We start from the raw sequence: 72,089 nt of genomic DNA on the forward strand, positions 1-72,089 counted from the left end.
ATTTCTCACCTGGCTTGCATAAAGGGTGATGAGATGTTCAACACAAGAGTTCTCTACTCTGGCATAGTGAACATATTAAAAATTGCAGGCAAAATCCAAAAGCAGAAAAAAATTCTTAGTCAATCATTAGTGCATAATATGCACTAGTGTAGTCAAGAAAAATCCGAGAGGAATCTGTTGGCTATGTGTGTGTTTGATGCTTTGGGAGGGTGAACTTTGGCTAAAGAAGGTTTTAGAAACCCAGGAAAGACACCAGAGGACCTCAGCCTGGCTGTCATTCTGTTCCCCATGTGATGTGGAGCTACGCAAAAGTCACCTGAGAAGCAAAGCAAAACTGTGCCATCGAATGGCATTTCTGAACCACAGCATAGTGGCTTAATTGATTTATACTTTATTCTTTTCAAAAGACAGCTGAATGTCAAAGGTCTTTCTTTTGTGTAGTACTGGAAAACTGGTTGTCAAACAACCTCTACTCATTTAATAATTTATCCCATTTTGTAAAAGAAAGGCAGCTGACATGCAGTAAATCTACTCCATATTTAAATTACTACATTGAACAATAATAAGGAGAATGAAAAATCTAGTCCATTATTGAAAATTAAACATATATGAAACTGTTTTTTTTCAAATGATCACCAAAGGCTATAGTTTAAAAGCAGCTCTGAAGCCCCGAGTGGAATAAAAATGCCTAACTGTAGTTTGCAAATGGCAGCGGAATTATTTATTCTATTTTTTCTATACATAAGGAATTGAGCTAAATGAACAATGTTTAAGCATGTCAGAATTTCATCAATTTTGCATGAGCATTCTCAAATATCCTGGTGGGGGTAATTGCTTGCAAATACATTTAAACTAATGATATGTTATATCCTTACTTGATATAAAACTATTAAAAGATACGTTATTGCATTTGACAATGCCATGCAGCTGGGTCAGATCTTAATGACAGATTTCTGCATTTGTGAATTAAGATACACTCTGCTGGAAGCAAATATTTTGTAAAAATAAAGCTATATACTATGTAAGTTTGATCATTTATCTAAAATTTCCATTTCTGTTTCTTGGGAGCTCCAAGAGTTAAGAGAGAAGAAGGGTTTGTCTCTTTCCCAAAATTGGGAAAGGAATCCAGGACTATAATTGAACCCTCCTCTTACCCCACCCCCCTCAGCAGGAGTGAACAGAACTTGTAAAATTCACCGTGTGGTTTTAAAGGTCCACTTAGAGGTGGTTTTGCATCCCTTGCAGGCTGCAGTGACTGACATGCCTCAAACCAATTAGAGAAAGTGGCCCTTTCCTCTCATGAAAAAAGCATGTTTATTTTTAAAGGGAATTAAACTAGGCTGAAAGGAAACATTGGACGGGAAAAATAATTCAAGGAAGAAAACAAAATTAAAATCCACTTGCCTTAATAGTTTTATTAAAAGGAAAACGTAACAATTTGCTGCAAGTATTCTTTGGTCCTTCACTTTCAGGGGATATTGGCTTTTTTATTTTTTAGTCTATTCTTGGTTTTGCCTGAGGTCAGTATACAGAGAGTCCAGTTTCTATCAGCTTGGGTTTTATTTGCCTGGATCTCACCCTAGGCTCTGTGATCAAAACCCCACTGTGATTTTCCTCCTTGACAATGGGCTAAAATGCATACTAATTCCTCTCCAGTGCCAGGATCTGTGACTCCGAGATAGATTGTGAAGCAGGCATTAATGCTCATAGTGATTACAGAACTTGGGGAGCTGGCTCGGCATCCCACTGGAAGTCAGATGATGTTATGATTACAAGGGAAGTATTGATATACTTCCCTAATTGTTTCTTAGGACTTTGGGTTCTATTTATGATGTCATTACAAAGCTATGCATTATCTGCATAATCGCCAAGGAAAAGACTCTCATGAAGGAAAATGCGTCCCACTGAGATAATGCCGCAAGCTACCGCTATACATCCACTGGCGTATGTATGGTGTTGAAATAATAGGACAGCATGGAATAATGATGAATTCTTGTTCTCATCATGACAGAAAGCTTTCCCGAAATTATCACTATTACTGGCTTAATTGATCCATGCTCAGTGAAAGGATTTCAGCAAATGGATGGCTTTGGGATGCAAGCCCTACTCCACAGCACAATTTCTGACAGTATCAGCCTAAGAAAGGCCAACTACTCTTTGCAGAAGCTGTGATTGTCTTGCATAGAATTCACACTGCGTCTCTAGAAGTGTGTGTGCGTGCAGATCTTTACACAAACATGCGCACACACGCAATTCGGTTGATAGCTTGGGGTTCAAAAATAAAAGTAAGATAAACTTGCCTCTAGAAGAAGAGGAAGATAATTTTTCTCAGTGAACAGACTTCACAGAGTGAAAAAATTACACGTTATTGTCGTTTGGTGTTACATATGTGAAGTTCTCGCCTTGACTCGGCAGCCTAGCAGGACTAGATCTTTTATATGACAAAGAAGAGTACAATATACATTTACTGCAAGGTTTTCAGTTACACGGTAATTCTGATACATATTCTTTCCCTCTCTTTAAAAGGCACGTATGCTCTGATTTTCAACATCATTGAAGATTATTACAACTTCACTTCATAATATACTGTAAATTTTATTATAAAGCACCAATTCCTGGGCTCCTAAGAACAATCTTAGGGAAAGAGTGCACTATACTTCTTACTCTTTCAGTAATGTGAGATGAGACCTAATGAAGCTCTTTATGCAAATTTTCCAGTTATCAGGTAAAATCTTCACATAGAAAATCTGTCACATGTTGTAAAATTTCTTTATGTTATCAAATGCTAATGATGACTCAGAACACAGCCCACAGAGGATCTTTGAAATCTTTCATAAAAACTGTATTCCACCCCAATATCAGAGGCCTTGGAAATTCCACCACTCTGAAGACGTGGGTTTGTAATTAGCATGGTGCAGGCTGCTCTGCCCTCTGAAACCATAATGTTAATTACAAAAATTACACTGTGTTTAAAAGTGCAATTAAGAGACTCCACCGCACAAAGGGAATCTTGGAACCTCTTTTCACACTTTGAAGCCAGGTCATAATGTAGCCCATAAAAAGGAGGCCAAGGCTCATTCCCTTTTAAAGGCTTCAGAAGATCAGAGAGGCGATCTCAGCGAGAATGAGCTCTACTGAGCTCTGCCGCGCTCTTAATGAACAATGTTCTACCTGGAGCAAGGGAGGAAGCAAAAGGAGAAAATTAGCTGAAAAATAATGGCTCTTCTACACCCAGCTTGGCTATTGCCAACATCAACACCCAGCTTGGGTCTACTTTGGGCGAATTCTGGAATCATTTGCTTGGTCCTGGTGTCTGCATGGCTCCCAAAGTGGGACACATATTTCTGTAAGTAAAACTGTAAGATGGAGTTTTGTGGAGTCAGGCCTATTTTTGTACTTCATTCGGAATGGAACACTATGAGATTTATTTGAACAAAAATTTATACTAGGAAATAAGTTCCCTCTCCCTCTACTTCTTGGAGGAAATAAGGGATAGAAATGGTAGAATTAAGCTGAGCACCTTCTTTGGTGATTTAAGGATATAACTTAAGCTGCATTGTTGGTGGTGAAGTGTGTTAATGGTTAGTACAAAACAGGCAGTGTAGACTAGTGGACAAAACACTGGAGTAGGAAACAGAAGCCTTGAATTAGTCTCAGATCTGCAGCTGTGTGACATTTAGTGACAATTTAACTTCTCAAAGCCTCAGTTTCCCACCAGAAGAGTGGGAATAATGCAGATCTTGAGGAAGATCAGGACAGAATTATCTGGAATAAACTTTGGAAGCAAAAATACTCAGCCATCTGTAAAGGGGAAAGCATACACAAATTGATACTACTTTGACTATGCCTTGGATAAACATTATGAGAATTTTGGTTAACTCTTAAGGAAGTTCTTTCTCTCACCCTGTGTTATGGGTTGAATTGTCCTTCCTCCACAATTCATATGTTGAAGTCTTACCTCCCAGAACCTCAGAAAGTGACCCTACTTGGAAAGAGGGTAACTGTAGATGTAATTAGTTAAGATGAGGTCATTGGAGGGGGTGCTATAATCCAATATGGCTGGAACCCTTATAAAAAGGGTAAATTTGGGACAGAGACAGATATGCACAAAGGGAAGACCATGTGAAGAGACAGGGAGAAGACAGCCGCAAGCCAAGGAGAGAGGCCTGGAATAGACCCTTCCCTCACAGCCCTCAGAAGGAACCAACCCTGTCTACACCTTGATCTCAGCCTCCAGAACTGGGTGAGACGATACATTTCTGTTGTTTAAGCCCCCCAGTTTGTGGTAATTTGTCATGGCAGTCCTGGGAAACTAAGACACCCTGGAATTGAATGTGTCTTCTTTAGGGTCACTTTTCTCTGAAAACTTTGAAATATCTTACCTGTCTTTCAGACAAATATACAGGAGATCATACAGCCCATTATGTCGTCCTTCCTTCACTCACAGCCACTTTAAGTCACTCTTCTCCAATACTGGGCCTCCACAGACACTTACGGACTCAGGAAGCCTATCCCAGTTTCTTCGTCTGCCTTTCTTTTACTTTTCTTAGGGAGCAGCAGCCTGGTGCCGAATCGTTGCTATCTGAGGAGCTCTGCTAGGACCTGAATGAAGGACTAGCAGTCAGCCCTATGCGTGTGAGGCAGCAAAAAAGTGGCCCCAAATTTATTTACACCCCCAAAGTTTTCATTTTTGCCCAAAGAGCAAATAAGATAGAGAATGAAGAAATCAACTTTAGCTGGAGATTTTTTTTAGGAGTTGCGGAATGGAAGCAGAATTTTAGAGAGAAGGGTCTTCCCTAACAAGAAGTTACAGAGAAGGTCCCAGAAAGAGGGCAAACTGGAAGGTAGGCAATTCAATGCTGGTATTCTGGAGATCAAATGGCAGAAAGATGTTTCCATGTCCAATTATGTCTACTGTGTAGTTTCAGGTCTGGCACTGTTCTGGCATCTCGGATAACAGTGATAGTTACTCAACAAAGAGATGTATTTGTGGGAGACAAAATGATTTTTTTTAAAACTCAGGAAGGCATTTTTATCACCCTTTCCTTATGCTTATTTCCCTTCTCTCTCTTTCTTCTTTCTGACACATATAAACACACACACACACACAGGCTAAATCCTGAATGGAGGATTTTGAGTCTTTTTTTTTTTTTTGTAGATTTGCAAAATCTGCAAAAATGCATTTTTCAGTTGTCCAGAACACCCAGGTAAGTTGCTACCTAAGTACTTTCCATCAGGGGCATTTTTGATTTTCTGTCTCCTGAAGCCCCGGGACGTGTTAACCACACCGTTTTGTACTCTTGAGCCTCTATGTGGTCTCTGAGCTGGCGCGCTTTACTTAATCCTTCCTTCCATTTACAAATAAGTTTCTTGTGAAGTCTGATGTGAAAACTCCCAACACTACCCAGTAAATCACCAACCTGACCTTTTGGAGAAACATTGAAAGCTGGTGGTGAAACCGATTTAAAGATGGGAGGGAAATTCTTGTCCCCCCTGGCCCACCACCATCCTGCACAGCGTGCCGTCCACTGGCCTAGGCTGTTTGGCCTATGTGTCTGGTAAAATTCACTTCCTCCTCCTTCATCTTCTACCTGCCCGACTCGTTACAGAACCAGACAGTTTACATATGTGATCCTTCCTATTTAGAAAATTAATGGTGTTTTCTGGCTCCAAATCACAGCTTGTGGTGCTCTGCAGGCGATGAAAAACTTGGCCAGCTTCAGCAGCAAGGCAGCCATTAGAAAATTAACCCTTGGTGACCAAGGAGCAAAGGTAGGCGAGTGGGGTCCTGGCGACGTGGCAGGCTGTAGCTTTCAGGTGTCGATACATATGTTAGCCATGTAGGAACAGCACACACGGGGCCCCCTGAGAGCTTCTAGCTAGCATGTTTGCGGTTGGCCACTGTGGAGAGGGCACGGACATAGCACTTGGCAGCCAGTGCAACCAATATGCCACGCTTTTTATTAGAGCTCAGGAGAAAGCCCAGAGCCCAGCTTTGGAATCCCAGCCATCGCTGTCTTGGCTCTACCTGATTAAAAGATGTGCCATTCATCGCCATCCCTGCGTGCCTCCATTTCACACCCCTGTGCTGTGCTTGCCCCTCCTGTCTCATGAAATGGCTGACCTCAGAAAGACTGAATCATAAAAGCCAGGGTGGGAGAAAACTTTAAAGTGGTTAATTTCACATTAACATTAACTTAACTGTCCCCTTCCAGCTTTTTTTAGGGTTTTGTTTATTTGTTTTTGTTTTTTTGACATGGAAGCTAGAAGGGGCTATTTTCTTGTGTAGTTTTGGAAGTGGCTTGTGTGTGTGTGTGTGTGTGTGTGTGTAAAGCACAGAGGGTCAGGGTCTGGGGTTTGGAAGTGTCAAGTCTAACTTTGGGAATCTAATTTTTTAGGGGCAATATTCTTTGGACCATTGTTGTAGTTTTCACTTTTCACGGTGAAGTCCGAGCCAATGTGTTTCGAAGGTTCCACTTTGGTCCTAGATTTATTCCTGATGAATGTAAAATCATTTTCCTTGCCCTGCCCCCATGGAACTGGCACCTGTGACCACCAGGATCAAATGCATTGAGGCATGCCTTTCTATACTTATTTCTTAAACTCATGAGATGCAGGGACTCTCGATTCTGAGCTGTGATGGATTCCTGAACGTACCACTGAGGGGAGAAAAAGGGCAGCCTTGAGTGTAGCTGCCCAGTGACCACAGACTTGAGACTTCTTGTCTCCTTCTCCTGCACACCTATCCTGCAATCCTGAAGTTGATTTTATTTTTAGATTCTTAGTCCAGGAAAACACAGCTGCTTATTTTACTGCTTCTGAATGCTGTGCTCCGTGGTATTCAATGAAATCAGGCTATATTCATCTCTAACATTGTGTAACACCAGCTTTAATACAAACAGGGGTAAATAACAGTGGCACATTAATTACTCCTTTCTAGTTCACTCTGACAAAAATGTACTAAAATGAAGACTAATATAATTATAGATGATGCATTTTCAATTAGCCTTTGTTAATACTATTAATAAGATTAATAATATATACTAAAAATGTCAATATGCTTATCTAAATAAATTTTTTAAATCACCCTTTCAAGTCCCAGCATCAAACATGAAGGCACAGCATCTTAATTACGTGTGCTCATCAACAAAGTTAAACGGGTAACAGCCCTCAAGTGTGGTAGAGACACACAGAGGCAAGCTCCAAGGATGCCTATGTGGTCACCTTTCTCAGCCCCATTTTACTTTTCTGTAAACCATCAGCATTGGCAGAGAGAACATACCCAGAGCAGCACAGGGCTTTGCAAAGTTCTAACACAGGGAGGGCTGCTCACGGAGCGAGCGGCTTATTCTCTAATACACACACATATAAATGACCCCTTTCTGAACTGAATGATAAAATGTGGGGGTTTTGCCTTTATAATTTTAATAATATACAGCACAACTGTGACTGGTGTTAATGTATAGAATTAATTGCCCCAGTGAGACATTTCTTCCAAAAAAGCAATAATAGCTGGATTCTCCTTGAGAATGTGAAAACCCTCTGGTATACTAATAAAATGAAAAAGGTTCACAAAATAATATCCTAAATAATTGGGTTCCCTGTACCAAAGGACCCCATGTAGTTTCTCTTAAGTGATCTAAAAAAAATTGTGATTATTCCTTTGGACTTAATAAAACATAATTGAAAAAATATCAGTGAGGATAACACAGAGCAGTCACATCCATGTCCCCTTAATATTTTTAAAGGTGAAACTCTTAACACTTTCTCATTATTAAGGAGAAAAGACATTTTGCAAGTAAATAATGATATTTACTTGGCTGATAAGATATTGGTAGTATGCCCAGTTCCCCCCGCACTGCCCCATGGTGTGTGCGTGTGTGTGCGTGTGTGTGTGTGTTATGTATACTTGATCATTAAAACTTCTCAACAGCTTCAGTTTGTAAATCCACTGGCCCTTTCCTCCCCAGAAACTGGGGAGCTGCATACTCCTACTGTGCTGTATTCATAAACAAATTAGTGTCCTTTGAATAGATTGAGTGTGTGTATGTGTGTGTGTTGGGGCAGGGGGGTTGGGGACACAAAACTGTTCTCCTGCTTGGATGGATGTTTTCATCCCGGTAGCTTTTCTTTTTTTTCCCTTCAGACATAAAGGCTCACCCAGACTGAAAATCTCACCCCTTATTCTTTTTTCCTACTCATTTTAACCTATTTATTCACTTGTTCTTATGCTACAACAACCAGAAAACACAGTGGCTGGAAATGAACATAATTTTCCACGAAGAAAGAGGAGCTCCGGAGAGTGTTGGGGACCTGGAGGGAGGCTGGGAAATGCAAAGGGGACTCAGGACAGAGCCGGGGATGCTGGAGCAACAGAATGCTGAAGATAGTTGTCCCAGCTACGAGATAAAAGCTACATTACATGAAATTAATGGAGGCTGTCTGCGACATACATGAATCACTGTTTCAACACTAAGAAACCAGCACAAAAGAATAAAGAAATCTGAGTACTAACTACATCTTCAAAGGTCTCCTATTTACCCAGCTATACTGGGTACTGACACAAGTGGGGGGAAATATAAGAAAAAAGCACTGCTGTGATCGAATGAATGCGACCATATGAGCTATATTGGAGCCGTATGCATCCTATTTAGCTGATATCAAACACAGTTTAATGAAAGTTAAATAGTTTCTGAGGAGTGCATGAGCTGGAACAGATTAGATTCCACCGAGGGGTCTCTCAGCATATTGTTGCTCACATGTATTCCCTGCTCAGGGCTGCTACAATTCCAGCACTCCATTAGCAATACACAAAAGACTTATGCAGATAGCGGGCATAAGCTCCTACCGCCATGTTGGGAAATAAAAACACACACACACAGACACACGCACACACAGATGAAGGTTTTGTTCAATGTGTTCATCTCAAAATAGATCTCTGTAATTCAAAACTGATAAGAGCATTTCTAGGAAGAAGGAAGTAGCTGCCTATATTTTTAAATAGAGAAATGTGTAAACTGCCTCAAACAGAAGATATTGCATCAGGCATATAAGGAGAATTTGATCTTTGAAAGGACAATGGCATGGGTGATTTTGATGCCCTTTTCACCCATAAGCTACATCTGGTCTAAAGGTACGACAGCGTCCCTGTTACCACCCCGTGAAGTTATAGGGGTGTATGCTTCCGCAAATCCTCACACACCGTATTCCTCCAGCAACGCCTCATTTTAAAAATGTACAATTCCTTCCAGAAATACTGCTGAACAGCCTGTCCATCTATTCACATGGCTGTCGCAAAAACTGTCATGAATTGCAATTAATAATTTCATTACTTGGCAAAGATTTTTTTTTAACTTTCCCACAATTAAATTGTCGATGTGCTTTTTCCCTTACTTCTATCCAAGCACCCCCTGCTCTGTCCTTATTGAGCTGACTTTTCATGGACAGTGACAGTGGTGTTTTAATTTAAATTAACAGGAGAGATCTTTCACATTGGTCTTTCTATAAAAGTGGCCGCAATGGTGGAATAGAATGGCATTGTTTCCTCCTTTCGGATGAAGAGTAAAAGAAGTCACTTCAACCTTAGCTGTGTACACTTTCTCACTCTTACATAATTGCAGTCAAACTTCATTGAACATTTATTCTGTGTCCGGCATTTTCCCTGTGCTAGGCTGAGTTGTAAAGATCAATCAGATATGCCTCCTACACTCAAAGAGCTCACAGTAGAGAGTAGAGTTTCTCAACTCAGGGATTTTGAATGCGCCCCCAGGGGATATTTGGCAAGGTCTGGAGACATTTATTTTTGGGCGTCCCATCTCGGGGAATGCTACTGGTATCTAGTGGGTAGAGACCAGGGCTGCTGTTAAACACCCTACAGTGTACAGGACCCCCCACAACAAAGACTTGTCCAGTCCAAAATGTCAAGATCTACAGAGATGATTGTTTCCACTATCTTACTCTAGGAAGGAGCAAGGTGAAATTCCCAGTAAATGTAGAACTCCCTGGCATATTTACGCCTTGTTCCTATTCCCAGTCAAGTCTGTACACTTTGGTGTGTTGTCACCTGCTGGCACCCAGGGTTGAATGAGGATCCCACGGCATTTTGCTTAAACTTTCGGAGTAAACTCAAAAGCTTTTTGCAGCTGGCGACAATGCTCCAAGTTTTTGGAAAGCCTTTTCAGTTTCTTAAATGCCTGAAATTAAGGGTAAGGGCTTTCCTTTAAATTCAGCCAAAGAACAGGAAAACAGAAAACAACCATGCATCTGTCCTACATTCTTTCTCAGTTATGGGGAAACTTTCCTATTAATACTATTCAAGCCCTTCTAGAAGGGATGGGATTTTCTCAGTCTTCTTTACTGTGTCCTCTTATTATTCTTCCTAGGGATAAACACGGCCCCACATTAGGGAGCTGAGTGTCCATGTAGGGTGGCTTGCCAGATGCACTAAGGTAATTGGCTCTATTTCTTCATTTCTGTGCTCGGGTAAAATAATTTCATTAGGCAGCAGAATAGGTGTTGCAGTTGTCACCAGCTGTCTGCTCTGGTGAAGAAAGATTTCCCCACATTATCCTTGCTGTCCCTGTTACCATATTACATCACCACATTCCACATGACATCATGTCAGAAGTAGTGCCCACATTGAAAGTTGCCTCCAGCTGGTGGTGACAAAATGGGAGGCTAATGTTCTGTTTGGGAACATCGACCAGCCTAGAATATCTGTAAAAATATTGATGGTTATGTCCTTCACTTCCTCCTAGATTTGTACTCTTCAGATAATTGGGAATATAATGTCACTGGGGCTAGAAGCTAAAGCATAATTTATAATGAACTGATAGCAAAGTTTATCTACTATGACTAATAATCATAATGTAGTAACGGTAATGTCATTCATAATAAGAGGGAACTAATTAGAGTGGAAAACAATATCTCTCCTTAAGAAACCCTACCTAGCTGAGAAAATAAGACATGTAGATGGCGCAACGTGCGCTAATTCATTTAGCACAGTGAACCCAAGCAACGGCACGTGCGTGGAATGATTGATTGACCCAGGAAATAATTCATGTGGAAACTAATTGATTGAGGATAACTCTCACACCACCCTTACCTGTGACATGAGACACTTTACAACGGCACTGGGATGCTGTTGCATGAAGTAGCCCAATGCAATTATTTCCTAGGAAATAACTCCTTACATGTTGCAGATGTAAGTATCAGCTGGCCTGAGTGTCGAGTGAAGAGAGAAGGCTGGCTGCAGTGATGATTGCAAAGGCATATTTTTGATAAAGAACGTCGTCAATGAAATGAGACTACATTCTGCTGATTGGCAAGGTTTGGGGGATATTTTGGAGGGACTTATTACAGTGTGCTGTGAGGATTTCAAGAATCTTGCAACAGTTTCTCTTTAACCTGCAGGTGGCATTAGCAGTAAAAATGTATTTCCTATCATTCTTGAAAAAATATTCAGCAATGAAGTGAGGGAAACAGTAAAGGGCTTCACAGCATGACTCAATTAGAGGAGCAAACCCGATTCATTGCAGATGGCTTTTTGCTATGTTTAATAATCCAGGGAACTCAATGATCCAAATCCAGAAATAGTAAACTACAATCCTTATAGGAATTGGAAAATCTGGGGAAGTTTTTTCTTTCTCTTGAGTTTGGAATACAAGCATACGTCTCCATGCATACACACACACATGTCTTTGTGATTCCGTTTCCATGCGGGAGGCCAAGAATCTCAGCACTGGGAGCAAACTCGGTTCTTTACTTACAGAGCGAGAATGGAAACTCAACATAGTGTGATCGAAACTCTCTTTCTGAAACCAATCCTCTAAGATTCTCTCTCACTGATGCTGGCCCAATGTCTAGCCCGAAGAAACCGTGTATTGCTAATATAGCAGTTGCTACAGCCACGGTACATATTTTTCACCACACTGGCCAAGCAAATCCTTGAATGTGGTGAAAAACCTGGACTAGAACCAATTTAGTGAAGTCTTCCCTCCCAGCCTCTCCACATAGCTGCCAATCCAACTACTTATACCTGGTAATGGGATGGGAAGCTAAGACAGCATTCCTTTAGAAACTCTAAAGCATCAAAGAGATGACAAACTCAGGAAAACACAGGGAGGGAGTGTAAAACCTGTTGGGATTGGGGTCTGTGATCTTATTCTGTGTTGGGATGAAGCAGAGTAGCTATGAGGGAGAAGAAGTTACACAGGGTGGCCCAGCATACAGCATGCAAGCAGTCCTTAAGCTTCTGTCAATGGAAACATGGCCTTTTAGTGAGCGGAAAGAGGCTGCAAAGAAATGGCAAGCCCTGATTGGAGTTCTTGTAAAATGGATAAAGAGCCTTCATGAACGGGCCACGGACCATGTAAAGTTAGAGGTTGTTTTCAAGTGAGCGTTTTCTTTGCTGATGTTTCTCACATTTAAATGTTTTATTGTTCATGCCACTGCTTCCCTTCCAGGGGACCCTTGAGTATTTTATTGATTTCTAACAGTCCTGATCATATGCCAGAAGTAGATCTCTAGCAATGGGCTCTGTTTCTCAAAGTTCTTTTTAGACAAACTGATGTGAAGGCCAACATCTTATGAAATATTTAATACTGACATAATGCGAAGCAGTCTATCAACAAATCAGTTAAATCACAAACTCTGATTGAGCCTGAAAGTTGCAATCTAAACTTCGCCTCTTCTCACTAACCTCTGCCTGGCATCACTGTTTCTCTGGCTCCAGTACACAGGCTTTCTGCCTCTCAGGACACACAGCCCCTCATGTCACCAGTATTGGTGGGAGTTTCCATCAAGAAGTCTATTTCTACTAAACGTTGCCACTGCCTACATCTCTCACTGCAATCTAGGCTTCGACTGTATGCTGATGTGCCTCTGAGTTCCGCTGTTCCCTGCAGTGGGTGAGACCCTGGAGCCCCAAGACCCTCCAGGCTGCACAGCTGCTCTGGGGGAAAGTGGCAAAGACAGCCTTCCTCCCCATTGGTGTTAATTGCTATCAGATGGGCTTCAAGCAATGTTGTCTGTGCCCAAAGACTTAGTGAGTATTTGGCAAAAGAACTTCTCTAGTAATAAGCTATATCCTCTATGCTCTCCACAAATCTTAGAGACAAGTATCATGGAGACTGGGCTAGGACACAGAGCCACCATAGCCAAGGCACAAACACCCAGTGCCAAGCTGGGGCTTCCTACTTTAGGCACGCTGTGTGTCAGAACCCTTGATACTCAATATAACTTGACACACGTGCTCAGCTCAGACCTCACTGTACTCAAAGTAATCTTATTTCAGTGTCCATTGCCCTCCTTCTTTCCTACTGGGTCTTACTGGGGACATGAACACCTTGATTTCTTCTGTATGGTCTCCTTAACTGCAGATTTAGACCAATTTTAAAAGAGATACACTAGTCTCCTTATCCAGATTAAAATATTACCTGACCTAAAAATTAGGACATGTGGTCTGATAAAGGATTTTTATTTCCTTCTAATTTGAAAGTTATTATTTGAAAAGATGCTCATGGTACTATGGATTGAATATTTGTGTCCCCCTCTCCCCAAATTCATATGTTGAAACCCTAATCCCCAAAGTGATGATATTTAGAGATTTGACCTTTGGGAGAGAATTCGGTCATAAGAATGAAAGTGGACCCCTCATAAGATTAGTGCCCTCAGAGAGCTTGCTTCCTCTTTCTCTCTCTATCTGCCATGTGAGGACACAGCAAGAAGACATCCATCTACCATACAGGAAGAGGACTCTCGTCAGAACCCAACCATTCTGGCACCCTGATCTCGGACATCCCAGCCTCCAGAACTGTGAGAAATAAATTTCTGTTGTTTATGCCACCCAGTCTATGGTATTTTGCAGACTGAGCTGACTAAGACACATGGTTATAAAATGTTTCACGATTGGTTTTATATTTAACAAATAACTTTTAAAAACTCACATGCAACCAAGACCACCTTGGAAAATCTGGACATAAAATTGCCTCAGCTTTGGTGTATGCCAAAGAAATGATCTTCAGCAGCTGAAAAGACGTTGTACTTAGTCACCTCGACTTGGAGTTCTCTTATTGGTGAGTGCATTGTGTCAGGGTTTAGGTCCTGTATGTTATAGAATATGTGGCATCTATATGGCAATTTATGAGAATTCTGCAACTTAATTATGTTACATAATGAGACTCTCTCCTTTGGCTGTGTTTACTATTCCTGGCCTGCTGCAGGGGGTCACAACACCTCAGTTTTCACTGGTACAACTGTTATATGTGCTTCAACTCATTTGCATTTCAGCAGCTTTGGAAATTCATTATTTCACTTTCATCAAATTCTCTTCAAAGATCTTTTTATAGATAAGAAGTGGCCTCGGTTTTATGGTGAGTCAAATACATGCCTCCCACTTCTGACGATTTGGCAGAGTGAAAACTACCACTCCTTGTAAACCCACGTACACGTTTGACTTTTGCTTCCCTTGGACTTGTTTTCATTTCTACTCTACAAACGTGTGCCAGACTAGCTTCAAATTGCCCCCAACCCCTATGCTCCACAATTCCTCCAAGACACACATGCACGCACACACACACACACACACACAAACATATACACACTCCTTCAAGCATAGGCAATTGAAAGGGTATTAACTTCCGGTTATAAGATGAATAAGTCCTGGAGATCTAATGTCGAGCACAGTGATCATAGCTAATAATACTGTATTACACACATGAAAGTTGCTAAGAGAGTAGATCTTAAATATTCTCACCACAGAAAAGAAATGGTAGTTACGTGATGTGATCCAGGTGTTAGCTAACACTATGGTGGTAATCGTTTTGCAGAATATAAGTGTATCAAATCAACACATTGCACATCTTAAACCTTCACAGTGTTATATGTTAGTTATATCTCAGTAAAACTGGAAAAAAATATATGCAATTGAATCCAATTATTCATTTCTGTGTTCTACTCTATGCATAATTCTGAAGAGATTCCATGATTACCAAACAGTGAGCACTTCAGATTTTTGGAGCAGAGAAGTTAAACCATTGGTGAAGGTAAGATATGGAAAGTATGAAGGTACGATCTGGGAGATAGGAAATCTAGGGATTAAGTACCAGCTTTAGGATTTAACCACTCTCTGTCTCAACTTACTCATTTTGGAAATAAGAATCATAATATTTGTTCTGTGTATTTTATACTGTTATCAAAGCAAATAAAGCAAGTACTTTGAAAGACGTAAAATGATGTGCAAATATAAGGATGGCTGGTGTTAGATTTATTACTTCTTAAAACGTCTAGATTACCTGCAGGATGCTCAGCAATGCCCAGGAGTCCCAGCCAGCATGGAACTGGTGTCATGCCTGCACTTACTAGGGCAAACTCCTATCCCTGTGAGGTGCATATCCATGGTTATGGGCCTTACGGGCAGTGTTACGTTAGATTTTGTCTCATCCTCTATGAAAATTTTCCTTCATCCATTCATGTGACAGAGAAAATCAAAACATGTAAGAAGGGACGATTGTCTTAAAAGAAAAGTGGGATGTGGAGAATGGATGGAGCATGGAGTGAGATGCCTCTGTCAGAGTGAGTACTGAGGGAGAGAATGTGGAAAGTGCTTTGGATTTTGCAGTTGGAAGATGCAGGGAAAGAAGCTGAGGAAGGAGCATTTCTTTTTAGAGCGCTAACCCCTTCAGGAAGGGAACACTGACCTGGTAAGTCTCAGGCATATTTATGAAGGACTTTAAGATCCATTTGTTTTGACTTAGGTGTGCTTATTTCTAAATTTCTGCCCCTTTACAAACACATTCGTTCTAACCATATTGCAACAGATCTGCGTTCCTAGCCAATTCCCTTGAATTCTTAATTCTTGTTAACAACTCTGGCAATTAACCAATTACTCCTTCCACTGAAGGGCTCAGGGAGGAAGGGACCAATGATTTATAGCAGCGCAGCACCCGTGCTTGTTGAATTGAACTCAATTGCTAGAGTACTTCATTTAGAGAATAGACGGGCAGGTGAGTAGCCAACAGGCCGAAGAGAGTCAAAAGACTAAAATTGCCAACAGATGATGGGGTGGAAGTGCTGTTTCCTCAGACTTTCTGTGCTGTTTCTCACCTCCTTTCCCTGTTCCCAGAACTCACGAGAAAACCTGAAGCTGCTTGTGTGGGTCAGCCAGCTAATCCAGTGCTGACGGTTTTACAGAATGACAGACTCAGAGTGTTTAAGGAGTCTTAGGAGTTGTCTAGCCTGTAAGTGCCGGAATCTGTGCCTACAATGCCCTAGTGAATGGCCATTTAGACTCTTTTCAAATATTGTCAGTAATGACTTTGGAAGGCAGCTCTTTCTTCTGCTGGGCAACACTGTTTGTTGGAAAGTGTCCCTTAAAATGAGAAAAAATCTTCTTCTTGGTAATTTATACTCACCACTGATCCTACTTTTGTCTTGTGAAGCAATAGACTAACTCCGCTCTCTCTTCTAGATAATGTACCTCTAAAACTTGAGAACAGCTTTTGTGTCCCCATATTCTTTCTTCACTGCAGCTCCCTAATGATGGTGGAGCATGGTGTTCTTATCTCTTTCCAGCACCCTTTTACTTTTCAAGGCTGTTCTTAAACTCCAGCACCAAAATCTTAATGTAATTACCCATACTGCATTTCTTGTGAGCCCCGTCCCTGCCATTTAACATTCCCATATTATCTTTGGTCCCAGTAAACCATAGACTCTGGGGAAACTATTCAATTAAAGCCAATAAAATGACCAGGAACATTCTGATGACATTTGCTAGGTCTTACCTGAAGTAACTTTGGAGTCATCATTTCTGTTTCAAGAACTGTTACTAGGGCTGTGTGGCACGGCTTGAACTTTTGATGTGCTCTTTAAGGGAATCTAAATTTACAGAGTTAATAAAACCATCAGCACTGGTAAAGGCAATAATAGAGCAGGAGGAGGTGAGTGATGGGATCAGCCAGGGGGAGGAAAGGGAAGGTTGCTTGGGAGAGAGGAAGGCAAATGGTTCCTGCAGAAAAGCGGGGTGTGTTGCCTGGACATGAGATCACTCCGAAGGACATGGTGGTAGACATGGAATCATCCCAAACGGCAGCACTGACCAATGTGTCCATGCTGTGAATCAGAGGATGCTAAAACACGACGAGCTCCCACATATTCATTGCACTCCTCCTGCCACCAGAAATCCCTGTGTGGTTAACTCCTTTTGCTTAAGGCCACCATAAAAATGTAAGTTTTCTCTGGGAGAGTAAAATATGAGTCCATTATCAACCAGTAACATCTTAGCTATCCTTGCCCAAATTAGAGCTAGCTGGTCACTGAGTAGACCCCTAAGGGAATAGGCTACAAAACTGCTATGTTTTAATTGGGGAAGAATAAAGAAGGATATAAAAAGACAGAGTTTCAAGACTTTATGGTACAAGGGGGTGAATAGGAGGGCTAGAGATAAGGGTTTGGTGGGTAGTGAGCTGCCTGAGACAAGTGGGGTACTTCCAAGGAGGGCTGTGGAGCCCTCAGCAGCTGTGTGGATACTGGGAACTGGATGAAAAAAGGTGGATGCTAAAATGCAGCTAAAACGGAATATTAATAAATCTCTTAGGTTGAAACGCTATGGAAGGGGGCCCTGAGGAAATGTCTATAGAGCTTGAGCTCAGGAACTCTGAATCGGCTGGATAGGCATGATGCCCCAGTTCTTTGATTTTTAATTATCATTTCCCACTTCTGAATGGACTTAAATGATTTCAGAGCTGTAAACTATAAGGGAAATATCATTTGGTTCCCTGCTTTTTTCCCTTTTAATTTTATTCTCTTTGATTTTCCTCATTTTATTCCTGCTATTTTCCTGGCCAAACCCCAAAAGAGTGGTGAATTAGCAAATGGAAGGGAGGAGGGGTCAGAAAGCAGATAATAAATGGGAAAAAGATAAGGAAGAATAATTTTCATATTTTTTATAATTGTGAACTAGAAGGACTCTGACTTCCAATGACAAAGAAGCAACTTAAAGTAACTTAGGCTCAGAAAGATAGTGTATTTATTCCCATAAACAAAGAGTGGAAAGGGAGGGTAATCACAAGGATGCCTTGATGCTGAGACTTCAGTGCTGGCATCTCTCTCTCTTTCTCCCCCTCTCCTCCCAGCCCCCTGTTTCACGTGTGCTCCTTTCTGCCTTTAGGTTTATTATTTTGTGCCATGGAGGGGCTTTCTGCATATTGCAGGCTTACATCTTCACAACCTCATGACTGTAGGAGAAATAGTTCCTTTATTTATTTTTGGGGGGTTTAGTTTAAATAAAATATAAAATAGAGAAGGGCTCTTATTTGTTCAATATGGGTCGTGTTGTTACTCCCAGAATGATCGCCAGCTGAGGTGAAGGGTGCTATAATTGGCTTATTCTGGATCCCATGTTACTCTCATAGCCAGACAACAGATATCTGGTACCAGCAAGGAAAGAAAGGACGTGAACAAACAAATTAAGAAGCATAACAGAAAGGAAGATTGGAGGAGTCATCAGATAGTAGTGTCCCTATATTCCTAATGAGAGTGAAGAACTTGGTGGGTTATTTTGGAAACTGCAACCTACTTACAAAGTTTGAAGTGGAGCGTATGAGTCTGCTACATCAGACTAGGTGGCTGAAACAGCAGAAATTTACTCTCTCACAGTTCTGAAGGCTGGAAGTCCAAGATGAAGGTGCTGGCTGGGTTGGTTTCTCCTGAGGCCTCTCTCTTCAGCTTGCAGATGGCTGGCGTCTCACTGGGTCTTCACAAGGTCTTTCCACTGTGCACACACTCCTGGTGTCTCTCTGTTTTCTTATAAGAACACCAGTCATATTGGTTTATAGCTTCACCCTTACAACCTCACTTTGAGCTTAATTACCTCCTTTAATGTCCTGTCTTCAAATACAATCACATTGGGTGTTAGAAGCCTTTGGTCCATAACATGAACTAATCTAGGTGTCACTAAGGAAACGGGCCCAGCTAAGAAATGACGTTTGAGTTTCATTTTTTTCCCTAAATCTTAGAGGACAGGTAGAAATTAGGGAGAACAAACCCACTAGAAACAAATACATAGACTATTTGCAGTGTAAGGACTAATCTGTCTCTGATCTTGTCTGATGTAGGAGTTGGCCGTGTTTCTTGGGAGTGCCATCATCTGAGAGGTAAGTTTTTAAAAATGCCTAGAAAAATATAATACTTATCTGCAAATGCTAATGAAACTTTATTGCTGGCTAATTTCCATGAGAGGAAATAGCTACATATTCAAAATCTCTATGAGTGGATCCTTAAAATTATCATTGCTGTTAAAAGGCAGTTTATACCAGAACTCTTGTTTGAACTAAAGTGGAAATCTGTTCTCTATACTGAGAGAATAATGATCTGGTATTCCTTCTTATTTAATAGGAATAAATGAGGTTTTGGAAAACAGAAATAAAAGCATTCTTAGAAATCAACTAGGTCTGGGGAATAATTACTATTATGATTCATTGAATGGAAGCTGTGTGTTTGTCTGTTCAGTTGGTGTGTAGTTCATTTATAATCCTCCTACCTATGTACACAGACTGCATTTGATGTGTCTAAGTGTGTGTATGTTAGAGAGAGAGAGAGAGAGAGAGGTGGGGGGAGAGGGAACAAGGGAAAGAGAATGAGAGCAATGTACAAGTAACATAATTTAGAAATTTGTATATTTTTAATAATATAGTTTGAAAAGTAAGATAAACCTGGCAATGAGTTTTCTTTCTTGTAGCCAGGTTTGTGTAAAAAAAGGAAAAAAATCCTCTCATATACAAATGGAAATCCATGTATCATGCCCCCTGCAAATATAAGCAAGGATGTGCACATATGTCCCAAATTAATTCTGAAGCAATTTCAGACCCAAATTTGTGTTAATGCATTTAGCAAGTAATTAGTTGTCCATTCATTCATTAACAGCATATTTAAAAACTTCTTGCAAAACCCCTCCTCCTTCCTCAACAAAGTGGCACTTCTAAGAAGACAGAAGGGATATAAAATATGTCGGGTAAGATGGGAAAACGAATCAAAAAAAGAAAACTACATGTTAGTTGCAGAAGAACATTAGCCATAAAAATGGGATTTACAAAGAAAACACTTTGATTTCCTTTACCTTTTCACACAAAAAGGGTGAAGTTGTGGACTGGAGTTGCATCCTTGGGTACTTTAGCATTTTATGATTCCGGTTTAGTTTAATGTTTTTCTCTCTTGGACATTATAATTTTTCTTCCATTTGAAAAGTGCTTTATAGTTTTCTAAGCAGTTTCACAGAGAGTAGTTCAATTGTGGAACTAATAGCAGTTACTTGGGCTAACAATATTCTAATAGAATTGTGCAATTCACATAATGAGTTTAACTTGTTATTAAAATGAACGTCACTTGGATAAGATTGAAGGAGGAACCCGACTGGTCAACATGCTTGGGGGAAGTGCTGACCATTCCTGATCTGTAAGATGCAGGCGTCCGTGTGTCTTTCTTCAGTCCTCTTGGGTCTTCTCCTTTATGTGTCCTTTGTCTGCCTGTCCTTTGTCCGTCTCCATTTTCAGTTAGTAGAGAGGATGGCTTAGGGCAGAGAAAGTGGGAATCAAAGCACTTAATATCCTGCTCTGTACCTACTAAGTGTACAAGAAATACATGTGTTTATTTTTTATTTGTTTGCATACAGCAATAGTAAAGTTGGGAGCCGAATGAGCATAGCTGGCCACTTCTTACTGGCTGACACAAAGATTTGGAAATATTTTATGCAGAGGTTAACAGACACCCAAAGCAGTGTTTAGGATGAGCTGTTAGCATTTTGCCCCCTTAAAATGCACCTCTAGTCTTAACATAGAAAGAATAGACCATACCTAGCGTTGGATGACTCCCTCCATTCCTCCTCATCTCTTCTCTGTTAAGACATTGATGAAGGCTTGATTTTTCACCCTCATATACCTTAAAATCTTATTTTTGGTAAAAATGCAAAATCATCTAGAATAGGATAGTTAATTGGATAGTTGTCAATTTTGAGATATTCTCACAAGAAGGAATTTGAGAGTCTAAGACAATAGAGAGGAAATGGGGGAGTGGAAGGTGAGAAATAAAATTACTTTGGGTGAATATGATCATGGAGAAAACATTTTAATGTTCAAAATGGAAGACTAAATGCATAGATACCCTGTCCCTACTTCACATTTTCCTTCAGAGCTGTGACTAAGATTGCTGGTTTCCATTCTTCTCATATTTTCTTCCTTATAAAAATATCCCAATCGTTGGGTGTGGCAATGTGCCCAGCTAAAAAACTGCATGAGCCAGCCTCCCTTTCTCTTTCTTGTCTGTATCAGGCCATAGATTTTGCAATATGGTTAGACTTTCTGATCACAAGGAGCTGTAGAGGATGGAAGCTACATTCTAAGGATGGAGGAAGAAAAGATGGATGGAATCTGAGATACTGATGTTGTGTTGAACACCTCTTGTGCATGCCTATTGTTCTAGCTTCACTCAAGCTACCTTGAATGTTAAGTATTAGGTGTTGGGTGACCAGTTTCACTCAAGTACCTCTCCCTTCCTAATCCAGAGAATCTCTAATCATTGCCTTCACATGGGAAACTAATAGGAACTTCTTTGACATTCAAGGAAGTACTAACCCAGGAGTGTTAGTGGTACTGTATAAAGAGAGTTAATGTATCTTGGGCCTAATAAGACCTTTACCAGTGGGGTACGACAGACAATGGGTCCATTGTCATTTTCTTTCTGTCAGAAGGTCCTGAGATTATTTCATACAGCTCCTCTGACAGACCATGGAGCATTGCAGTAAGTCCTCCATAGTGGTGGTATCTTAATAAAGCAACCCTGTATTGGCATTCCCTTCTCCTCAACTGCACTCCGTCCATACTCTACCCCTGCTCACAAATAAGCTACTTATATAGTAGCCTTTGCCTCAGATACCTCTTTCCAGAGATCTCCTTTTCCAGAGATTCTAGACTACAACAGATAAAAATCATGGAGTAATAAACCAGTCACGGATTGCCTAACTCTGAGCATCTTGATCACTTCCAAGCTTTGGAAATTCTGGATAAAGCCACTATAAACGTCTGTCTGCAAGTTTTTGTGTAGACATTAGTTCTTTTTTATGATTTCTATTTTTAAATTTATATTCTCTATTTAATGAAACATCATTTTTGTATTTTCCTTTAGTTCTTTAAGATGTTTTACTTTAGTTCTTTGAATGTATTTTATTTTTTTATTTATCTATTTTTTTCTTTTCTTCTTTTTTTTTAATTTTTATTTTTTTAGGATGTACATCATATTTCAAATTCTGGATACATTACATCATGTTCACCACCCGAACACTAATTATAGTCCATCCCCTCACGTGTGACCCTAATCACCCCTTTTGCCCTCCCCCCTCCCCCCTTCCCCAGTGGTAACCACCGGTCCAATCTCCAATGCTATGTGGTTTTGTTTTGTTTTTTTTTGTCGTTTTTATCTTCTACTTATGAGTGAGATCATATGGTATTTGACTTTCTCCCTCTGACTTATTTCACTCAGCATATTTCACCTCAACGTCCATCCATGTTGTCACAAATGGCTGGATTTCGTCATTTCTTATGGCTGAGTAGTAGTCCATCGTGTATAAATACCATATCTTCTTTATCCATTCGTCCCTTGATGGGCACCTAGGTTGAGTCCAAGTCTTGGCTATTGTGAATAATGCCGCAATGAACATAGGAGTGCAAGTATCTTTATGCCTTTGTGTTTTCAAGTTCTTTGGATAAATACCCAGGAGTGGAATAGCTGGATCATATGGTAGATCTATCCTTAACTTTCTGAGGATACTCCATACTGCTTTCCACAGTGGCTGCACCAGTTTGCACTGCCACCAGCAGTGAACAAGGGTTCCCTTCTCTCCACACCCTCTCCAAAATTTGTTGTTTCCTGTCTGTTAGTTATACCCATTCTGACTGGAGTGAGGTGATACCTCATTGTAGTTTTGATTTGCATTTCCTTGATAGCTAACGATGTTGAGCATCTTTTCATATGCCTGTTGGCCATCTGTATATCTTTGGAGAAATCTCTGTTCAGATCTTTTGTCCCTTTTCTAATTGTTTTTTTTGTTGTTGAGCTGTATGAGTTCTTGTATATTTTGGATATTAACCCCTTATCTGATATGTGGTTTGCAAATATCTTCTCCCAATTGTTAGGTTGTCTTTTCATTTTGTTGATGGTTTCCTTTGCTGTGCAGAAACTTTTTAGTTTGATGTAGTCCCATTTGTTCATTTTTTCTTTTGTTTCCCTTGCCCGGTCAGACATGGGACTTGAAAATATGCTGCTCAGACCAATGTCATAGAGCGTACTGCCTATGTTTTCTTCTAGAAGTCTCATGGTTTTGGGTGTTAGATTCAAGTCTTTAATCCATTTTGAATGTATTTTAGATAGCTTATTTAAAGTCCATCTATTAAGTACAATTTCTGGGTTTCATGAGGACAGTTTCTATTGACAGACTTTTTTTTATTGTGTATGGGCAATACTTTCCTGTTTCTTTGCATCTCTCATACATTTTTTGTTGAAGATTGAAAGAAAAAAAATATTTTTCAAATTTCTATTTAAATAATATAACAACTCCGGAAATCAGATTTCCCCCCACCATCTCCAGGTTTTCTGTTGCTGCTGTTTGTTATTTTTGTGGCCATTTGTTTAATCACTTTCCTTGATTAATTCTGTAATATCTGTATTATTTTTCATGTGTTGTCACCAAAATATCTGTATGATAAGCTTATTGGACTAACTTATTTAGCAAATTACACTGAGATCTTCAATGTCTTGAACCAATAATTTTCTGAGAGAAAAGCTGTTTTTAGAGGGTGACTCCTAAATTTGTGAAATAAAGAAAAGCCATGTAAGTTGGAGTTTCCAGGAACTTCCAGACAAGACACATAATGACAATTCTGTGGGTATGGACATTTTGAGGAGATCCAAACCTGTCCTGTCTGTCCCAGTGGCTGTTAGACTGCTGGGTTTTATGCCTGCTATTATTGTGAGGACTTTTGTTTTCGAGGATTCTGTGGATCTGGAGAGACAGTGAGGGGAAAATGACAAGTTAAAATTACAAGTTAAAAGTTTCCTGTTCTTACCATGATTCAACTATTTCTCCTGAACAAACACTTCTGAGATTGTTACAAGGCTTTGGTTAATTTCCAAAATTCTGAAAATAGTTATTTGAGTGTTTTGCCAATGCTCTCATTGCTTTTATAAAAGAGTGGCGTTTTGGAGGTTCTTACTCTGCCATACCTGCAATGTTACTCCCAGAATTCTGTCTTAATTAAAGAATGAAGGGGAAATCAAGATATTCTAAGATGAAGGAAAACTAAGAGAATTTGCCATCAAGTAGACATTAGGCATTTCTTCTCCTCTTGAGTTTTCTAAATTATTTTTGCCTTATTTGGTTCTCAATGTATGTAGAGGAAACATTTAAGACCATTATATAATGGGTGTAGGAAGGTAAAGAGATGTAAAGGGAAGTAATGTTTCTACATTTCACTCAAACTGGTAAAATGGTGGTACCAGTAGACTTATTAGCCTCTGATAAGATGTGTATATATAATGTGATACCTAGAACCATCACTAAGAAATATAAAGGGATATTAGCTGCAAACCACTGTATATAAATCAAAGTGGAATTATAAAATGTGTAGTTAATCCATAAAAATGCAGGAAGAAGAAATCAGTGAAACAAAAACAGAGGGGACAAATAGAAAACAGAAGTAGAGGCAAACTTAAGCCCTAACATATCAATAATTACATTAAATATAAAAGGTTTAAATACACTAATTATAAGACAAAGATTGGAAAGATGCATTTAAAAAATAATCTAGTGGAATGTTGTCTACAAGAAACTTATTTCAAATATGAGGACATGTGTATTGAAAGTAAAAGGATATAAAAAAAATGTAAATATTAATAAAAAGAAAACAGGAGTGGCTGTATTAATATTATGTAAAGTAGACTTCAGAACAAAGAAAATTACCAGGGACATTACATGCTCACTAATTGATCAGTACACCAAGGAGATATACCAGTCCTAAGTATTCACGCACCAAACAACAGAGCTGAAAATATGTGAAGCAAAAACTGAAAGGAAAAGTAGACAAACCCACAATTATAGTTGGAAATTTCAACATCCCTCTTTCTCTGTCTGTGAAGAAGTTTGGCCCTGACCTAATATTTGTCGCCAATCTTCTTCTCCGTTTTTTGTCCCCCTCAAAGCCCCAATACATAGTTGTGTATTGTAAGTCCTTCTAGTTCCTGTGTGTGGGGTGCCACTACAGCATGGCTTGATGAGTGGTGTGTGGGTCTGCACCCAGGATCTGAATCAGTGAACCCTGGGCTGCTGAAGTGGAGCACATGAACTTAGCCACTGTGCCAATGGGCCAGCTCCTCAACATCTGTCTTTTAACCATTGATAATACAACTAGTCAGAAAATCAGTAAGGTTCTAGATGTTCTCACAGGATCTATTTGACATATATAGAATGTTTCACCCAAAACAATAGAATGCATTTTCTTTTCAAGTGCTTATAGAATGTATACTAACATAGACCATATCCTGGCCCATAAAACAAACCTTAACACATTTGAAAGAATTGAAATCATACCAGTTGTGTTCTCTGACCACAGTGCAATTAAATGAGTAATCAATAGCAGAATCATAATGGGCCAATCAACAAACTAGTTGGAAAATAAACATACACTTCCAAATTATTCAAGGGTCAAAGAAGAAGTCTCAAGGGATATTAAAGAATTACATTGAATTGAATGAAAATGAAAACACAACAACACATCAAAATTTGTGAGACACAGATAAAGTAATGCTGAGAAGGAAATTTTTAGCAGTAAATGATTACATTAGAAAAAAGGATGAGTCTCAAATCAATAATCTAAGCTTCCACTTCAAGAAAGTAAAAACAAAAAATAGCAAAATAAACTGAAAGCAAGAAGGAAGGAAATAATAAAGAAAGGAGTAAAGAGCAAATAAATGGAAAATACTAAAACAACAGACAAAATCAATAAAACAGAGCTAGATTCATGTCAATAGAGACCTGTCAATAAAATTGACAGTCTTTTAACAACACTGGCAAAGTTAAAAGAATGAAGACACAATTTACCAATATCAATAACAAAATAGGATATATCATAACAGACTCTGGAGACTTTAAAAGGGTAATAAGTGAATAACGTGAACAACATTTGACAACTTAGACAAAGTGGACCACTTTTTTTTTTTTTTTTAGGAAGATTAGCCCTGAGCCAACTGCCAATCCTCCTCTTTTTGCTGAGGAAGACCGGCCCTGAGCTAGCATCCATGCCCATCTTCCTCTACTTTACATGTGGGCCGCCTACCACAGCATGGCTTGCCAAGCGGTGCCATGTCCGCACCCAGGATCCAAACCAGTCAGCCCAGGCCACTGAAGCGGAATGTGTGAACTCAACTGTTGTGCCATGGGCTGGCCCCATGGACCACTTTTTTAAAAGTACGAACTACTACAACTTGCTCAGTATGTAGCAGGTAATTTGAATAGTCCTATAGATGTTGAGCAAATTAAATTTGTAAGTTAAAATTTTCTGAAAAAGGATTCTCCAGGCCCTAGTTTCACTGAAGCAGTCTACCAAACCTTTAAATAAAAATTAACATGAGTTCTACACAATACTTTCCAGGAACAGAAGAGGAGAAAATATTCCTCACTCATTTTATGAAGCTCATCTTATCCTGATACCAAAACCAGACAAAGATAGTATGAAGAATTAAGAGTACAATTTATCAATGATATTAATAACTATTTCTTTGAAAATACATATGTATATCTATTAATCTGTATATCATAGTCTGACAAGTCTGATTAAGAAAAAGTGATGCTACATAAACATTTGATTTGTGAAAGGGAATATAATTACAGAAGTGAAAAATATTAAAATAACAAGAGAATACCACGAGCATATTTAAGGCAACAATTATTAATTCTATTTATATGGATATTTTAATGAAATGCATATATTTAAATTAAATTAAATATATATATTTAAATTGATTCAAGAAAAGATGGAAATTTTGACTAAATAACAATAGAAGGACACTGAAAGTCAGTCAGCTGTGGATTTCCAATCCTGGTAACGATGAATAGATAATGCAATCAACTACTCTGCTGGAAAAAACATGAAAATGTAGATGAAATATTTTTAAAAAAATATAGTTGAGGGCATTGGAGTGCTAGTAAAACACTAAGAACTTATCAGACCAAAACAGAGGAGAAGTCAAATACACAGAAAAGTGAGCCCACATCTAGGGCCACTTTTATTCCCATGCATTTGTTGACACCTGATTCAGTGAGCTGGAATGAGAACAAAGAACAGTAAATAGCTAGAAGCTAAAAATAACTATTTAAACACTTTTATGAAAATACTAGAATTGAACAATGTAATTATCACTATTGAGAACTCAATGTACAGATTTAACAGCATATTAGGTACAGCTGAGAAGAGAAATAGGAAAGTTGTGCATAGGTCAGATGAAAAAATCATAAATGCAGCACAGAGAAATAAACTGAAGGAAAATACAGAAGTGAGAAAAGAGACATAAAAAGGGAGGTTCTAACGTACATGCTAAGAGATAGCCAGAAGAAAAGGAGAGTTTGAGAAAGAGTAATATTTGAAGAGACAATATCCGAAATATAAATACAAATTACAAATGAATTATCATGAGTCTCAAGTAAAACACATTCAGAGAAAATTACAATTATCATGGTAAAAGTACTGAAAAGTAAAGACAAAGAATAGGATCTTAAAAGCAGTTGAGCAAAAAGGCAAATTGCTTTTAAAGGAGCCACAATTTCACTGACAGCAGACTTCAGGACAGAAACAATGGAAGCCAGAAAACACTGAAATGCTGTCTTCAAAAGACAAAAAGATTAACCTAGAATTCTATAACTAGTGAAGTTATCCTTCTGAAATAATGACAATTTTAAAGAAATATCAAAAACATTCATCTGTAACAGTAACACACTAAAAGAAATTCCTAAGGGTATTCTTTAGAAGGAAATAAGTGATTTAATGTATGAAGAAACATAAGAAAGGTACAAAAAGGTAAACATATAGGGTATATCTAAATGAATATCAACTGTAAAAATAAAATGAATAGTATGTTTTAGAGTTTTATACACACATAGAGAATCAAAATATAAAAGAATACCAGCTTACAAGATATGAGAATGGGAAATGGAATTAAAGTGTTTTGAGGTCCTTGAAATGCCTGGAAAAAAATGAAAGTATCATCTTATATCAGCTTTCTATATGTCAAGAATTTTTGCTCTAATCTCTATTGTTATGATGAAAAATAAACACATTTTATTTACAGTATGAATTTAGAGGATCACACATTTCTCTAAATTAATTGATAAAACCAAGCAGAGAATTAAGCAGTAAGAAGACAGAGTATAGAATATTTGAATAACGCAATTAACAAACATGGTGTGACTGATATAGAATACTGCATCCAACATCTGCAGAATATGAATTCATAGGAAGTGCACGTGGAACATTAATAACAACAGATTATATGTTGATTCGTATAGAAAGTCTCAACAAATTTCAAAGAATTGTATTCATGCTGAGTATGTTCACTGACCACAGAGCAAACTAAGCAGGAAAACAAAGACTAAAAGATAGCTAGCAAATTCCCATATGTTTGGAAATTAAGAAATATACTTCTGAATAGATTTTGAGTCAAAAATGAGACTACAGAGGAAATTATAAATTTATGAGTGATAATGAAACTACAAGTTGCAGACTGCAGCTAAGGAAATTTAGAGGAACAGTTATAGATTTAGATGCATATGTAAGAAGATAATAAAGATTTTTAAAAATTTGAGCATAAATCTAAAGACATTAGGGCAAAAAAGCACAGTGTGAAATGAAAAGAAAATAAAAGGAAGAAAATTATAAATGCACAGAAATTAGAGAAATAGAAAATAAGCATATAATAAAGCCAAATGTTCATGCTTTGAAATGTTTTGAAATGTTTCTGAAATTAATAAATTTCAGTTATTGAATAAAACTGATGAGAAAGAGAAAGAGAGAAAATCAAAATCAAGAATGAAAAAAGAACACTGCTAAAGATCTTACAGATGATATTATGCTTGTATTATGAATTACTTTATGCCAGACATTTAAAATTCTAATATTAAATGAGCAAATTCTTAGGGAAAATTCCTCTTACAAAAATGAGAATAAAAAGAAATAGAAAATTTAAATGTACATAACTGCTAGACAAAAATGACTTCTTTATTAAAAGTCTTCCACAGAAAATAAAATAGACTCCTTGGCCAGATGGCTTCATGAGTGAATTCTACAAGTTATTTAAGGAGAAAATCATGACAATCTTTCACATCCTTTACCAGAGAAGAGAAAACAAAAATAAAATTAGAGAACATTTACAACTCAACTTATGTGGTGTTCATAACCTGTATACCAAAATTGACAAAGAACTACAAAAAAGGGCTGTTGCAGGTCAATTTCTCTTAGAAACATAGACGAAAATTTCTAAACAAGAAAAGAGCAAACTGAAGGCAGCAATAAATAAAAATAGTCATATTTCATGATCAAGTTGGTTTTATTCCAAAAATGCAAAGTTTAACATTAGAAAATTAATTAGTGTAATCCACCACATCAACACAGTAAAGGAAAATAAAGACATTTTCAATAAATACAGAAAAGGCAATTTTAGAAACGTTTGCTATTTATGATTAGAACAAACAAACATATAAGCAACACATCTTAACCAAGTAAGAATAGAAAGAGCTTCCTTCATCTGATAAAATATAACTGTAAATAAATTTGCAGCAAATATCATACTTAATGGCAAACTATTGAAAAGTATTCAAGATTGGGAATGATTCAAGAATGACTCTACCAGTACTATTTCACATTTTACTGGAAGTCATTTACAGTGTGATAAGATTTAAAAAGAAACTAAAGAAATATGAATTAAATGAAAGAATTAAATGTTTTATTATTAAAGATGATATGATTATAACAAAAAATTGAAAGAATCTTTCAGATGAATTATTAGAATTACTGAATGGGTTATCAAAAATCAATTACATTTCTGTATATTAGCTTCAGAAAGTTAGAAGAAAATGAAACATATCAGAAGAAACCATTTCAATGCATAAAAATAATAATTTATTTAGAGCGAGTGTAATGGAAGATGTGTGTAACTTCCACACAGAGAACTACAAATCAATATTGAGAGAAAATAAAGAAGTTCTAAATAAGTGGAAGAAATTATCAAGTGGAAAAAAAGTTATAAAACAGTATTGAGTACTATCCTATTTATGCAAAAGTAAACCATTTATTTTTATGTTAAACATTCATACATGAAAATGTATTTTATGTAAGTAAACAGTACAAAGTCAGGAAGATACACTTAAATGATACCAGTTGTAGCGATTAGTTAAGTGGAGAGGAGTGAGATTGGTGGCATGGGAAGTGAGATTTTTACCATTTAGTCTATCCTGCTACATATTATTTCAATTTATAAAACAAATTTGCGCTTGTGCATTGTTTGTGTAATTAAAGTATGAATTACAAACTTACTGTAACACTCACTTACATCAAGGTACATGGGTCTGTGGTTTTATCAGCCTCTCTATGAGATTTATTTTTCAAGAATGCAAATCTGTACTTTTGTGTTTCTCAAAAAATCATCTCTGGTATCAACTAATGAAATTCCAACTTGAAATATCAATTCTAAGAAAAGAGTCTAATGGGAAAAAGTAGTAAAGAGTTGTAGTAACATAGTAAAAAATAAATCACAATAGGTTATACCTTTCAGCTGAATTTAGCATTTGAGAACATTTAGAATATCAAGACTTATAGATTACTCTCAGAAAGATCCTCCCCTAATATTTTAATGCAAAAATGACTCTATAGTCCATCTGATATTTATTGCAGACTTGAGGACCTGCACAGGAACATTCCATCCTCCACCTCTTCATTCCCCACTTCCCTTATTATTCTGGCTTCATGGGAGAGAGTATTGACTTCTGTTCCAAGCATGCCTTTCTTAGTGGGACTCCTCTTCTGGACTCTAGGGACCCTGAGCAACTAGTTTGCATGGCGGCAGTTCTGTATTTTTGGATGATGAGGATTGATTTTCCTCCTCTTAGCAGGTGCAGTCTCCGAGTGAGCCTCTCCCCTCGCGACCTGTGCAGATTATGCCATCAATAGTGGGACAGTGGATGAGGAGCAAAATTTGGTGCTCTCAGCACACAGCACCAGGGGGCCCGGTGAAGTCTTGTAGCAATGAGGATACACTAGAAAAAAGGTAATAATAAACTTAGTTTAGAACGACTTCCTTCTTGGTACTTCCTGGACAGGTTCAGTATCTGTATGCAATTTCTGGGATTATCTAAATGAACAGATCTTCATGCACAGCCTATTATGGGCTGTAAAGTTCTAAATGGATCATTCTGGTTAAACTTGAGTGACGGGAAGACTTCATTTAGGGAAAAGAACAATAATTGTAAAGAATCTCAAAGTGGCTTAAATTATGTTTGTTATAATGCCATCTATATTTTCTCAAACATAAATAAGTCTTATTGTGCTTACAATTCTTTTACAAGTAGGAAAGGTTAGCTACAGAGATGAGGCTATTTTGGTACACATTGGAAAAACTCAGAGATTTGGAGGTGGAAAATAAATACAGAAATATGTTTTGTGCTTGCATATAGTACAGATTTGGAATTTTGAGTCTAGAGACAGCGTAACTAGTTAGAAAGTTATTGCAAGTTGCTGGGACTAAGTTGTGAAGTGGCTGAGCAAGTGTGTGGTGGCTGTGGGAGCAGGGGACGGGGGTAAATGCAGTTAGGAAAACAAGAGCCTTTCTTCAAAAGATGAGAATACTCCAGAGAAAAACCTTCTAAAGTTCTTGGTATTTTTAGATATTTTTTTAAAAAGGTGAGACTGGCATCTAGTAGTTAGTAGTAGTTAGTGTCAATTGCTAAGACCTTCGGAGATTCAGAAAGAAAGAGTGTGGTTGGAGGGTAGTCACCAGGCTGGTTTATATAAAAATCAAGTCATTCAGGAATAAATGTACAAGACAATCAGACAGCCTGCCAGGACAATGTATGAGAGAGTTTCTAGGAGAAGCCACATGAAACAGTAGTTCATCTGGATATCCAGAAAGTGTGGACACTGCAGGATTCATCCTAATGCTCTGTGGTGCTCTAGGTTAATTTTCCCTCCTCGAGTCCTCAACTGTCACATGTGCTATAAATAGTAGTTTGTCTTCTTGCCAGACGAGAAGGTAAATAAGGGAAATGGTAAAGAAGGAATGCTTTTTTTTTTTAAAAAAAAAAAACAACTCCGACCAGAATTGGGAGTATGTTTCTTTTCTTTTCTTTTTTTTTTTTTAAGGTATGCTTTTTGGTGAGGAAGATTGGCCTTGAGCTAACATCTCTCACCAATCTTCCTCTTCTTTTTTCTCCCCAAAGCCCCAGTACATAGTTATATGCTAGTTGTAAGCCCTTCTAGTTCGGCTATGTGGGATGCCGCCACAGCGTGGCTTAATAAGCAGTATGTAGGCCCGTGCCCAGGATCCAAACCAGTGAACCCTGGGCTGCTGAAGCAGAGCATGCAAACTTAACCACTCCGGCACAGGGCCAGCACTGGAACATTTTTTAGTGCTTCAGATAATTACATGTAGTGGGAGAATTCTAGAGAGGATGGAAGAAAATCTACAGGATTAAAGACAAGAAAAAGATTTGGAAAAAATCACAAGAAATCAAAATCAGGACATACATAGAAGACAAAAAAAGCAGAGGATGTAAGAAGCACCTCAAAGGTGTATCCATTAGAACAAATCAGCATCAATTTCTAATAATTCTGATTTTAATGAGACAAGTGACGATCCGTGAGAAAGAGTAGGACTTGCTTTGCTGGAAAAGTGTTTAGATCATTAAAATTATGCAACGGATGGTATCTTAGCAATTTGACCAAGAGCTCTGAAGATAACTTTGAAAGAGAGAAACAAAATTGCCCAGCAAAACCTAAGGGAAAAATAGTAAGAGTGAGTACAGCAAATGGTGTGCCCAGACAAGAGTATACAAGGTCCCCAGTATTTTTCCGTAAGAATAATACGGGCTTTCATATGTTACTGTAAGAAGTGACTGAGTATGGGTAGCAAACAATTAAGTTAAAATTTGATACAATGACTAAAATCACATACCTAGTGTGTGCCTCGGGATTGGAATACAGAAATAAAAAAGCCAATCCGCCTGGCTGTAGCTTATGTAAAATGTCTTTTTGGTATGAATTAGTTCCTCAGTGAATCAATGTGGGAATTTGCATTGGAAGAATTGTAAATATACATTATATAATAAGAAAATACATAATATATTATACATAAATATAGATGAAGTTCATGGTCCAACATCTGAAACATGATCTACATTTCTGGATCCCACCTTTTAAGGACACCTTACAAAAACTGGTGGTCATTTGGAGGTGCACAAGCGGAAAAATGCCCCAGCAGGCAGTCATTTCCTGTAGGAAGCGGGATAGAGAGCCAAAAGAAGAACATACCTCCATGTTGCATGATTACTCTTCCAAATATTGGAGGAAGGGCTGGCCTTCTTTATCATACTAGACAGCAAACCTGAACTAACAGGTTACATATCCAAGGAGATGGATTTTAGCTAAGTACCAGACAAAACTTTCTCTAACAATAAAACCTTGCCCACCTCGGAACAGCCTTCCTGTGAGGCAGGGATATTTCAGTCACCAGGAGTGACCAAGATGAGGTTGGGTACAAACTGCCAAATTGCCACAGAGGATTTATTTGTTGGATGGAACGTTGGACTAGGTTAGTCTTGAGATTCCTTCCAACTTCAAAATTTTATTATTCTGTGAAAATAAGTGAAGATCTGACTATTTCAGGCTCTGGCAGCCCTTCATATGTGGTGTATAATTTGTCTATGAAAGTAAACTTAGGGGAGAAGCTACAAAAAATTAATCAACCAGAGCAAGGCTAGGATAATGGGAAATAACTTCCAGATTGGAAACGTCGAAACTTACAACACTTGTTTAAACAAACAAGGTGAAGGGCAGATAGATATGCAGATGAATATAGATAAAGATATGGACAGATATAGTTATTCATTACTTTATAAACATATCTCATATGCTCAAAAATATTCGGATAGTATAAGGAATCTCCCAGTGAGCAGCTCCTGAAGTGGCAAGGGAGGAGTTAATCTTTTGTCCTCAAAGCCCACAGGAATGTTTATCAACTCTGGAGCAGGCCTCCTTTTTTCCCTTTGGTGAGTTAAGCCTGTCTCTGCTTTGTTTGACGCTGCCCATTTGAGGAAAGCTTATCCCTGACCTTCTGCCAGAGAGACTGATGACAAGGACGGTTTGCACTAACCTTGACATTCACCAGGGTAAATGGCTTTTTCCACAAGTAGTCGGCAAACAAGGAGAGCCAGTCAAGAGCTAATGAATCTGCACCTGAGAGAAACTGAACAACAATTGTGCTTTTAAAGAAGAAAAGAAGCCTTGGAAGGTGTGGGTCCATCTGGCGCTTAAAGGTTCAGGGGAAATTAACTCTTTTAGCCAATGCAATTTGAAAATAAATAAGTAAAAACAACCACGGTCTTAAAATCTGCCATGAGGGATCTGTTTAAAGTTTGACCTTCTGGTCTTTCCTGCCTCGGGAACTCTCGGTGCCCTTCTGTGGAGCCCCGGGAAGACAGACCGACGTTACAGAGGGACCAGGATGGCAAGGCACATTGTTTCAGCCACCACTTATGCCACTCAGCCCAAATCCTCCTCCACTGAGTTAAAGGGAAGTAAATCTTGAATCTTATTTTTTTTAGGAGTGGCTCAATTTGTCTACTGTATATGCTATAAGAAACCAACAAAAAGGAATACAGAATGCAACTTCCCTATTACAGACAATCAGACAAACTAATGGTCTCCAAGGGATCCCTGTGTGGATGTAAATCCCACCGGTCAAACTAAAATTGTAGCCTTGATATTCTGGATCCAAAGTCCCACTCAATAGCCTGTGGATTCTGCCCTGGTTTCTCCAATACCAATTATTCTATTTTCATCGTGTCTGTATATTACATTGTCTTTTATACAGTCTTGTTCTTAATACAAACCTATTAGGACTATTCTTTATTGTGGGTGTGTATACCTTGGCTCTTCACTAGATTTGTACAAAATTATTCAGATTAGGAATTTTTATCCACCACAATATGTTACTCAATTCTGGTATACTGAATGAGTGTAGCATGGAAATTTATGCTGGTGCCTTACAAAAGTTGACTGACTATATTTTCCAAAGCTTTTGTCAGTTTTTTCCTTATCATCGTGTGCAGTCAGTGTTGGTATTCTCACCCAGATGACTTTATCTACCACAGCAAAGGTGTTTCTATATTTCTAATACCCAGTTTTTTTTTTTTATTTTTAATAGTTACATGGTAATATACATTAAAAAATGCACAAATTTTAAGAATACAATGCAAACTACTTTTACAAAGTGACAAATCCATGCAACCACCACCCAGATGAAGAAATAACATATTATCAATACACTAGAATTTTCCCTAATGCCTTATCACAGTCACCTCCCTTCCAAGGTAACTCCTGTGTGTCTAGAATTTTGTTTAGTGTTATGTTTGTGAAATTCATCCATGTGGTCGAGTGTAGCTATGGTTTGTTCATTTTCAATGTTAAGTAAAATTCTCTTGTTTGAATATAACACTAGTTATTTATGGAATCTCATGTTAACGAACATTTGGGTTGTTTCCACCTTTTTATTGTTGTTTGTTATTAGGCATTATGCTGTTGTGTACATTTTTATACGTGCATGCATTTTTGTTGGGAGTGAAATTGCTGTGTCATAGATAATGCATATGTCAACTTTAAATCTATTGTCAAATAATTTTCGTAATATGTAAGAGTTTCTCTTGTTCCATATCCTCTCAATACTTTGTATTGTAATATTTTCTTTCTTCCCTTCTCTTTCTTTGCCTTTATTTTTTTTTCTATTTTAACCTCTCTTGGGGGAGCAGACCATGGCTAATTTGTGGTTTTAACTTCCATTTCCTTAATACTAATGGTGTCAAGCCTCTTTACAGATGTTTATTAGCTTTTTAGATGCCATCTTTTGTAAAATGACTTTTCAAGTCTTCTGCTCATTTTTTTTTTAGTGGATTATTTGTCTGCTCATTATATGTCCTGGTTACAAGTCCTTTTTCTGATAAATGTGTTATGAAAATATTCCTCCACTATATGGCTTGCCTTTTCATTAAACTTGTAGTGGTGGCTTTTGATAATGAAAAGTTCTTAATTGCAATGACATTCAATTTTCTAATATTTTCCTTTATGCTTAGTACTTTTTATGTCCTACTTAAGAAATTTTGCCTTCCCCAAAGTCATACAGAAATTATTCTTTGTTGTTTTCTGGAAGTTTTGTTGTTCTACTTTTACATTTTGTTCTAGAGTCCAGGTGAAATAGATTTTTCTATGTATGTGAGAGGATCAGCATTCATTTTTTATATGAATATTCAGTTGTTCCAGCAATTAACCTTTACATTAGAGCAGTCATACATGTGTGAGGCTCTTCGTGCACTCTCTGTTCTAACCCATTGATGAGTCTGTCTATACTGAGGAAATATTTACTGGACTATTTACTGTGATTATTGTTCTTTTATTTACTGTTATTTCTGTTTTATTTACTGTAATTGTTGATTAATGATTGCACAAACCTATCCAACTTTGCTCTTCTTCAAGATTGTCTTGAATATTCTCAGTCTTTGTATTTCCATATGACTTTTAGAATTAGCTTATCATTTTCTATACACACACGTAGACATATACACACAACATGCTAGGATTTTGACTGGGATTGTATTGATTATATAAATTAATTTGGAAAGAATTGATGTCTTTACAATACTGAATCCTGTATTAAATAGAAGTGAATTACTTGGTTTATAAACATTTGGGCATTGTCTAGATATTGCCTATTGATTGCTGTAATAATTTTACTATTTTTGGAGAACAAACTGTATGATTTCAATATTTTAAAATTTTTTGAGACTTGTTTTTGCTGTCCATGTTCAATGTTTCATTTGCTTTTAAAGAAAATGCCGATTCTGTAATTTTGCAGTTCTACATTTTGTATTAGTCAGGTAGGTTAAGTTGGTCATTTATGTTGTTTGTATCTTTACTGAATTTTTTGTCATCGTACATAATCAGTTGCTATAGGTGTTTTTACAAGTCCAATATGATTGCGGATTATATGATTGCCCTTTTAGTTTTTACAGGGTTTTGCCTTACATATTTTAAGTCTATATTAGTAGATACACACAAATTTAGAATTCTTATATCCTAGTCAATTGACCTTTTTGTCATGAAGAATTCCTTATTATCTTCAATAATGCTTCTTAGCTCAAAGCCTTTTTAATCTCATATTAGAATAGCTAAATTGGCTTTCTTTTTGTTGCTGCTTACTTTCTACTCTTTTACTATCAATTTTACCATATCTTGATATTTAAAGCAAAATGCTGTTGGATTTTGTTCTTTTATCCACCCAGATAGATTTTATTTCTTATTTGGAGTAATGGATTCATTCACACTTAATGCAATTACCTTGGGGCATCAAATCTACCATTTTACCACAAATTATCTACTTGCATCTTCTGCTCTATTTTTCCTCAATTTGTTGCCTTCTTTTTTGGTACTCTGTAAATTACTTTAATATTTCATTCTTTCCTTCTATTATGTTTCAGTTACATATCCCTTTATTATTCTTTTGGTTTACCTTAGATATTACAATATGCAGCTTTATCTTATTACAGTTTATTACAAGTTAGCACTTTTTCTACTTTTCTGACAATGCAAGGGATAATTTAACTCCATGGACTCCCTTCCCCAAATATATGCTACTGCTGCCTTTAGTTCTCTGTAAATTCTAAGCCATACAAGGCTAATTTCTAATGTTTTATTCATTCAATATTCCCATGTGGGTTTACGCATATATTTACCACTGTGTATTCTTCATTCATTCTTGAACTTCTAAGCTTCTCTTTAAGATTATTGTCCTTTCACTTGTACAGCATCTTTTGATAGTTCCTTTGTTATAGGTATATTGATCATGATTTCTATCACTGTTTGTTTGCCTGAAAATGTCCTTTATCAGTGATATTTTTGAAAGGACTATTTACTAGGTTTAGAATTATAGTTTGACAGTTATTTTCTCTCTGCACCTTCAGATTCTGTTCTATTTTTCTCTGGATTCATTGTTTCTCTTGAGAAGTCAGCTGTAAATTTTGACATTTCTACTTGGAAGATAAGTATCTGTAAGCCATAATATCTATTTCTGTCTTTTTAATATTTTATCTTTGTCCTTGGTTAAAAGCAGTTCTTCTATGGTGTGAATAGGTATGTTTTTCTTTGAAGTTATCCTGCACGTGGTTCACACTGTTGTTTACTTGTGTGGCTTGATATCTTCTCTTAATTTTGGATAATTTTTTTTTGCTATTTTCCCTTAAAACCTTGCTTCTGTATCTTCTATGACTCTAATAATGTGTATTTTTAGACCTTTACATGATGTCCTTTTTGTCACTTACATTTTTCTAACCTGCCTCCATCTGGATATTTTCCTTTCTGCTGCTGTATCTCATATGTGATAAATCTATTTACTAATTTCTCCATTTAGTTATTGCATTTTTAAACACTATAATTTCCATTTTATTATTTTTTTATAGATTTATCTTGTCATCTATTTTGATAAATATGCTGGGCCTGACTGCCTTGATAGTATTGAAATCCAAATTTCACTACCTAGGCTCATATAACTATTGAAAGCTCTAAGCCAGCATTTTCTTCTCAGCTTTCCTTGGCCTTAGGCCACTTACTTATGATAAAATGCCTCAAGGAAAAAGCAGAAGACCATCCAGCTCACCTGAAAGTGTTTTCCTTTCTGCCAAAAATTATGGTCCTTCAAATCCTGTATGACTTTGTTGCTCTCCACTGCCTCCAAATAACTATGTTTTGTAATTTGTCTGATTTTGTAGTTCTTTGTGGAAGGGTTGGTCTGTAAATGCATACTTTTCATATCCCGATGGTTAGTAGTGTTACCATATTTAAATGCTGTCCCAGGAGAGAGTAGCAATGGAAACTGGGTACTGTCTTTTCCTGAATTGAAAGGACAAGGAAGAGGAGTGAATAACATTGTGCAAAGTTTGCATAACACAGGCAACAATGGATAGATTGGGCAAACAGAATTTCTGTGACCTAAAATTTTTGTATACATTCAAATAATTTTAAAATTTTGATCTAGAAATTATATTGCTCACTTTATTCATTAGCAAAAGGAGGAAACTACATTCCAGAGAAGCTTGGCATCTTACCCTAGGACCAGCTGATGAGAATCAGAGTTGAGAGCACCTCCTGGGGTTCCAAACTTTCAGTAAGGTGGCTGTTATGGACTGATTGCATTCCCGCAAAGTTCATATGTTGAGGCCCTAACTCCCAGTGTGACTGTAATTGGAGACGAGGCCATTAAGGAGCTTATAAAGCTTAAGTGAAATCTCAGGGTGGGGTCCTAATCTGATAGGACTGGTGTCCTTTATGAAGAGAAACAGAGACCAGAGCCCTCTCTCTCTGCGGGCACACACAGAAAAAAGGCCATGTGAGGCACAGTGAGAAGGTGGCCCATCTGCAAGCCTGGAAGTGAGCCCTTACCGACATCAACCCTCCTGGCACTTTGATCTTAGACTTCAGCCTCAGAACTATGAGAAAATAAATTTCTGTTCTTAAAGTCACCCAGCTGAAATCTTATGGCAGCCTGAATAGACTAATACAGTGGCCTTTCCACTAAACCAGCTTCAACTTGTTCTTAAGAGTTCTACTGATCCACAGAGATGTCTAAAGGAAGTCACGCTGTGTCTACTCTCTCTCCAATCAAAGCAAGCTCTATGTTTACCTGTTCTTGATATTGGGATTCTGCATAAGACTTAATCTGAAAAAAAGTCTCTGCTGAAAAATAATTTGAAAGTCGATTATTCCATATGATATCAAGATTAGGAGTATTTCTGTAAATGTGGATATAAAATGAGATCAAGATTTCCTTCCAATTCTTGTTTTAGAAAGAAGGCTAGGATAGCTCTGTTGGATATTTAAAGGACAGTGTAACATGAAGTAATTCATCTTAATTTCTCCAAGTTTCAGTTTACCCAGCTGTGTAGCAAGTAGTAATACTAGTTTTTGCACAACGTTTCCTGTGTCAGAAATATAAATTTCTTTTACTTTGATAATTCAACTTAATTTTTACTTTGTCAAGATGGTAGAAAGATAATGTCCTTCATTTTGAGATGTCCCTCTTTTTCCATAGCTGTTTCTAAGTTCTAGGAGACTTATTTTGTGTCATGGCCTCAGTATGGAGGAGAGGACTAGGGGGTATATAGCTGCTGATGCTATGTCTTCATGATGGCAAACATTGAGACATCATTTATCCCATGTTGCCATCTGTGGACACTCTACGCGGGTTGCAGCTAAAATACTTCTTGCTTCTTTCTGCAAGTCTCTTCAGCTCCAGTGCCTTTCTCTGCCACTTTCACATAATGCTCACTGGATGCGGTAAACTCTTGAAGGGGTGACCTAGGCTTTGCCATTCTATATGCAACATGCAGACATTTTCTTTTGGCAATTTTTGTATTCCTTTAGCCCACTCTGCATAATGGAAAACAAGTCACCAACACTTTCAGATGCTGCAAATCTAGGGGTTTTACTAATTTTCCAGGCCTTGACCTGAAGACAAGAGCATAGAACGCCACTTTCCTTGGGATTTACCAACTTGTATGCAAACATCATTTCCTCAAGCTAATCTATGGGAAGTGGACTGCCTTAGGGTAGTATTGTTCTTTTATCATTGTTTATTCCAAAATTGATAGTCTATGCTGAGTCATTTTGTTGCCTCAAGGGTCTTGGCTTTTGAAACTCAAAGCCAGAAAAAGACTGCCTATCTTTCTTGTCTACTGTCACATCTCTTCCCTGAGGCAGAATCATAGAATGGTCTAGCTGCCACCCGAATAATGGAGAAGGTGGGGAGAGTTAAAGGGATACATAAGTAGATAGATAGATAGATAGATAGACAGATGATAGATATTCTCATAAAATGTATTCCTTCAGCTAGATATCTAGCTTTACTTCTGGTTCTATGATTCTAGGATATAATAAAAATAATAGTTCCATAGTTCCTTTTGCTGAGTACTCACTCTACCAGGTTACCATGCTGAGCACTTTACATACATAATTTTTAACCTTCCCAATAATCCTATAAGGCAGTTTTATCTTTAATTTACAAATAAGAAAACTGAGGCTTGGAAATGGTTAACTTAACAAAGATCATGGAGTTTGTAAGTGGCGGAGCCAGTATACTAGTCTAGGTCTGTCTTACCTCAACCCTTGTGCTCTTAATCACTTTGGGCTACTTCTCTTTAAGGGACTGAAGTCTTGCCATTCCATAACCTGTGCCAGAATATATGTAATTGTGTTTAGCAGAAGGAAAGCTATGAAAGAAAACATCAAAGCATTGACGTTAGGTATGAACCAGGCCGTAACCTAGCCTGTGATAAGTAATTGGCTTATTATGCACATCTTCATTTAATCTTCACAGGAGAAGTAAAAGATTACCCTATCATTATATTTTTTTATAGATAAGAAACTGATGCACAAAAAGGATTTAAACCCAGGCATTTGGGATCCAGAGTCCATATTCTTAACTGCCATGTTTTGCTGCCTTGTCCAAAAAGAGACAGAAGAATGGTAGGTACACGTGGGAAAAGCCTGTCAAGTGGTAGACAAATGTATAACTTCTTCAGCTCCTCACGGGATCCTCATAGGCATGGCTTCTGCTGCCTGAAGGCTTACCAAGCAAAATTGTATACAACAGGGAAGATAATATTTCATCTTCCTCTAGGTCACTTGGTTCTCAGCAGCATGCTTTCTGGTTTAAGATTTGAGGATGTCCAGACAGACAAACTCCACAATCCAGCGAAGGTCAGTCTAAATAGCCATATAAACAACACCTTAACCGTAAGCACAAGTCTGATTTATAGCTCTCAATTCCTTCTCTCTTTTTCACGATAGGGCATAACATGGATCACAGAGAAGGCAAAGAGTCAAGGAGCTGCCTGACTCCCTGAGGCTCTGCTTAGCCAGAAGTTGTTTTCCTGGCTCCTTGCTCTTGGATCCCTCTGCAGCCTGAACATTTCTTTCTAACTTTACCTTGTGTTGAGTCTTGTGTCTTCCTTTATTTTTCTCCCATTTTCTTTGTTGTGGTTGTTGTTGTACGTGTGTTTGTGAATAGATATTTCTAAAAAGATGATACCTTTGTAGCAATTTGCAAAATAAGGACATAATGAATGGAAACATATTTTGACTTTCAATGCATTGGTTTCAGGCTAATAAAAGCCTGTTGCTCATGCTAAGTAGGTCATTACTTGGAAATTCATCTCTGCAAACTTCTCCTTTCTTCACCCATGGATGGCACCTGCATGCTACAGTCCTCCCAAGAATCCCACAGGAGATAAGCAGACATCGTTGAGCCCTCTCTCTGGTGAACGTCTATGATTGGACTCAGTCATAAACGGTCCTCACAATCTTTTTGACTGTTTACTCTCTGTGAAATATAGCAGTGAAGAAATAACCTTCTAATTCTGCTGGTAGAGCTCAGCTGGGGTGACTTATTGCACTTAATGGATTTAATAGACCTTTGGCAAACTTTATAATTAAATTGACTTACTTGCTCCCTGCTTCTTTTTGTTACTAAGTGAGCACTAATGCTCTTGAGTTGCCATGGGTATACCAGCATAGAAAATGATCCTAGATGCTTGGCTATGGTAATTATACACTTCAGTCAGGCAGTGGGTGTTACTATAGAAAACCCAGGGGCCGTCCTGTAGCCAAGTGGTTAAGTTCGTGCACTCCGCTTTGGCAGCCCTGGGTTTTGCGGGTTTGGATCCTGGGTGTGGACCACTCATCAGGCACCACTCATCAGGCCATACTGAGGCAGTGTCCCACATAGCACAAGCAGAGGTACCTACAACTAGAATATAAAACTATGTACTTGGGGGTCTTTGGGGAGAAGAAGAAAGAAGGAGGAGGAGGAGGACGAAGAGGAGGAAGAGGAGGAGGAGGATAAGAAGAAGAAAAAGATTGGCAACAGATGTTAGCTCAGGTGCCAAACTTTAAAAAGAAAACCCAATTCTTTCTGCCATCACCTCATAGGCAGAACTGGACCAGTTCATCATGGGCTCCTGGTGATTACAAATTCAGACAACTCTTAGTTATCGTTATCTGAGTGGGGATTGCTCATGTGATGTTGTCCCTAGGGCTAATAATTGGCTTTATCTGCTCCTAGCCTCTGGTATTGAGGGACTGCTAAATAATTCAAATGTTGTGCTAAAGTTATCCAATCTTGTCCCCAGATCACCACCCCCATAAGACTCACTGTTTCAAAGTACAATGGAAGGTTTGTTTGCTGATATGCTTGTCCATATAACTCTGCCATGTGTCACCTGTATTACTTCTGTGAAGAGAGTATCTCCCCCAAAGCTGGGACCTCTTTTCACCCTAGGTTCTGCCACTCACTGGATGAATGGCTTTCTGGATCTCAATTTCTTTATCCTTACAATGACAGAGTTGTACTTCAGTGACCTCTAAGGACCTTTCCATCTCTGAAACTTCTCTTATTGCACTCTGGAAACTTCTACCTTCTCCATGTTTTTTTCTATAACGTGCCTTTAAAACTTTGCCTGGTTAGCATATCGCATGTGAGCTCATCAGAGGGGCTGGGGAATGAGTTGTGTGGCAGATGCCTAGCATGTGCTAAGAGCACTATGGGGTGTTCTTCACTCCCCGCCAAACTGATACTGAGCTGAACTACGGAAATTACCCAGTAAAGTCCATCTTTCTTCTTTCCATACAGTGAGACTTGAATGTTAATTACATTCATATCACACTGAAATTTTTCATCCATTTAAAGAAATGTATGCTTTCCATTCTAGAACTCAGTATTTTTTTGCAGTTGAACTCATTTCCCTTTTCCCATAGTATATTTATACTATATTAAACACTATATTTAGTCAGTTTATGGAAACCAATTTTTGGTGTCACTGCACTTTTGCTCAAGGTATTTATTTATTTTTAAACTACAATAAGCTAATATTTGCCAGAAAAAGATCCTATTTGAGGTTCACTGTGCAACTGGAGAAGACAGCAAGGGAATTCTGGTTCTGTTAGCCAGCTCCCTGACAATGGCTCAGGATTCTAAATTGCACAGATTATCTTTCTGCTCTGAAATCTTAATACAAATAACTTTTCAATAATTAGTAAGGTTTTATCACATGCGTAAAGACATTGTAAAGTAATGAAAAACACTAATGTTGTTTTAATTGCCTTTAATTTCCCTATGGGAGTTATATTTTTATAAGGATACCCCTTACAACATTCACAGTTGGGAGAATATATCTGAGTCCAGAGAAGAATACCTTTTAATTTGCTTAACTCCTTCAAGTCTTCCCTCTCTTCCCTATCCCAAATTCTTGTCTAACTTTTTTATATGCAAAGTTCTATATGAGTACTACATTGGTTTTGTAAAAGGCAGTAAATGGGGGGTCAAGTGTATACACAGAGGAATCACTAGGAACAGCTAGGCAGGAGAAAGGTAAGGAACAGAAGCGAAGTATCATTTTCCACGAACAAAACTAGGTATTAGGCATGAGGCACACTTGCTCCCAGAGTGCAGGTGCAATTTGCATTTTAGTAAAAGTGTCATGAAACATACAGTTAAAGTTTTCTCCTCAAGACCATTTTCTCTAAAAGCAACAGACATTTGTTAGAATTATTGGGTCCCCCTGGCCACTTTGGATACAGTGCATTGGGAATGTAAAGTTGAATTGTCAAGCATGCATTGAGCATCCCTTTAGGTCTGATATGAAAGGACCTAGCAACTTCCGGGTGGACCTTCCATACAACTTATCCCCTCAACCCCAGCAGCTGAACCAGGGAAGACCAAGCAAGACTTGTGGCTACGGAAGCTTGTTATATTCCTGCCATGCTGGAGTCCTCATCATCTCTTCCTTCCCCAGAGACTCTGCACTGTCCTCCCTAACACTCGTCCCTGGGTCCTGCTTCTCAACTCAGTGTTGGGTCATGCAAAGTCAGCAAGAATAAGAAATGAACCAAGAAAAGCTCTCCTCACCCTTGGCTCTGCTTTTCTGAATTCCAAAGACAGAAGCATTCTTCAGGGTCGTAGTCTTGTTCTTGTATTAAGAGTGAGTAGCAAAGGACTGACCTTGACTGAGAAATATTCCCTTTGGTCTATGCCAAATTCCAGTGCAAAGCTCTTCATTTATCCAGATACAACTTGGTAGAGATTTCCTAGCCTATGAAACTATGACCAGTGGCTTGGAACTTCCACTATCCAATAGGTGGGATGGCAGGTGGAGGGGAGTATTAAATCCTCCTGATGGATATTTTGCCAGAGAAGAAGGAGGTATGTATGCCAATATAAGATCTAACTCTTAACATATTCTCCCATAAAGACTGGGTGATGCTATTTTACAGAAATGTGACTAACATCATGTCACTGCTACTTTATTGTAGGCTTCAGAAACTTTGATTATGTGTTACATAGAATTTCCAAAAAAGAATAAAGAATGCATTCCAAATTCCAAACCACTGAGTTATAAAGAACTTGTAGAGTAACATCTTTTTGTAATATATTTGGTGACAAAATAAGCAGAGATGAAAACAAAAATAATAGTTATATTTCAAATATTCAGTTGACACATTTTTAGTTTTTTAAAACAATACTGAATCTCTGAATAAAGTTTTAAATAAACACACATACATCCACCTCTATGCCACTTTAAGTTTTCAAGCTGGAGCAGGTTTTATATAGGGGTTATTTAGCCACCTAATAAACAAGGGAAGATTAACTTAGACTAGGCAGAATTTTATATGTGAAGAATGCCAGATTGGGAATAAGGAAACTCCAATTCTAGTACTGGCTGCATTATTCTCTGGTTTTGTGATCTTGAGCAAGGCACTTGATCATGCTGGCTTCTTGATAACTTGCCTAGAGACATGAGATTGAGCCCAGGACCTTTAAGGTCCCTAATGAATGTAACATTTTATCGTTATAAGACTGATATAATTATACATGGCTATATAGTAGTATAATTGATATGAGCACGAAATTTAGCGCTTTTTCTGCTAGACCTTTGTTTTCACATAGGCATAGCTTAAGAATCCCCAGAACTACTTGGGAAAGGGAGGGGAAGATGCAAGGAGGAACAGGGATAGCAATTGTTAGAAGAATGCTATAGCAGGAGCAGTGGAATCATGAACCAAGAAATTCTTCATCCAAATCACAGAAAGCAGGAAAAAAGAGACTGTTGGAAGTTGATAAGTTTCGAACATGGCCACCAAATATACTCTCCTTCCAATGAGAAATGTCCAAGTGTTTTGTGGAAGAGAAGGAGAATGAGTCCCAGACCCTTTTGGACATCTCCAGTCTAACCCATAAACTTTTTGAATAGTGAGTGTGGTCAGATCACAACTCTACTCAGGTAAGATCAATTGGATGGTCTTGATTGGTCTGTAGCAAACCTTGTATATAACCTGGTAACAAAGGAAGTATTAATTGATCCAGATTTTATGGACTTGCACAACAGATAAAATTAAGAATTGCTGTCAATTCAAATTGGTTTTATGAAGCATTACTATATGATAAACAGAAATTGCAAAAGCAAAAGTAAAGTAGAGGTGGGCTCTACATAGTATGAATGGATATTTAGTTCTATGCAAAGGGATTCTCTAAGGATTATCTAAGATGCAACCTCCTTAGTCTTTTATGAATATAAATAGAGACATAGTTAATTACTTAACAAAGTTGGAGGTTGGAGGTAGATTATAAAGGTAAGTTAAATCACTTCCACTTGACCATTGATAAGAAAAACGAGGATAGAAATGACCTGTAACAAAAATTCTGGGGAAGAGATGGATTTTTCATATAAAATTTAAGGATAAGTCTTTTTGTTTTGTACACTCGTGTCTGAATAATAAGTATGACTCTTTCAGGTGAAAGTGCACTTGGATCCAAATATGCTTTATTATTCCTTCAGTGTTCCATTTCATGATAGTGTGAAGTATAATGCACAAACACAGAGATGAAAAAGGCCAAAAGGTCTCCATTCTATTCAAGAAAGATTGTGTTCCAAACATATTGATGAATATTCCTAAGCTCAAGCTTCTCCCTGGACAAAGTCTTTGAGTCTTCCCAAGTACCAATATATTCAGAAATCTTTTTCAACATAGCTAACTTAAATTGCTATGGCTGTAGTTTAAACCTATCCCCTTAAGTGAAAATAGAAATTGATTGCAGATTGTCAGATGTGGTGATCTGCTTCTTAGTGTGATAGGATGATATTTTGGAAATATTAACCACTTTTCCTCAGCTATATTTTTTTGCTAGGACTTCACCAAGTCTTACTAATTTAGATATCAGCTAGACAATTCTGAGCTTTTCTCAAGGAAAGAAAATGAAAAAGTAAAGAAGGAAGGAACTTGTTCCTGTGATTTTAGTTTCAAAACCCCAGGCTCTAGAGGAGATGGATAGGACTTAAGTGCATACAATGGATTTAGAAGGCTACAAAGGGAATCAGAGTAAATCTTCCAGTCTGAGAATACGTAGTGCCAGTCAGGGCAGAATGAGAATCAGAGGAAAAGAAGAAGAGTCTAGGTGTTTGTGGGTTTCTGTGCCCTGCCTTTCCATGCTATGGACTTCAGAAGATGGCAAATTTCACCCGCTTGAGAGATTTGTGGAATCTGAGAAGTAACTAAGACTATCTGAGGTAGATCCCCAAGAAGAGTGGGGGGATATCTCAGAGAAGAAACAATTATTGTTTTGTCTTGGTAGATGTGACCTTCTAGAGATTCCATGTCCTGACATGACTTGAGAACAGACCAGTGTTTCCTGGGAGCCCAGAGCACAGAGCATGTCTGGGCCTGAAAGCCCCCACGGACTGGAATATCTTAGCAATGACATGAAAGAACTGAAGCAGGAGGACTTGATGGGCCAATGAGCATCTCAGTGGTTATCAGCATATATAAAACAAGATGGAACACCAGATACTTCCTTTCCCTTACTTTCCTGATATTATGTAAATACTGAGGCACTTAGATGAAAATATAAGGGAAGAATTTACGTAAATTGAATGAGACTAAATTTCAATCACCATAGATAAATTGGAGGGATTAAATTTAACTTTAAAAGATGAAGAAAATTATATTCCATGTAAAATTTGAATTTGTAATCTAAGATTCACTATTTGTACATATCTATCTATATTTTATATGTATATTTTATATATATATATATAAATTTTAAAATAGTGGGAAACATTTCCAGAACAGTGGAATGTGGAATGCCTATAAATCTCTCTTTTATAAAAGCTATGAGGACACTGGCAAAGATTGTCAAAATTAAAGTTTTCAGAACTCTGGAAAATAACTAAAAGGTTGCAAAAACCCTAGGAGCATGTATTCAAGAGAAATGGCTGAATCTCAGTAAGGATAGTAAGCTTTGCAGAATTTTAATTTTCTCTATTCCCAGTGCCCTCTCCCCAGTTCTGTGGTAGTTTTGCAATCCAGCATTCTTGCAACATATCGTAGCTGTGATAACCAGCAGACTAACAGCCAGTGAAAGGGACAGAAGAGGTTGGGAACTTTCCCCAAAGTTCCATTTCCAGAGAATTGTCATTATTTGACTTTCTGGAAGTTCTATGGAAAGCCCTATTCATGGAGCCTGTCTTTAATTGGTCTGATTCAATGCTGACTCAGTGGGATAAACTCTTTTCCCAGGGTGTTTGTTGAAACCAATTAATAGGAATTCTTTAACATTGCATTTGTCTGAGGTGAAGATATCAATTAAATCAAATAATAAACAGGCCAAAAAGTTAAAAGGAAAATTAGAGAAATTAAATGTTTATATATAGGGAGATTTGAAAAGATCTGATATATTTCTAGGTATCTAGAAGGCCAAGTACATGTGCAGGGTTGTGCACATGTCCTGAGAAGAGCCTAAACTCTCATCTCTGGTGGAACTTGGGGCTATGCAACAGGAAGTGAAGGCTAAGGTAGAGTTTTAAACTGCCAGAGTGATGAAAGTGAACCTAAGACAAATACATCCCCTCAGCAAAAGCTGAGAGACTAACTGATTCCAGGGATTTAAGGAAAACTCTGACCAATCATTAGTTGACTAATAAACTAACAAAGCAGAGACTTCAGTGGCTGTACATGACAACAAATGCAAAGTTTAGAAAATTAGCCTAGGAAAGTCATTAAACAAGAAGACAGTAATAAAACAACAATCACAACAAAATAACTTGAAAGGAAATATCTGATTTCTAGAGTCAGCACATTTTTTTTAAAATATAGCTTCCAATGACAAAAATATAACACATGAAAAGAAACAGGAAAGTATGACCTTTAAACTGTGTGGGGAAATTGCCAATAGAAACTATCCCCATGGAAGCCAAGAGGTTGGACTTAGAATGCAAAAACTTTAAATCAATGCTTGTAAATATGTTCAAATAACTAAAGGAAACCATGTCTAAGGAGTTAAATGGATACATGAGAACATTTTCTCACCAAAGACTATCAATAAAAGTAAAAAAATTATGAAAGAAAAAGAACCAAGTAGAAATTCTGGAGTTGAAAAGTACAATACCTGAAATGAAAAGTTCATGAAAGTTGCTTAACAGCAGATTTGAGGCACCAGAAGAAGCGTAAGGTAACTTGAAGTTAGACTAATGGGGATTATATAGTCTGAACAAGAAAAAGAAAAAAGAATGATGAAAAATTAACAGAGCCTCAGTGACCTGTGAGACACCATCAAGCATACCAACATATACATTAAGGGAGTCTAGAAGGACAGAGAAGGAGGAGAAAGAATATTTGACTAAATAATGGCTGAAACTTCCCAAATCTGATGAAAATATTAATCTACACATCCAAGAAGCTAAATAAATTCCAAATAGCAGAAATTCACCTTGATACATCTTAGCCAAACTGTCAACATTCAAAGACAAAGAGAGAATCTTGAAAACAGCAAGAGCAAAATAATTGATCAAGTACAAAGGCTGACATCATATCAGAAACTATGAGGCCCCCAAAAAGTGGGATGACATATACAAAGTGCTGAAAGAAATGATTGTCAACCAAGAATTTAATATCCAGCAAAACTCTCCGTTAAAAATGAAGAATAAATTAAGACATTCCCAGATAAACAAAACTGAGAGAATTCATCTTTAGCAGACTTGCTTACAAAAAATACCAAAGGCAGTCTGCCCGATGGAATGAGGGGACACTAGACAGTAAGGTGAAGAAACTGACCACTAGTAAATGAAAATGCATAGATAAATATGAAAGACAATATAAACGTATTATTGTTTGCAACTTTTTTCTTCTTTAATGTAATTTAAAAGAACTGCATAAAGGAATAATTATCACACTGTGTTACAGTGTATAAAGATGTAATTTGTATAACAATAATAGAGTATGGAAAAGAAGAGAGAATGGAGCTATAAAGGAGCAAGGTTTTATAGTCTACTGTTATTAAGTTGGTATTAATCTGAATTAATTTAAGTTAGAATGTTAATAGTAATCCTCAAGGCAACTACTAAGAAAATAACTCAAAAAAGATACAAGGGAATTAAAATGATACACTACAAGATATTTATTTAATAGAAAGTCAGTAATTGAAGAATAAAGTAACAAAAAAGACATAAAATATATGAAAATGAATAGCAAAATGACTGACATAAATCCTACCTTATTAGTAATTACATTAAAAGTAAATGGATCAAACACTGTAATCAAAAGGCAGAGATAGAGGAGTGGATGGAAAACATAAACTAACTATATGCTGTCCATAGGAGATGCACTAGATTCAAAGATATAAGTAGGTTTAAAGTAAAAAGATGGGAGGAAAAAACATGCAAGCTATAACCAAAAGAGAGCTGAAATGAACACACTAAAATAAGACAAAAATAGATTTTATGAAAAATATTGTTACTAGAGACAAAGAAGGACACTTTAGAATGATAAAATGGTCAATCCATCTGGAAGTTGTAACAATTATGAACATTTATGCATCTAAGAACAAAGACTCCAAATAAATGAAACAAAAACTGACAGAAATGAAAGGAGAAATAGACAATCAACAGTAATAGTTGGAGACTTCAATATCTCACTTCCAATAAAGGATAGAATAAATAATCAGAACATCAACAAGGATATAGAAGATGTGAACAACACTGTAAATGAATAGAACTGGCAGACATCTATAGAAGGTTCCATCCAACAGCAGCAGAATACATATTCTTTTCAAGTACACATGGAACATTTCCAGGGCAGATCAAAGTTAACTGATGAGAGAAGCCACAATAAATTTAAAAGGATTAAAATCCTACGAAACATCTTCCTCAACAATATTGGTATTAAATTAGAAATCACTAACAGAGCAAAATTTGAGAAATTCACAACTATGTGGAAGTTAAATATTCTCTTAAATAACCAATGGATCAAAGAAGAAATAAAAAGGTAAGTTAGAATATACTTTGACATTAATGAAGATGAAAACATAACATAAAAAAATGTATGACATGCAGCTAAAGCAGTGCTTGGATGGAAATTTATAGCTATTAAACACCTATATTAAAAAAAGAAGATCTCAAATTAATAACTTCATTTTATCTACAAAAGGAGAGCAAAGTAAACCCAAAACAAGCAGAAGGAAATAATAAAGATTAAATTTGAAATAAATGGGATCGAGAATAGAAAAACAATAGAGAAAATCAACAAAACCAAAAGTTGGTTCTTTGAAAAGATCAACAAAATTGAGAAAACTTTAGCTAGACTGACCAAGAAACTAAGTAAAGTCTCAAATGACTGAAAGCAGGAGTTAAAGGAGACATCTCTAGTGACAGTACAGAATTAGAAAGTATTATAAGATAATGTTATGAACAACTGTAAGCCAACACATTAGCTAACCTAGATAAAATAGACAGATTTCTCTAAAGACACAAACTACCAAAACTGGCTCAAAAAGAAATAGAATTGTAAATGGACTTGTAGCAAGTAGAGGTTAAATTAATAATTCCATAAAATTCTGCAAAGAAAGTTCCTGGCTTGAATGGCTTCATTCGTGAATTATACCAACATTTAAAGAAGAATTAATTTCAATACTACACAAATAATTTCAAAAAATAAAACGGAGGGAAAACTTCCCAGTTCATTCCATGAAGTCAGTATTATCTTGACACCAAAACCAGACAAAGACATCACATGAAAATTACAGACCAATATTCCACATAAATATAGATTAAAAAACTCTCAACAAAATACTAGCAAATGGAGTCCAGTAACATATAAAAAGGATTATATATTATGGCCAAGTGACATTTATCTACGGAACGTAAGGTTGATCTAATACACAAAAATCGGTAAGACAACATATTATGCACTAAAGGCCAAAAACAGCATGATCATCTCAACAGACACATAAAAAGTATGTGACAGAATCCAACACTCTTTCATTATAAAAACACTAAACAGACAAGAAATAGAAATAAACCCTTACATTACAGTCCATTTATTTTTACCAACTGCACCAAGACAATTCAATGGGGAGAGAATAATCTTTTCGACAAATGATGCTGAGACAACTGGATTTCCATATAAAAAACAATTAAGTCAGACCCCTCCCTCCCACCATATATGAACACCAACTCAAAATGGATCATAAACTAAATGTGACAGATAAACTCTATAAAACAACTAGAAGAAAAGTTAGGATTACATTTTTTGTGACCTTCGGTTAATAAGCATGGTTTCATACACATGACACCAATATTATGAGTGAAAAATAAAAAATAGACAAGTTAGATTTCATAAATACTAAAAAATTTTGTGCTTCAAAGTACCCTATCAAAAAGACAACCCACAAAATGGGAAAACAGTACTTGCAAATCATGTATCTGATTAGGGACTTGAATCCTTCAAACCTTATAAGGTATTACAACTCAACAATAAAAAGAAAAACAGTTAAAAATGGGTAAAAGATATGAGTAAATATTTATCTAAAGAAGATATTCAATGACCATAAACCCGTGAAAAGATGATCAACATCATTAGTCATTAGAAAAATTCAATCAAAACCACAATGAGATACTACTTCACACCCATAAAGATCATTAAAATCAAATAGATAGCAACGTTGGTGAAGATATGGAGAAATCAGAACTCTCATACGTTACTGGTGGGATTGCTTTTCCTTGAAAAACAGTTTGGAAGTTCCTCAAAAATGTTAAACATAGAATTATGATATGATCCAGCAATTCTACTCCTAGGTACACATCCAAGAGAAATGAAAATTTATGTCCACACAAAAACTTGTGCATGGATGATCATAACAGCATTAGTCTTAATAGCCAAAATGTGGAAACAATCCAACTTTCCATCAACTGCTGGATGAATTGACAAAATGTGTTATGTTCATGCAACGGAATATTATTCTGCAATAAAAAAATAATGAAGTGTTGATATATATCCATTGATACATGGATAAACTTTGAAAATATGATAAAGGAAAGAAGCTAGTTACAAAAGACCACATATAATATGATTCTATTTGTATGAAATAGACAGATCAAACAAAGACCTAGAAAGTAGATTAGTAGTTGCCAGGAGCTGGCAGGAAGGGCAAATAGGGAGTGACAGCTAATGGACACAGGATTTCTTTTTGAGGTTATGAAAATATTCTAACATTAAACAATGGCGATAGTTGTACCATTCTGCGAATATGCAAAAAAAAAAAAAATCCCCACTGGATTGTATATTTTAAAAGGGTAAATATTGTGACATATAAATTGTTTCCCAATAAAACTATTATAAAAAATATTTAGCCTGTCCCACTCTTGGCTTTGTCATACCCAGAGATGCCTGAGATCTGAGACCCCTGGGAGTGACCTTTGTGAGAATATACAGGCATATAGAATGTTACCATCAAACTAATAGAAAATTGCAGTTCACCTGGTTCTAGTTTATAGTCTGCCTTTATCCTAAAGTGAAACTTCTTCACAACTAGTTTCTCAAATAGAGGAAATGGAAATAATTTTCATTGCTAGTCATCAAATTGAATTGCCTGGGAGAAACCCAATAGGAAATCGTACAGCCCTGGCCCACTGAAGAAGGTTTCATCTCTTGAAATCCATTGAGGATAAAATCATAAGTTTATGATACCCACTCTGTCCAAAAATAACCATGATATCAAATATTTTTCCCACATTTTTGATAATATAGTATATTCCAGACCACACCATAATAGCTTGTATTTTACCATCTCCTACAGACTGGCAGCTTCTTGAGGATGAGGGTCTTACGTTACTCATCTTTGATTCCCTGTGCCTGACAACCACCGGTACACTGAAGATGTTCAACCTGTTTGTCAAATACTTGAATGAAATAACATTTTAGATATGATAACTTGTTAAAGGATTATGAAATTCATTTGTTCCCAGACTTTAAAAAGACTTCATAACCTAAAAGATATCAGAAGGAATGAGGACTTCTACTTCTGGCAATGGCAGGGTAACTGGTACTGGATACACCCCCTTGACATAAAAAGTTACATAACTGAGCAAAATAATTGAAGTAAATATTTTCAGACTTTGGGCAACAGGCAGCACAATGTTTTGATCTCTGAGAAGAGGGAAACAAATGAAGTGAACCCCATAATTATTCCAGCTTTCTGCCTGGACATACTTTCCAAATCAAGGTACAGAGAGGGAGATCTCAAGCAGAGTACTCAGCTATGGAGTCAGAGATCATACTTGGAAGCAGCAGGAAATTTGCTGGGCAGGGTTCCTGAAAGGAGGGAGGTGTGCAGAGAAGGATTACCATAAATCTGCATAGAGATCCTTTGAAATCTTTGGCTTAATACTAGCCTGCATTTGCACAGGGAGAAACTCCACAAGGGCAGGTGGAAAAATGCTTTTGGGGACCTGGGGGTCAAACAGAAATTCTGAAGTTTACTCAGTGGTAGGGTTTCTGATCAGCCAGAGTGAAGATACCTTGCTAAATACCCCAGGTATTCATTTGAGACTGTATAATGGCCACAGATTAGGAGTAGGGAAGTTTAAGACCTACTCTAGCAGAGCTTTAAAATAAGCCTTGAAATGATCAAACTTATCTGCCAGAAAATCAAATGCCTTCCAGAAAAAAGTAAACTCTCTTTAAAGGAAGTAAGCAAAATCTAGATTTTCAACAATATAGCAATCTAAACATCCATCAGTTAAAGATATTACTATATGTGTGAAGAGTGGGAAGTGTGATCCATTTTCAGGGAAAAAACATCAGTCAACACAATAAGACATACAAATTACTGAGTGGATGAAATTAGCATTCAGAGGTTTTAAAACAGCTATTACTAATATTCTAAAGAATTTAAAGGAAAACATAAACATAATGATGAAAAAAATGGAAGATATAAGAAAAGAACCAAATGGAAATTATAGAGGTGAAAAATGCAACATCTGAAATATAAAATGTGCTTGTTTGGCTTAAAAGCAGATTAGATACTGCAAAGGAAAATATTAATGAACTTGAAGTTATTGTGATAGATACTATCAAAACCAAAGCACAAAAGTTATCTCTGAACAATAATAACAGAGCGTAAATAAATTGCTAGAACAAGTAGAAAAAAATCATTAAGGATATGGAAGATCTGAGAAACTCTATCAACCAGATTAACCTAATTGACATTTATAGAACACTCCACACAACAACAACAAAATACACAATACTCTATTCACCAGTATAGACCACCTGCTGGACAATAAAAGTCTCAATAAATATTAAAGGATTAAAATCATACAGAGTATGTGCTCTAAACAAAACAGAATTATCTTACTAATCAATCACCGAAAAAATCTGGATAATCCCCAATTCTTGGAAATTAAGCAGCATAGTTTTAAATAGTCCCTTAACCAAAGAAAGCAAAAAAATTAGAAAATATTTTCAAATGAATGCTAATAAAAATATAACATTAAAGTTTCTGGGATGCAGCTAAAACAGTAGTGGAAAGAAAATATTTGTACAAATACTTCATAAAGGTGATGTATTATTGCCAAAAAACACATGAAAGATGGCAGTATCATTAATTGTTAGGGAAATAAAAATTAAAATGATGGTGGAATGCTATTTCACACTTACTAGATTGGTTAAAATTTAAAAGGCTGATATTAGCAAGTGTTGGCAAGGATATGAAGAAAATGGAACTTTCACACACGACTGCTGAGGATGTAAAATGGTGTGGGTACTTTGGAAAACAGTTTGTTTCTTATCAAGCTAAGCAAGCACATATTGTATGACCCCAAAATTCCACTTCTGCTTATGTACCCCCCAAAAGAAAACATATGTATACATAAAGACATACATAAATGTTCATAGCAGCTTTATTCATGATAGCCCAAACTGGAAGTGATGCAAGCGTCCTGTAACATATGAATAGATATCCATACAGTGGAAGACTACTAAGCAGTACAAAAGAAAGACCTATGAAGTATGCAACAACATTGATGAATCTCAGAAACATAATGCTGTATGAAATAAGCCAGATTAAAGGAGTATCTCTGGTAAGTTTCTACTCATATGTCTAGATCAGACAAAACCGTCTATGGTCAATATTGAAAAAGAGGAGTAGCTGTCTTTGGAGAAGTGGGTGGGAACTGGAGAAAGGACACAAGCAACATTCTCTGTGTTAGAAATTGGGTACACACATTTTTGAAAACTTTTTGAGCTGTAAATCTTAAGTTCTTTTCATTTCACTGTATATAAATTATGTATCAATAAAAAAATTAAAGATAGAGTTTAATTTGTAGGCTTGCTATCTTTTTATTTTTCCAAGAAAATTTAAAAATAGCAACAACCACAAAAGCTTGTATTATCATCATTTCACGAAAAACAAATATTTTAATTATATAAAAAAGGACATTGTATTAGAAAGAAAATAATCCTTTAAAATGAACAATTTAACAATGTGAATAACCAAATTCAGTGCCACTTTTTTGCTTATTTCACCAGAGTCTTGAAAATTTTATCACTGATGGCACGCTCTGCTGGGCCAGCTCTAACCATTTGATCTAGTCAAACTAGACTTGCCAGATACTAGCAAATAAAAGTACAGGACACCATGTTTGCACAGGACCGGTATTGCCAAATATTGTACGGGACATAACTTATACTAAAATATTATTCACTGTTTATCAGAAGTTCACATTTAACTGAATGACTTGTATTTTATTGGACAAATCTAAGTCAATCTCCTCTAAACAGGAGCCCAGAAACTTCGAGAGATTTTCCCAAGACCTAACAAATGAAAAAAGCTGCAATTAGTTCTCTGGCTTTCTCTTCTGCAGCTTAATGTTTAGAATTGGTAAAATGAATGGTCATTTTCTTGGAGCAGAATTGTGAAACAGTAGTGCCCTTCTGAAATTATGTTTTCCACTTAGAGGTACAGCAATGTGATCAGTCAAAAGGGTCAGTCCAAGGGCACGGTGGATGCATATTCATGAGCACTTTTCTGTTTCTCATTTTCCTGTTCTTTAAATGGCAGTAACGGTAGTACTGAGCCCACAGCTTTATTGTGAGGATTAAATGAGGTAAGACTTGTCAATCATGCTGCACATGGTGCAGCCCTTGGCAAGTGCCCAGTAAATAGCTATGGCTGCTACTTTTCCTTTTCCAATCGTACTCTTAGTATTAATATTATTACTTGTTTGAAAACATACACACTATTAAAAAACATTGCCCCTATCAATTAGCTGAGTAACGTCAGCTCTCCCATTAGGCTGTGTGTTCCCTATGGCTCTGCTCAGGGTCTTCTTGTTCACCTCTGCGACCTTGGAGTCTTCCATGGTGCCTAACACAGAGGATTAGAAACATATGGGATTGACACTATTTGGTCATTTTTGACCTGCCAAAGTGACAGTTGCACGCGGCTCATTCCAAGTCCTCAATGCATGACTTTTCCTTCTGAAATTATACTAAACTCTGCTTTCCACTTAGAATTCTAGCAAAACCCACTCCCCTAGGGGCACGACCACTTTGTGCCATAGAGAACTGCAAAGCAACAACTAAAGCCTGTGTACTCAACTGAGTCAGGCACACATAAAAAAACCTCATCAACGCCCACACATCAGCTCCTTTCTCCTCTTGTCACACCCCTGTATCTGGACCAACCACCCTCCACCTGCTTCAAGAGCAGAGGCAGAAAAGGAAACAAGGTCTGTGGAATATTCTAGGGTGGGCGGTGGCTTGCTGTACCTGGCTGTAGAGGGTCATCACTGGGGCAAGCTGTACTTTTCTGTGAGCTTTGTTATTTCGTCCGCATGTCTTTGTTACTATTATAGGGGTCAGTTGTGTGAGAAAGCCAGGGAGCCTGGAGATTGTTAAGCACCAAATTCTGTTTAATATATATTTCATATGGGCATATTTCTTGCATCTAAAAAAAGTCAAATGCCATAACAATCATTTTAATATTCCACATTTCCTTTTTGTAGACTGTGTTTATTCTGTTACCGTCTTCACGCATACTTCCTATCTGTACATCTCATTTCTCAACCACCACTTGTTCCTCTCCCTGCTTTCTCCACCTCTCCACTTTTCTCCCCTCGCTGCTGGAAGAGACAGCCTTTGGTCCATAGAAAGTATCCCAAACTTTAATCTACCGGCACTGTTTACATCAACAAGGAATTTTTCTTAGTCACCCTTCAGCTATACCATGGGATCAACCCATTGCCCTCTTGACCTATTCTGGGAGTAGAATTCACAGTACACACACATTCCCTATGATGTTTTACCACGGGGGTTGGATCAGTGGAATACTTCCACTCTTCTCTGTTGTGTCGGATTCAATGTCAGTGCAATTTGAACCATGGGATGTATCCGGCCTGCCGCTATTTGTCAGGATCTGTTTGGAATGAAGAGGCCAGGAAGAGAGGCTTTAAATGAGCAAAATGAATGAAGGAGGAAAGAAGCCAGTACATAAACAACAGAGATTTCGCTGTGGTTAAGTGGGGGACTGTGATCAGATGGAAGCTGATTGATATTTTCAATGTTTGTCAGCGATGATTAGTGATGGGCTAATAGTCATGCGCAAGTATCTGCAGCCCGGAGTCCTGGCAGCCCTGCTCCAGACAGCAAACATTCAATACGACTCTCAGGCTAGGAAAACATATTCCATGAAAACCACTGCAGGTCTCACACAGTGATTTCACACTGTCAGCAAACCAAACAAGACACTAATTTGACCGATCAGGAGATCTCCATTTGCCCTGTCCTGAGTTATAATTGCTTTATCCATTCGAATATCCTCAGGATTTTGTAATTTGGGGATGGAGCTTGGAGAGGACCGTCTTCCAAAACTAATCTGTGAAACTACTCAAAGTCAGCTCGAAGTTCACATTATTAGAAGATGATGTGACACCTTTGGGAGACAGGGAGGCACGGGGAGTAATGTATTTAGTAAATATTTCATTCTTTTTGGCCTCCTAGCATCTGAAGCCATTTTCTTTGTTCAGGGAATACCTACCTTATTTAACAGAGCCGGCTTCCTAATATGCAAGCTCAAAATTCCAGATACTTGCTTTCTGGAGTGCCCTTGCAGCCAATAGAGGGCCTCTACCTTAGGCATATGACCCTGGCGCTGCAGCTCAGGCACGCAAGCTCCAGACATTGATTTGGAAGCAAGTAACGTATTAATGGAAAAACAGGGATCTTGCAAATGCCATTCTCACGTGGCTGTCAGCAGTCAGTGACTACATGGGGATTTTACAAGCAGCAGTGGCCTTAGCAGTAGACTCCTATGTCCAGCTTGGGTGATGTTGATGATGCGAACTGGGGTCAGTGCATCCCAGTGGCTGCAGCCATGATCCCTCTGTGACACCACGCTCATGGTGTGATTTGGAGAATTGTTCCTAACGGCATAGGCGCCAATTCTGGTTTCCCTAGACCTTTGGAGATTACATGAGCTATGATATAACCTTTAATAAATTAACCAGAGTTGATTTCTGTTGAATAGCTAATGCCTTGACTGATACAGAGCCAAAGATAGATCTGGGAGTGATTTGGCTATTGTATTCATTTTTTTTTAATTTTAATTTTAATTTTTTTCCTTTTTCTCCTCAAAGCCCCCCTGTACATAGTTGTATATTCTTCGTTGTGGGTCCTTCCAGTTGTGGCATGTGGGACGCCACCTCAGCGTGGTTCGATGAGCAGTGCCATGTCCGCGCCCAGGATCCGAACCAACGAAACATTGGGCCGCCTGCAGCGGAGCGCGTGAACTCAACCACTCGGCCACGGAGCCAGCCTCTATTGTATTCATTTTTAATTGCTCTTTAACAAGTCAAACTTATTGGCTTAAAACAACAAACATTTATCATTTCATATTTTCCATGGGCTAGGAGTCAGGGCATGGTATAGCTGGATCCTCTGCTTAGGATCTCAACAGGCTGAAATAAGATCTTTGCTGAATTGCATTCTTATCAGAGGCTTGACTGAGGAAAGCTTTGCTTCCAAGCCCCTTGGTTGTTGGCAGAACTTATTTCCTAGCTGCTGTGGAATTTGTGGTGGCTTGCTTCATCAAGTCCAGCAAGAGAGAGAGTCTCCAACCTTTAGACATTCTTTTATGTGACCTGCCTGATTTGGTCAGGCCCATCTAGGATAATCTCCTTTTTGATTTACTAAAAGGCAACTTATTACGTGTTTTAATGGCATCAGTAAAATCCTTCCATCTTTGCCATGTAAGGTACTTTAATCACAAGAATAACATTCCATCATCTTTGCCATATTCTAATGGTTAGAAACAAGTGACGTGTCCTGTCTGCTCTCAAGGAGAAGGGATGATACAAAGGTCTGGGTCATTAAGGGTCACCTTAGAATTCTGCCTTTCACTATTATGTTCATACACATGCATTTTGGGCAACAGAATTTACCATTTCAAATTAAGGCTGATTGATAATAGGTTCCTAATAAAATCCTCCTGGTGAGATTTGGGCCATCCTACCTTGAAATAAGGATTTCTTTTTGAGTCAATACACGGTCCCCTCAATTAGATGATGCTTTTGGTTCCAAGTTTATAAAAAGATGATATAATTTTGTTACATTGCTATAGATTGACTAGGCCTGTGCTTTGTTTGAATTATCATAGAGTAATTAATTTTTAAGTTATAAATTCAGAGAATCTGTTGGTGATTAGTAAATGGGAGCACAGCCTGTGATTGCCTGGGTCTAAACTCCTCTACCCAGTTAATTCCCCTCAAAAGATGCAGGCCTCTTCCTTGAGCAGCTTCTGTTCCATGCAGTTACTGTTCCATATACTGGGACCTGCTTATGGAATTTCCATCCTGACTGGATAAGGCTGAGGCAGTGCTGCTCAAAGAGGGACCCCATAAGCTGCTCAAATGTTAACTCCCCTCCCCTCGCCCCCTACACCATGTTGACATCTTGACCTTGACTTCACCTTGACTTCAGTGTGAGACCTGGAATGTGCAGCCTCTAGCCCTTGCTCTCTTCTGCTTTGAGAACCTGCACATTCTCCACAAGATGCAGAGGTGGTGGGAGTAAGACTGCTTTTGTTTTTTCTTCCTTCTGGTGAATTCATGTTCCCTGTCTAAAAGCCCACACAATTAGAACAAAATAACTTGTTCTTAGCTTTGACTTCAGAAATAGAAAATTATTTTTTTAACCAGCCTAAAAATGGTGGGACACAGGAGTCAAAGTTGTTTTCTGAAGTGTGACAGCTAGTACAAAACATTAACTTAGACTCTCAATCCTTCTGGACTTTCAAGACTGTTATTCATTAGGTGTGCGATGTCTGTATTTGTTTGAAAGGCACATGTATGTCATTCTAATCTGTGTGAGAATTCATTCATTAAAATTTTAAGTATGCTTAGCCTGAGAGGGAATTCATTTTTATCTTTTGATGAGAGTTTCTCTCGTATATGTTTTCGCTTCTCTACTCTACTAATTTTTCCTGTCATTAAAGGCAAATTCAAGTTTAATCTTAAAACAGACAAGCAAACAAACAAAACCTGTATTCTCCTCAATTCCCCACTACCTACTGCCTGGCTCACATTTTATCTTCACAGGTAAGTTCTTCAAAGAGTTTACAAAACTCTGTCTCTTCTTTCTTTCCTCTCATTTTCTTTGCAATCCACATTGATCAGATTCCGCCTCTACTAATTAGTTGAAACTGCTTTAAAACTTGCCCGCATGACTTCCTGATTGCTTAATCAATGAGCTTCATTTGGTCTTCATCTTTTGACGCCATTGACCATTAGATTCAGGCTTCTTGACCCTCTTCTCTCTTGACTCTCAAAGACAACACTTTGCTGGTTTTCCCAGCTTTTTCTGTCTTTTTCTCAGTGCCCTCTGTCTTTTCTCCTCCTCTTCTTATGCCTGCCCCTAACAACTCCTTCCCCCTCCCCCTGAAACCTCGTGTTGTTATTCCATAGAATCATGACTTTGTACTTCTCTTCTTATGTTGCATGATCTTTGGGGGATTTTTCATATGTTCCATTCTTATCAATCACATTTTTACCTATGACTTCCATCCCCTCCAAGAGTTAACTGCCACTTAAACTTTATATAATTATTTTCTTGCTCTTCTTTATAGTTTTCCCATGTTTATTTACATCTCCCTATTAGTTTGCTAAAGCTGCCACGCAAAATACCACAGACTGAGTGACCTAAACCACAGAAGTGCGTTTTCTCACAGTTATGGAGGCTGGAAGTCCAAGGTCAAGGTGTCAGCAGGTTTGATTTCTCCTCAGGCCTCTCTCCTTGGCTTGCACTGGCTGCCTTTTCGCTGTGTCCTCGTGTGGTCTTTCCTCTGCACAGATATCCCTGGGGTCTGTATATGTGTCCAGCTTTCCTCTTCTCATAAGGACACCCGTCAGATTGGCTTAGAGCCTACCCTAATGGCCTCATTTGAACTTAATTATCTCTTTAGAGGCCCTATATCCAAATACAGTCACATTCTGAGGTGCGGGGGGTTAGGGCTTTAACACCTACATTCTGATCTTTCTGAGATTTTCATCTACTCTGTTCTTATCAATCACCTTTTACCAGTGACTCCTTTCAACACCAAGAAATAACTGCTACTTAAATATTGTATAAATATTGTCTTGCTTTTCTTTGTAGCTTTGCCATATTTGTTTATATCCCTAAATAATATTTTATTTTTGAACTTTCTACATATAGAATCACATTGTGTATATGCTTTGGTGACTTGTTTCTTTCATCTAATGTTAGTTTTTAAAGATTCGTACATGCTGATGCTTGTAGTTGTATCTCAGTCATTTTTACTGTTATGTAGTATTTCATTTTATACACATATGACAATAAATTTATTCACTTTATAAGCCTACGAATATTTATTTTTTCTAGTATTTTTGACTATTATGAATAATACTGCTATAAACATTCTGGCACATATCTCTCGGCACCCAAGAGTTTCTCTATTGAAGAGCAGAATTGAAAGATTGAAGGATATACACGTATTCAACTTTACCAGGTAATGCCAAAGTTTTCCAAATACATCGAGTCCATTTAGTCTCCTTCTGTCGTAGGTTAGTTTACTTCATTCTACACCCTCACCAACACTGGGCACTGTCCAATGTTAAAACTTTGCCCATCTACACTTCAATCTCTGACAATTTATGAAATACCAAATTAGGCCTATAATCCAGGTGATTTAATTTAATTTAATATTTTTGTCTGAGATATCCATAGTAATGAGATTAGAATATGGCTCAAGTCCTTCTGAATATATCTAGCTAATTGCCTATGTTTTCAAAAACACTTTTCATGGGCATATGCAGTTTTGGATGATTCTGTTTCAAATAAAATTTTTTGGTTCAATTTAAAGAGACATGGATGTTGACAAAGTTATAATGTATAGCCGATATTTTTGTTTGTTTCCTATTCTTTTCTCAGAGGTCTTTGGAAACAGCTTAATAATGCAAATCCAAATGTTACTTTGGGAATAACTATCAGAAAAATGTTTATCAATTGGATAAGTAGACAGTTGTAAAACAAAACTTTTGGCCTAGGCCTTAATTCAGATAGGAGAGTATCCAAATGACTTAAAACTTCCATGTAGTATAAATTATTCAGTGGAATTTATTGCCAGTGGTCTGATCTTTTTTTTCCAGAAGCAGACTTATGGTGTAAACCAAAATAAGCTGCATTGCTATTTTCTAAAAGTTTTATGAAAAATGAAGTTGAATTTACGGCTCTCTGTCAATTCTGAATGCTGTCTTAAAGAAAACTATTAATTTACTCTGGTTCATAACTTGGTATTTCCTATTCTGACTTATTTTTTGCCCTGGGATATTAACATGTTTATTTGTCTACTTCTCAGATAACTACTATTAATGGTAATATCTCCCTATTTAAATGTTGTGACCAAGTAAAGTCATAAAATCAATCACATTTTTCTTTTTGTTCGTTTGTATTTTACAGCCATGTAAATGTCAGCCTCATACTTGAGTGATCCAAAAGGGTGGTGATGCTGATGAAGTGTTCTGATAATAGCACCATGCATTGGCTATGGGACTTTGCCATTTTCAAAGCACTTCCATATACAAGCGAGGTAACTGAGGTCAAGAGAGCTTAAGTGACTTGACCAGCTGCAGAGTGGCTATTTCTATTTGATAGCGAGTTACAGATCAGAGTAATGTTAGTAAGCACCAAGGCCAGAACAACAATCTTGTTCTGAATCCTTCACTGGTACATTTTTTCCTGACATTCTAGGCTATTCTAGTGAAGCTGATGAACAGCAGCATATTGGCAGATTCTATTTGATAAAAATTATTACCCCTTGGCTAAAGATTTCATGGTGAAGTGGATGCTTTGGGGAAAAACAAAAGAGATTACTCCTACCATATACTACCATATACTTTTAGGCAAAAGTGTATTTTTCTGCTTTATCAATTCTCTGTTTTGTTTTGCATGGGCAGAGATGAGCTGCATCTACCCATGACACAGAAATGGATTCATTCATTCAAGAATAGTTAAATATAAAGAGCTCTACTTTGGGAAAAATGGCAGTGTCCAGCCTTTATGAAGTGCGAGATACTGCTGGGTAATGGGAGTTATAAGAATAAACCTCAAGATTGTAATACAATGGGATATATGCTAAAGTGTAAAAGAGCACAAAGAAATAATTGCTTTTGGAAGAGGAATGGGGTATCCAAATTTATTGCTGTGATATCATGTGGCCATAGTCATACTATGAGACCTCTACAGAAATGAGTGTTTCTTTAATAAGCTATTAATTTGAGCAAGGTGGTGTATATATCATATATACTCATATAGTATATATTATATGATATACTTGTGACGACAGGGGGTAGACCTGGGTGGGGCAGCAAAGCTGGAGAAGGCAAAGCAAGGAAAAAGGGAGCTGAAAAGGAGGTAAAAAGTGGGGGTTACTTCATCTGCCACTACATCTTCCTCTTCCTCCCTTTCTTCTTCCTCTTTCTTCTCTCTTCCACTCGTCTCTGCTGGGGCACAGATTTTGTGGTTTCTTTCATAGTCCTTGCCAGCCACTGTTGCACCAGATACTCTCCATTCATCACCTTTGCTGTTGGCCTTCGAAAACAAGCTCTACGGCCCTGCTCTGTTTGCTGTCAAGAATGAACGGCTTGGGGTAGGAATGTTTCCCAGACGAGAGGTGAAGGGGTCAGTCTGGACTTCTGGACATTTGTGGTGCTTAACTTGCAGGCGTGTCATGTGAAAGGGAGGGCGACCCCCGGTGCTTCTGACGGCAGTATGTATACATACTGCCAAGCTTGGCTCAGATCATGAGACTGCCTGTCAGGTCATCTGCTGTGAAATCCATTATGAAAAACACCCGGAAACTGATGCCTGACTTGAAATCCTTAGTTTACTAAATTGCAGAAATTATCTTTGGAAGGCTTTGTCACTTTTATATTTTTTTCATAAAAAAATAATGTTTGTGGTAATGCCTCATGCAAAGTGCTCGTTGAATGAATCTGTCACTGAAACTTCAATTCCAGATTACCACACTGCAAGATCTGCTATTATAAATGAAAACACATCTTTAGAAAGTTCACAACAGTTTGAAGTAGATGAGCTATTGAAATGCAATAGAAAAATCTACCCTTTACAGATTAGTCAAACAGTGATTGTAGTCCAATATGTAAACACAGTCTCACGTTATTGTCAGGGTAAAATGGTCCTTAATGTGCTATTCCAAGAGCAGGTTAGTATTACCTAAGCCTGCAAATAATGATATAAATTATCTTTAAGAATTCTTTGCTTGTGAGTATGGCATGGAATTCAAAAGCAAGTAGAAAATCATTGCATTACCAAACTACTAGACTTTCTTGATGAGTTTTTTTTTTTTCTTTTTTAAATCTCTGCAAGCTCAAACCACAATTTACTAGAAGAATGTTACTGAGAATTTCTTAGGGGACCTTTAAAAATAGGTTTTATCAGAAGAGGCCTAAAAGAGCCACATCCTTGAGGTGACAAGATCAACTGTGAGGAAGCTGGTCTTGCCCCCAGGGCACTGTGCTGTTCCTAGGGGCATATAGAAGTCTCCTTTTTGTTAATTTAGTGTCGCTTTGGAAGATGATTATTTTATGGTATTTTACTGCTAATGTGAACTATGCTTTTTATAATAAAGATTGTATTTACTTAGTTTGCCAAATGGCAAGAAACTGTGTTAAGGAAGACGTGGGACTTATAATGTGGGAAGAATGAAGACGAGAACCTTGAGAATCCTGGACAAATAACTCAAAATCTTACTGTACTTGCAATTTTTCCTTCAAGATCAGTTATCTACAAAATTCTATATTGAGTGTGCTTATTCTCAAAACCTTGAAATGATGATTCAACTTCTGAAATTCATAGAGTTTGACATGGAAGGAGACAAAGAAGAAAGGAGCGGACATGAGAGGGAAGCTGAAAGTTCTTTTGTGTTGAGCCTGTCCTCAAACAATTGCCCTCTGAGGGGACATGATCATGGCTATTCATTCAGATTTCAAGGCTGCCCATGGCACGTATAACCACTGTACCTTTTTTATTTGCATAAAGCAATTACCCCCATGGTCAGTGGCTTCAGAGTTGTCTAGACAACATGCTTCAGATGGTATCGATGACCTCAGACACACCAGGCTAGCACTAAATTAGTGATGAGCAGAGCTGGAGGGATGTATTATAGTAGTTATAAACCATAAGAAGGTATTTAAATAGATAGATAAGACACATGCAAATCTGTTCATTGCCATGACAACCATCTTGATATAGGTTTTCCATATGTAGCAAGAAGGGCAGAGCAAAAGGCACTGGAAATGCAGGAACCTGTAATGAAAATGAACCCTGGCAGAGGATTAGTCCAGATCTTGGTCATTTATTAACTCTTAATAGAGCACAAACTTCGGTAGTAATATACTACTCACTGGGTCAGAGAACCATCATTTCCAACCCTCAGTACAGTTCTCAGCTATATAGTTACATCCCAGGTCCCAAATCTTCACAAACGGTTCTGGTTGATGAAAGAAATGAAGGAAAGAGGAATGTCAGTGCACTACTAAATACAAAAATTTGTGCCCCCAAAGAGCCTTTCAGAGAAGGGTTCATCCAATACCCAAATGCATAATTGGTAGACATGCCTTTGAATGGTTTGTTTTATAGAGCAGAGAACCTAACAAATTCCTAAATAATTATATAATGAGTTGATATACTCCATCTCAAAGCAGGATGGTGCTTGTTCTTCTGCAACTACCTTGAGGGAGAAGAAAGGAAATATTATTTGCCTCCCTCCCTCTTTTGCATTTTTCTTTACTCCCTCTTTTCTTCCCTTCCCTCCCTTCTTTTCTCTAGCTCTCATTTCTCTCTTTCTTTATTTCTTCCTAGACTTCTTCATTTCTTCTAAGTGCCAAAATAATTTCTGGGCCAGCTGCAGGCACTGGTGACCCTTCTGTGGCCTGGGAAGCTCCCTCCAGCGATGCTTTCTCCTGCCACAGCTCTGTGGAGTAAATTGAGTCCTGCCAATCATCTCATCCCAGCCTGCTTCACCCCGAGCATCTGCTCAGAGGGACACGACCAGGGTGGGAGAACATGAGTGTATCTCCAGCTCACGGAACATTTTCCTTTGCAGATCGCAAGACCCTTGAATCTTTTGAAATATAAATGGCAATTCTACTTGCTACTTAAGGCCAAAACTGGTACCGTCAGCGGCACGGCAGAGTCATTAAAATTCTTCAGTCAGATCTTTGTATGTACAATCAATGTATGGATTCCTTTTGACACAAACTGGCATTTCAACACACAAGGGAACATTGGTGAAAACAAGCTGGTTTATTAATTAAAGTGATAATAAATAATTCCCCTAAACTTCAATATGTTTAGTGCAATCTTGGCTCAGTCATCCGTGTTCTGAGGCTATTTTAAAATGTGGACTTCTTTTGTGCTCTTTCTAGCATGAAACCAAATCAAAGCCAGAAAGACCCTTTTCCATCACAAAGTAACTTACATGCTAATTTGATGGTAACCCTTATAAGCCAAACTCTACAGGATATTATTTAAATATGGCTTGTTTAAAAACTATTTCAGCGGCAACTTATTCTAGAAGGAGGCAGAGACAAGAAATGGTTAAACAACCAGCACCTTTCAGCAAAGCACAATTTAAAATCTCGCTCATCACATTCCACCTATCCTTTGGAAAACATTGTAACTTTATAGAAATTGAAGACTAACCACAGCCCCCAAAACTGTTGGTATTAACACTGTAGGGCACCCTGTGCGCTAACGTCTCAGTTCCTTATCCAGAATACGTGTTCTGTCTGACAAATTTTGGGGGTGTTGTTTTGCCTTCAAGATATTCAGATGTTCCTTTTTTGACATCTGGGGTTTTAATTAACAGTCTTCCCGTGTATTTAAAGCAAAATGAACTTGGTCTGGTCTGGACAATGCTGTGAAGCATTTTTATTTATGAACGCCATCCCTGCCATGTTAATTTGTATCATGTTTCTGATTTATCCTAAAAGAACACATTACACAGTGGATTTGGAGGAGTTAAAGGGAATCTACAGGGTGACTTCAATCTTTATGTCTTTATATACTGGAGGGCATTTTACTGCACCTCTGCACTGCTCTCACTACACAATCATTTTCTGCTTTAGAAATGTAGCCATTTGGATCAATAGTCGCAGGACGATATATTGTACTTCTGATGGGGGCCTCCCAGGACAGTTAGGAAGCACTGTGGTGATTTCACCAAATGCTTGGCTATACTCTGAAACCTATTTTTTAAAATAAAGTTAACATAACATACACAGAGTCAAATTTATAGGCTCTCCAATGAAATTTTACTTACTCTACTTACAGATATTAAAATAAAATTAGGAAAAAATGAGGGCAAAAGATCATTTTGCAGCTTGAAAAACAGAGATTTTTTAATGGGACGCCAGCGCAGTCACAGCGAGAGAGAAGTAGCTGTCTTTTGGAATTTGTAGCTGCTGCTACCAAACACTGAGATTTTGGGTTTGGCGTCTATTTCTAGCCGTTGTGATGACTGTACACTTCTAATATTGGAAAGAAAAGGGGGGGAAAAATCCCTGAGATGGCCACAGATGTTTGCAGAGTGCACAGAAGATGGAGCGAGCAAAGATGTAAAGAAATTATACGTCTCTTAAAGTGTTAACAAATGTAGGCTGCAAGTTGAGGATTTTACTGTAAATTCTTTATCTATAAACAAACTGGGTTATCACAGCTGTTTATTGTACTGCCAGCCCTGATTCTAACCTTTATGTCTTTATTGCTTACATACCATTCCCTTGTTTATGCGTCTGTACCATTCGGTGCCCTTGAACTTGGTCCCTCTGAGCCCCGACCCCTGCGTGCTTGCTCACTCACTCCACTCACGTCTGCAATCAGTAAATCTGAGACAGGCCCTGGCTGATAGCCGAGCTGCAGTAGGGCAATTAACACAGAACTAAAGTGTCATTCCTGGCAGGGTGTGGAGAGTGGCAGACCGCGGATGACAGTTCTCAGTTCTGAAGCTGTGACATCCAGGCCAGACCTGGGATTATAGGGAACAAGGGGAAAAAAGGAAAGGGGGCCTGTATTTGGGGGGAGAGACTTCCTCAAAGAAAAGCGCTGAGTGGCTTCTCTTTGAAGAATTGTTTATTCCCTGTATCAGATTCCAGCTGTCTGACCAGTTAATTGGATGAATACCTAGAGGAAAACATTCTGTGCACTAAGTGAATTGGGGAAAATGGGCATCTTTCTTTCTCTTTAGAAGGAGAAAGTGCTTTTTCTTTAAAAAAAAAATCACCAACTCTCAATCACCTTTTAACGGTGTTCCTGCCAGACTTAGATTAAAAAAAGGAAAAGAAATATCTTTTATTAAGTGCTTGCCTCCCCCCACCTTTTTGCCCACTCACGGTTTCCCCTGCAGCCACCTACCTGCTCTGGCTCTGATATCTTAATAAAGTTAGTGTTGAATAAAAGCAGAGCACCCAGGCAGCTGCATGCTGAGTCGTGGCTTCCTTTTTAGCCCCTTCCTCTAGTAGCTCTGGAGACCCTCCTATGCAATGCTGGAAAGCTGTTCTCAGGCACCCACAGTCCCGAGGTGTAAGGGGTCCCCAGGCCACCAGGAGGCATCATGGATCCTGACCTTGGACATCCCGGTGTCAGCTTCTTGGGACTCTGCAAATCAATTTTGAGAACAAAGTCAGCCCTTCCCAGGGTTTGAACACTCTCTCTCCCCTCCTTCTTCCCACTCTAGACCTTTGCCTACTATTCTCCTCAATCATTTTACCTTTTCATGGGATTGCTTCTGATTGTTAGGAAACTGTATTTAGTAATAGCAGCTATCATTTATTGAGTATTTAATTGATATCAGATGTTCTATAGACTGTATCTTATTTATTTCTCATCAAGAACAATGAACAAAGAAAAAAACCAAAGCTTAGTTATTCTCACCACATTCCGGATGAGAAAGCTGAGCCTCAGAACAATCAAATATCTTGCCCAAGGTCAAATGGCTAGGAAAGGAAGAACCAAATTTCGACCTACGGTGATGCCAGAAAATATGTCGGAAGCACTGGACCTCTGTCTCAGCTCTATTCTGTATTGGCTGCGAGAGCTTGGCGCGACCCCTTAACCACTCTGTGTCTCAGTTTCCTTATTTGAAAATGGGGATATAAACCTAGCAGGACTGTCGTGAGGATTCAGCGAGTTGATGCTGTATATGGGAAGTGCATGGAGTAGTGTCTAGCACATCCTGAGAGTCCTATAGATATTGTTGTTGTCATCATTGTCATTATCCTGCCTCCCCGAGTGTTTATAGTGAGGAGGTGAAGGGGTTAGCAGAATGAGGAAGCCAATGGGGTAATTTGCCCAAAATAATTTGCAATCTACAAAAGCAAGGAAGAAGAAAGAGAAAGAAAAGAGAATTTTTGAACATAAGAGGGTTTACTTGTGAAGTACCGTGCAATCCCATCCAAGTAAATGTAGATGATCCAGCGGTGTACTGAGTTCACACGAAGGATGGATAGTCCAAAAAGAGCTCCTAGGCTAACTTTTTCACAGTAATGATTTGCTAGTAACACAGCTGATAATGCTTTGGCATGACTGTCTCATGCTGTATGGTCTACTATATGGTTGTGAAATGAAGGTCAGCCTTTCAAACGCCACCCCATGAACATGATATCTGGGAATTAGCATCTTGTCCAGAAGATAAGATTCAAGTCCTGAGTATATATATTTGATAATGTGATGCTCCATATTAGCACTAAAATAGGCTTTAGAGACCTTTTTAAGGATGAGGCAATGGAATAGCTAAGTGAGATGATGGCTTTCCTATGGCCAGGGGTACAG

Source organism: Equus przewalskii, chromosome 14 (genome assembly GCF_037783145.1).
Source record: "Equus przewalskii isolate Varuska chromosome 14, EquPr2, whole genome shotgun sequence".
NCBI lineage: Eukaryota > Metazoa > Chordata > Mammalia > Perissodactyla > Equidae > Equus > Equus przewalskii.